Consider the following 72,089-nt stretch of genomic DNA (forward strand, 5'->3'; position numbering starts at 1 on the left):
TGATTAACACATCAACCACATTCCTGATACGCATTGGGCCCGTTACTTCACTTGTAAATTATCACAATTAGATTTCAGGTTGTTCCCAAACATTCATGCATAGATCTTCACAAACAGGGCCCCAATGTGTCATAAATGTTAAATCACAAAATATTTAGGCACTCATATGTTCAAGCAGTCAATTAGCATAGTGGAGCCTGGGGTGGAATGAACAAAGAATCAATGTGTCTGGAACATCCCTATCTATAATGCCTAGTTTTATTCTTTCTCAGTGTGAGGATTAACCCGTAAGCCTCAAATACATATCCATGGTTCGGGCCTGCTCTGGTTCAGGCCTACATCACAGTGCTGGGGCCTACATCTGGCGCGACCACCACCCGGATGATGACGTCACCTTCACTTTTGTCCGGGGGCGGGAAGATCAGTTGCGCCACTCCGGTTGGACTGCATCTATTTCTCCCATTACGATCTTTCACAGGCCCACTTCTCTGGCGTATGGACGACCCCGTTCTTGGATCACCACCTGGTGACCGCGGTGTCTCACTGCGGAGAGGCCGGGGTTGGTCTACTGGCACTTTAAAAACAGCGCCCTGGAGGATGTGGGCTCGTGCCATCCTTCTGGGAGTTCTGGCTGGCCTGGCGGGAGCAGAGGCATGCCTTTCCCTTGGCGCGGCACTAGCAGGTTGTGGGGAAGGTGCACACCCGGCTCTTCTGCATTGGTGAGGATAATTGCTTTTGCAGCTAAAATATACTGGACTTTTGGTTTGGGGGCTCATTTTATATGTTTATAAGTATAGTAATTAAAGCCTTTCTGTCATTATCAAACGAGAGTCGTGTCAATTCCTGAGCACAATAATAGCAGATCCCAGTCTGTAAGTTAACTCTGAATGAGCAGAGGGAAGGCCGGGAGGGGCTGTGGAAAAAATAGTTTGTAATAATGTAATTAAAGATTATATCTTAATGCATACGTACAAGGGACTTGCTTGCTACTTATAATCACTTAAAATCTATCTTTTTACACTTAATAAACCTGTTTTATATTATACCTAAAAGTTTAGGTTGAAGTGTTTGGGAAATCTCAGCTCAGTTTATAAAGGCTTATGTGTGTCCATTCCATATTGAGGGAGTAGCAAACTGGATAATGAACTGCTGACCAGTGCAAGATAGAACAGTTCTGGGACACAGGACTAGGAAGAATTGGTTAGAGCCTCTCTAATATTGGTTCATGAGTGACTGGGAGATCATTCATGTAACGCAGTTGGGTGTGTCCCTGCCTGTGGATGGCTGTGTAAGTGCAGTACCTAGCAGAGGTTTTTTAGCTTGACAACAGCATCATAGTTTGAGCGGGATATCCCAGGCTGGTGGTACAGAGAGCTGAGTGGCCCCACAGTCCAGGTTGCACCCCAGGGACCCTGCCACAGAGAGTCTTCCCTAAAAAGTGGTGGGAGCACCTCACTTGAGATATTCAAACCTCACCATGACAAATGCTGCAGAATAGAGTGTGGGGCAGAATCCTGCACTTAGCTGCAGAGGCAGCAAACTAGAAGGTAGAACAGGACAAGCTGTGATGCTCAGATACCATAGTGATGGGCCATACATGTAGGTAGATGAATGAGAGGAGCTAGTGCAACTCTTCTGTCTCCAGCTGCCATGGTAGAAGGGCTGCAATCCTGAAGCAGCACTTCTGAAGGGAGTTAGGCACTCACTTCCTGTTGACTTTCAGTGGGAGTTAGGTACCTGCTCCCCAGGCCTAGTCTACAGGAGAAAATTAGGTCACCTTAACTACATCTGCCAGGGTGTGAACAACCCACACCCGAGTAACATATTTAAGTCACCACAACACTTGGTGTAGGCAGCGCTAAGTCAATGGCACAATTCTTCCGTCAACCTAAGTACCAACTATCAGGGAGGTGGATTACCTACAGAGACAGGAGAACCCCTCCAGTCGGCATAGGTAGCATCTACACAGAAGTGCTATAATAGCGCATTTATATTGCTGGGTGCTAAAAGGCCATTACCTGCTTAGTCAGAAATTCACCAGTATGGGAGTTGTAAACAAGAAATGTATAATTCACCTGAAGGACAGTTGGCAGCTCATTTACACCATGGAATTGCCTGACCCCATAACCCAGCAAAGACCTTTCCAGTACAAAGGGTCAGAGTATAAAAAGGAGAGACAGTGACCTCCTCATTACCTCTCCTCCCCCATCACTACTCACAACGGCAAGATTGCTTAGTAGACAAAGGTGCATCATTGAACTGGGGGAAGTGGTCCTAGCCTGGAGGTTTTCCAGCCAGTACAGACTGTGGAAATGTTTTGGGTGAGAGAAACCTTTTTGCTTATTAGCCTTGATAAAGTTTAGGAATAAACTTGTGTGTTTATCTTTTTATTTCTTTTGTAACCAACTCTGATTTGTATGCCTTATCACTGATAATCACTTAAAATCTCTTTCATTAATAAACTTGTTTTACTGTTTTATCTAAGCCAATGTGTTTGATTGAAATGTTTGTGAAATCTCTACTCAGGTGAAAGGTGTATAAGGCACCCTGGGCTGGAGAGTTAAGAAGACACAACAGTTCTGCAGTCCAGATTGTACCCTGGGGAATGTCACAGTGGCACAGTGTTCTGAGTGAGGTTTGCACTTCAAACACTGATGTAGTGATTTTAAGTGATACATTTAGGGGAAATAGTCAAATAAAGGTTTGGTTTTTTTTACTTTGTTTGCTTATTTTGGGAAAGGGAAAATAGAGACAGAAAGGCATACAAATGAGTAGGTGAGAGGCCGAGGAAAAAAGAGAAAGCGCCAATGAAAGGGAACGGAGATGAAAATGAAAGAGCTGAAGGAGAAGAAAATGGCTACTGCTACAGAAGAGGCAGCACACCAACAAGTCTTCGAAGCTAAGACTCAAAAGCAAATCAAAGTGGCTGCAGAGGTGGAGGCTGCCAGAAAGGAAGTTGCATGTAGAAGGGCCATCGAGCTATAAGCCCAAGAGGCTGAGGAGAAGGAAAGGGAGTGGAAACACCAACTGGAACTGTTAGAAAAGCAGAAGGAGATCTCTTTGCCACCAATGTCTCCCATCACTCAAAGAATCCACAGCTGGGAACAGCTGTGTCTTGCATACCAAGACTCAGATTGCACTGAGGAATACTTCACTACTTTTGAAAAACTGTTTGAAGTCCATGAAATTCCTGAGGACAGGAGATTCCCCACACGGGTTGCAAAATTACCTGGTAAAGCTCATAATATACTTAATGAAATGCCAATTCAGGATTGTAGCCGGGAGGGGTGGTTCCCCTCTGAGAAGGACCCAGAAGGGTAGCCAGACCCACCCTGGCTGATAGAGCCCCAGAGGAGAAACCCTGACCGGAAGCAGGTGGGCGGGTCTAGGCTTTTAAAAGCCCCAGGGATACCACCTGACCGGAAGCAGGGGGCGGAGCCAGGCCTTTAAAAGCCAGGCCTGCGAGCCCAGTCAAGGGAGGATGGCTGAGAGGGAAGGACGCCTCTCCTTCTGAGCTCCCAGCTAAGGCCAGGTCAGTGACCCATGCTGAAAGGGAGTGGCTGGTCTTACCCCCAGCCTGGGAACCAGCAGAGACCCCACCGGGGTTCCCCACTGCCTGGGAGCAAGAGGAGGGCCCACCTGAGACACCCGCAGCCTGGAAGCCGGAGGCAGGCCAGCCTGAGCCGTACAGAGCCTGGGACCCAGAGAACTTACCGGCCCTGCCCGTGGCCTGGGGGCCGGAAGACCTGGACGAGCTGCCCTCCGAGGATGAACCCATGGAGCTGCCAGAGCTGCCACCTGTGGATGAGGAGGGCCTAGTAGGACTACCACGCCCCAGTGACCTGAAGGAGGCAGGTACCGGGGGTTTCGGGGAGGAAGAAGCCCAGGGGCAGCCACAAGCTTGTGGCTGAGTTCGGGGCAACCCGGGCGGCATGTTGCGGCAGGAGCCCCGCCGACCCCATGGCAAACGCCTTTTGCCACTGCAAGGGCCCTGGGCTGGGACGCAGTGGAGACGGGTGGGCCTGTGTCCCCTTCCCCCTTCCCTAACAACCCTGAGAGAGCCTCACCCTCCATACCGCTCCAGAGAGCGGCCTGCTTACTTTGCCCACCCTGCCTGAGGGCCCGGCGCCAAACTGCTTGCCCGGGAAAAGGACTCAAGACTGCTCCCGGTGGGAGGTAGCCAGGAGGGGTGGTTCCCCTCTGAGAAGGACCCAGAGGGAGAAGCCTGGACGCTGCTCCCTGCTCCCAGGGACACGTCCACAAGGATGCTTTAGTATAACTCAAAATTTAAAGAAACTGTTTTGAAAATGTTCCGAATTACTCCTGAGGAGTCTGGTAAAATTTAGAAATCTTAAGAGTTGGTATGAGTAATGATGAATATATTTATAGGATAAATGACCCAATAAGAAAATGGGTTAAGGGAAAAGGTGTTGAAGATTTTGAACAATTGATTTCATTGGTCAGGAACATTTCTTGAGCATGTCAGGATGATGTGAAGCAATGTCTCTGGGATAAAACTGTGACATCTGTGACAGAAATGGCCATTCTGCCTTTGAGCAAACCCAGTCATCTATTGAGATGGCAGAAAGAGGGGTTTAAATCTGGGGGGGGAAGAGGGATCCTGTTTTACTCTGGGAAAGAAGGAGGGTGGCTGGGAGACTAAACGCTCACCTCCCCAAAGTCACTCCTCTCCTGGTAATTCCTCTTCCAAACCTCCTAAAATGGGTGAGGAGCCCAAAAGGTGCTATCAGTGTAACTCTTCTGAGCACCAAAGGGATCGATGCCCTGAGCTGAAGGCAAACCAGCCAAGAAGCAACTGCCAGCCAAGGGGCTCTGTTGGCTGTGGATGGACAATCGCCTGTGTGAACACAACCTTCCCCTACCTGAACCAACCACATTTGAGAAGGGAGGTCCGCTTTATCTCATTAGAATGAACCAGGCCACACACGCTGTGATTAGGAGTGTGACATTTATTGAAATGGATTTAGCCAAGCTCAGTCACTGAGGGAAGTAGGGATCACAATCACGTTTTCACAGCTTTCATTTCTCCTGGTGGAAAAGGGAAAAAAGAGCGATTAAAATCTATAGTTTTTTTTTTCCACACAGAAACGATTTTTCTCCCTAAAAATTATAATTTTGGGAGAACTCTGTTGCCAGAAATGTGATTTCCAGGAATCCAGTCTTCCAAAAGGTTCCAATGAAAAACCTGCATATAGTGTGCCCCCAGGTACTTGGGAGGTGGAAGGCCTCCAGTACCACTTACACAGTCTCAACTTTGTTAGGATAAACCAACAACTTTTGGCTCATGATCTTCAGGGAATGAAGGTAAAATCCAGGTTATCCTCCACCTCTTTAGAAGTGCTGGCAGAGAACAGGCTGTCCTGATCTACAGCAATATCTGTTGATTAATCCTACACTTAGCTATCTACTTTTCCTCTCCACAAACAGCCAACTCTCTGGCTATGTCAGCACTACAGACTTTACAGTGGCACAGCTGTACTTCTGCAGCTGCACCGCTGTACGGTCTCCGATGTAGCAGCGCTATGCTGATGGGAGAGAGCTCTGCTGTTGGCATAATTACACCCCCCCCAACGAATGGCAATAGCTTTGTTGGCGGGAGAGCTGGCCACACTGGAGCTTCTGTCAGTAAAACTTGTCCAGGGTGTGTTTCTCTAACTCTCTTCTTTCCCCGCACCTGTCAAGTGTCTGTTGCTTTCAGTTACCTTTTCCTGGCTCCTAGCAGGTTTTAGTTTGAAGCCTGACTGCAGGGTGTATTATATTCAGCAAGAGCATACTCGTCTGGAAAAGAAAAGGAAGAAAACATTCATATTCCAGTGACAAATCGCTCCATCCCCAGTGCATGCACATCTACATAGTCCAGATCCAGCCAGCAATGAATGGATCTTGTTGTGGCCTCCCCAGCTGTCGAGGGACTTGTTTCCATGGCTGATCTAGAGTGCATGGTCATTGCCCGATGCATTCCACTGGACCCACTGACAATGTGCAGAAGGGAGGACTATCCGTGACCACGGAAGCCATTTCTGATGCTATTATGGGTACTGTCTACACAGCCAAGAAAACCCCACGGCTGGCCAGTGCCAGCAGACTCGGGCTCACGAGGCTCAGGTTTTGGGGCTGTTTCAGTGCTGTGTAGACTTCTGGGGTTGCTGAGCTCTGGGACCCTCCCACCCCACAGGGTCTTAGAGCCCAAGGTCCATCCCAAGCTCAGGCATCTACACAACAGTGAAACAGCCCCACAGCCCGAGCCCGAATCAGCTGATACAGGCCAGCCACAGGTGTCTATTTACTGTGTAGAGATACCCTAGGTTGATCAGATAGTAGCGTGTACACCAGGGGGTCCCAACACTTTTGGCACAAGGGCCACAGATATTTCTAAACCCTGAAGGGCCAGCAGCCCCCGCCAGCAGCCCCCGCCCCCACTGCAGCCAGGGGGAAGGAGTTCAGCGAGGAGGCTGTCTCCCTTGTGCATTCCACTTGGGTCCCTCGGCAGCAGCTCCCTTCTGTAGCCAGGGGAATGGGAGATCAGTGCTCCCCTCCCTCTGGTCCCAGCAGGGACCCCAGCCCCGAGGAACCCAGACGGAGCGCTTGGCTCTCTGCCGGAGCTGGGGGAGGGGAGCACTGATATCCCCTTCCTCTGGCTCCAACAGGGACCCCAGTGTTTAGAGACCCAAGCAGAGCACTGTGCCCTGCTCCCTGCTACTGTGCTGATCTCCCGTCCTAACCAGTAAGAATTGGTAGAATCCAGTAAACACTGGTAGCATCAGTATGAACTGAAGCCTCACTTTCCACTCACTGTTGCTCAGAGAGGGGAAAAAAAGGTAAGGGCAGCAATGGAAAGAGAGGCCTGCATCTGAATAGCTGGGGAAATGCATCAGATTTTATAGCTGTTCAGCTGCCTGACTTGTGCTAACGCTTGATCCTTTGGACTCTTCTCAGGCTGAGCCAGGCCTCCTACCTGTTTCATAGTAGTCATAGATGTGCACTGAAGCAGGTTTGATATCAGACACAGGAAGGTTTTGCTCAACTGAGAAAGAGAAACTGATTTCCTCCTGAGACACCTGGAAACAGGACAGAAAAATGCATCAGACTTTGTTTCTTTCAACATCCACTTCACTGAATCGCTCTGAGCAGAGATTTCTAAGCCCTTCTCCTTTCTTTCTCCCCCATAAACAGTTTCTACTTTCTGCCAGGTGCCCTCTCTCTCATTTTGCAAATCCCTCCTTAAAGTGTTGTTTTTTATTTAGACCATAAACTCTTCGGGGCAGGGACCGAGGTTTATATATGTGTGTACGTGCTGTGGAAACATGCAACTCTTCCAAAAAGATGAGTAATAAATGTCACATCTCTCTCTTTTCACGGCACAATATTGCTGTTGTGTTCCTGCATTACCCTGTACTCATTTGTAGGTCTCAGAGACAACAGAAAAATATGCATAACTTAATTGCAGTGTGACTAGGCCATCTGCACAGCTCTTCTTACTAATTATATGGGATGGCAACAGACATCTTACGTGTCTCTGTGGCAAACAATAAACACAGGCTGGTTCTGACTTGCTGAAGATGTGTTGTTTCACTATTTAGGATTGCATTTTAAGTTCCAAATTTTACAGAAACTAAACAATAAAGGTACGTTCTTCCCCAAACTTACGTTTTCCAAGTAGAAGAAGACATGGTTGTTCTTGGTATCCACCTGCATCACCGTACCATCATTCTGAAGCTTTAAATAAGGCAAACGGTACCAAGTTTAAACACAAGAGACATTCCCAAACCTACACAAACAGCCATTTGTAGCAGCACTGGCTGCTGTATGGCGGTGGTGCCACAGTGCCATCTCATGGCCAAGAGTGGTAATACAAAAAGCTGTATTTATTGTGGTTGTCCAAGAGGAGTACGACACAATTGCCATGATGAAACATAGGCCTTTCCAAAATTCAACATTTTCTGCATCTTAGTAGGAACTGAAAATTGGACCCATTTCAAATGGAAAATTTCGCATGTTACCGTTTTTTTTCAGCTCAATCGGACTCATTTTCTAGTGAAAAGTGCAATGTCTTTAACGCAAGGCACCTGTTTAACCAAAATAATTCCACTATGAAAACGGGCAAAAATTAATGTTTTCAGTGCTAAAGAAAGAGCAATTTTGTTTTATCTATGCCCAAACGGAAAAATGTGAGGAGTGCAAAAAACCCCAAAGTGTTGCCAAAGACAAGGTAAGGATTTCATACAGCTCCAGACCCAAAGGATAAACCCAGTCCTGGGGTAACAAATGTGGTTTAAATGCACACACAGACACAGAGAGAAGCAGCTAGAGAATGAACAGACTCTGAAAAGAAATGCTTCCAATCATATCCCACCTCCTTTTACTTCCCCGGCAGCTAAGTTGCATGGTTTGAAGTTCACAAAGATTTCTGTGGTATATGCCAGCCACAGCTGCTGTTGAAAGACGCCCACCAGGAGATGGGACTGAGAATGAAACCCCGCTCCCAGCCTAGACTTGAGAGTGTTTGATCTGGGGAAAATGAGCCTGTTCCTGGATTCATTCAGGTGTAAATTCCATCCTACTTGATGTCTGTGTGTGAAATGCCTCAGAGCTGTGTTTCTCAGGGACCGGGTCCCTGGCCTCTGAGATCTCCCTGACACAGTTCAGAAAGGCAGCAAGCTGCTCCCTGGTACCCAAAAGTTTGAGAAACTCTGTCTTAGAGTCCTTGGCTGGAAGCTGAAACTAGATAAATCCAGGCTGCCCATTTTTAACACTGAGGAATATTAACCATTGGAACAATTTACCAAGGCATATGTTGTATCCCTCATCGTGTGAGGTCGTTAAATTGAGATTGGGTGTTTTTCTAAGAAATAGCTTTTACAAGCTATGGCCTTGATACAGGAATCCTAGGTGAAATTCTCTGGCCTGTGTTATGCAGGATGTCAGACTAGATCACCATAACCTGGGGGATTAGATAGAACAAGACAGAGGGGGGAAGGAAAATATAGATTCTTCCATGTTTGTTAAACGGGGCTACATGTATATTGGCAACATCACATGTCAAGGTGTCCAGATAGTCATGGGGCCCCACATAGAACACATGATCGTGAGGCTCAGTGCCCAAGGCTAAGCACATTTAATCTCTCCAGGAGTAGTTACTGTGTAAATCTCAGGATGTGTCTAGACCCCCGGCACAGGGGGTTTCACTGAATTCTCCACACGGCTCAGGACACCAGCTTGCTGCTCAACCCCTCTTCTTATCCAGCCCCTAGTGTAATATCCTCTAACCCCCGCTGCCCTTTGGGTGGCTTATTGACGTCGCTCCCTTCCTGTACCTTCTGCAGGGACGATCTGACAGGGACGAAGCCCGAGAGCATCTTGACATCGATAATGGCCATGTTGGAGTTATTGCGCTTCCCAGCGTAACTGAAACAAGAGATACCAGGTCAGTCCAGCTCACGATTGGGGAGGAAACACAGTGAGAGCACAAACATCCTGTGAAATCTCACTGAGCTGCGTGGCCCTTCTCACCCAATCAGTTATATCGGTGGAGGGAGAGGTTAGCAGTGGGAGTCCGTGTCATTCAGCAGACAGTGCTGCAGCCTGACAACGGTATGCTACAGCATGGTCTTTTTAAATCCCTCCCCTGACACATTACCCCATGTGGCATCCAGGGAGCTGGAGCAGTGAGAGGAGGTTACCTGGCTGAGAGGACAAGGTCAAACTTTGGCAGGAAGTTGCCTGCGCAAGAACCATTGACCGTCTGCACGGAGAGAGAGAACCCAGAGGCCTTTTGGGGCAGGTGGATGTTGTATCTGAGGGTTGTCTAGAAGAGATAAAAACAGTCATGTAGCAAAGCAACCCCCACATCATGCTGCAGCCCCGCTGAAGGGGAAGGAGGGGAGATCTCCTGAGTTGTCAACTGAAAGGGCTGGGAGCCAGGTGGCTAGAGCCTTGTTTACCTGCAGATAGACACAGCCATTGCCTTTCACTTCCACGCTGTAATTCCCTGGGAGACTGGGCAGCCACACCTGCTGCAGCAGTAAGCGGTTCCTGTTATCCACCTGCAAAACCTTCTTCGGCAGGTTCTTGGAGCTGATCTCGACGGTGTTTTGGCCATCCTTTGAGAAGGTGAGATACCCGTATTGGGCTAGTGCCTGGATAGCGACAACAGTGTCCTGAAAAGTACAACACAACCGCTCATTAAAGAGAGACTCCGCTGGGATACAATGCAGGAGATTAGCACAGCTCCAATACACACCCTAGCGAGCCCGTCACCTCTTGCTATGGGATACATCACAAGGTGTGGAGCAGGAGAGACAGTGGCTGGGTGGCTTGAATTGAATTAGGAGACCTGCACTCTATTGCAGATTGCCACGGACTTGTGAGAATTCAGGCAAATCATCACTTCCTTAGCGTTAAATACTGGTAACCAAGACACACATAGGAGAGCTCTCTCTGTCCTGACAATGAATGCTACAGCAGCACAAGACGCCCAGCAGCATTAAAGCCAATAGAACAAATTAACTGAGCCAGCTGGTGAATCAGCACCTAAAAAGTATTCCATCCTCCTCCTTTCCAGGACCAGACCCTCCACTCGCTCCCAACCCCCTGTCAAATAAATGGCTTTTGCGCCAGATTTGGGCTGTTTTGGACTAAGGGGAGAAGGACGTTTCAGAATCCCAGGGTCCACTCCAGGAGCACCCTCCCCGCAGTGGAGGGGGAGAGGGACCCAGTTTGAGGGCTTGACTCTTTCCAGGGTCTATTCTTTTGAACATGAGCAATAGTCACCTGGGTGGAGGAGAAGCCTCCATATGGATTCTGCTGTTTGGCGACCCACTGCACGATCCGAGCTACGTACGATAATGCCTCTGGAGTCAGGGTGGTTCTCCGGAGCAGCGCCAGTATCACATAACTGGTCATCTCAACCTCAGCAGAGGCAGCACGGGGATAGAAGGAGGGGAATTTTTCTGCCAGGGGCTTCTCTTCCCGCTCCCAGTGCAACGAGCCACCTGAGAACAGAAAGGAGATTATGAGGCGCTTGATCAATCACCTAGCGATTAATGTGCCATGTTGCCATGCGGGGAGGGGGGAGCCTGATTCCCAGTGCTGGTCCCTTGATCCCACCCCTCTTTGACGCAGGGCTAGCAGGTCTGGGAGGTTGGTGAGGCCATCCTCATTTTCCACTAGCTAGTGTTCTGAAGTGCAAGAGACCCAGGATCTCTTTCCAGGAAGAGGAAATGGTGGAGGGGGAGGAGTGCAACTGGGTCTATAAAAAGAAAGGGAAATGAGGCTGCACGAACATCAGGCCTCATTTTCTGCTTCTGCGTAGGCTACAAGGTAAAGAGACATTCACAGAATTGACATTCCTCTTTGGAGATAAGTCCAACCGAGGTTGCTGTGAAATGGGAAGGTGGCAGGGGCTGGAGATCAAAGGCTGATATTTTTCAAACCACAAGCTATTCACCCAAACTGCTCTCAAGGGCCATCTCGTGGGAAAACGCAAATGACACTCACCAACTTTTGTAGCCGATTTGTCCAATTTGTCCAAGAAGAATTTCCATTTCGCCTCATTTCCAGCTAAGCCATAAGTGTAGGCCAGAAGAGCTTGATCATAAGAACTGTCCACGTTCCTGAGAGACACAGCATCCAAGCAGGCCAGACCATTCTGGACAACTGTGTGCTGTCAAGAGAAATGTGTTTTAGGTTTGTCTAGTATGCAGTTTAGTGCATCGGCTTCTCTTTCAAGGTTTCAAATGTTCTTAGCTGGACTCTCAGGCTGAGCATATATAGCATGTTCACTTCCAAAGGGACTGCGGCGTGCAGGAAGACCTCTTAAAGAGGAGATCTCCTTTGAAAAGTGACCAGGAAGAATGGCACCTTCTTATGCAACACATCTGCTCCCCAGGTTTATGCAGTGTGAAGAGCAGCATGGCCTAGTGGCTAAAGTGCTCGACTCAGCCTAAGGAGACCTGGGTTTTATCCCCAGCTCTGCTTCTTTACAGCTTGATGATTAGGTCACTTTGCTTTTCTGTGCCTCAGTTTCCCTATCTATAAAATGAGGATAATGATAATGCCCTCCTTGGTAAAATGGTATGAGATTAACTGATGAAATGTGCTATATGAGAGCGAGGGTTATATTTATGTTTTTATTTATTTGCTGACTTTAATGACAAAAATAAATGTTCACTTCTGTCAGCCTTGCAGAATTATTCCAGCTCTGGGTGAATGAAGGAACTTGTTAACTATCTTCCACCTGCACCATTACAGTTACATCTGTGCCACCCAATAGTGAATGTTAATATGGAGATAATGGGTTTGCAGTCATGATGTGGGAAAATGAAAACACAGCTCGACTCTAAGGTCCCTGAGTGAGTTTGCAGGGCTAGATGCCAGAACAGCTGTCCAGTACACACTGACCAAACTTGTGCTGGATTCTGCCTTTAAAGAGCTCTGCTTTCTAACACAGCTGGACTGTTGTTGGGAGGTAAGGTTTTCTACTGATGTGTGAATCCAGAACGGCAGTTAAAATGGGGACTCAAGACATGACTAATTGATGTCACGCATTAAGCATCCAGTGCATTTGTGAGGCCATTTACACATCATAATTCTAGTACATAACTGGGCACAGATTCCTTGATATGGCCTATAGAAATTCAGTGTGCAAAAGCCAGGCTGACCGGTCTAATAAGGCTGGGTAGCATTTAATTCATACCGAAATGGGGAGTCCGGCCTCAAGCAATGCAGCAGTGATATAGGCGGTGAGTGAAAGTCCATCTTCTGCTCCACCCTGAGCAGAACACAAAGAAAAAACAGATTCAAATGCTTGTCCCCAGATAAACCAACATATATACAAGTTAAATACTCAACTACCAGCCAGACTAGACATTGTCAGGAATCCAGCTGCTGGGTGCACATACAAAAAAAACAGGACCAAATTCTACTCTCAGTTACAGCAATATAGAGGCAGAAGGACTTCAGTAGGTTTACCCAGAGATCACACTAGGATAATACAGCAGAATATGGCCCCACGGTCCTTAGTTATAAATGCATATACGTAGCACTGGGGAATAAAACCCAGAACCAGTGACTCATAAACACATCTATTTCTATTGCATTGTCTGTCAGTACTAGTAGGAATTGTATTCTGTTTGTGGGACAGCTGCTAGAGAGCAGCTTATCCCAAGGGACGGGTTGAACATTTGGGGATAAGAACAGCATTTTGCAGTAGTTGGACAGTTCTAGCCCAGGGGCAGAACTGGAAGTTTGGGAGAAAGCCGAGATCACTCACCTTCAAGGCATTGTTGAAATGGTTCCCAACATTTTGGAAGCAGCCGTCTGGCTTCTGTTTACTTGCCAGCCAGATCAGGGTTTGAGATTGGACATTGTCATCAATATAGATGTAGCGTTTGGCTTGTGCAAAAGATTTGTATACGGAAGCAGTGAGCCTGCAAGGAAGCCACACAGCAGGAGTGAGAAGCTGGGAATATCTCTTTATTCTTCTACCACCTTCCACATGGGATGCTGGAGGAGGCCCATCAAGCAGAATCCAGAGCTCAGTCTGGTCCCATGTAAATCTCCCCTCCATGATTTTCCCCATGACCATCCCCGGGTGAGCAGTGCTATCCGGAGAAACCTGCACACTAGACACACGGGTGGGACTGAGGGAACTTTAAGTACAGGCACCATGTTTCAAGGCCCAATTTCCTGACCCACAGAACTCTCCCCAGCAGAGCAATTCATAGAGGAAAGGCGTGGACACCTCTGTTTCCTGCTGGGGTACACGCAGTAGGGCTGGATGACCTCAATCACCCAGCAGCAAAAGCTGCAGGATTAACAGGCAGCCCTGCAGAATAGATTAACAAACCCTAAAGAGTGAAATTCTTTGTTTGTGCACAGAACAGGTACAATCCACACTGCAGTGGTGTAGGCTTCACCAGGCTAGCCATTTCCCTCACCTACCCACCCCACTTGGACTTCATCAAAATCAGAAGATGAAGGGCTCTATTTGCCATTGGCCTATTCCCTTAAGCAATCCAGACCACCCAAACTGGGGTGAAGTGGAACAATGCCCTAGAGATGAAAGGGTCTATCTCCAACTCCCTAGTCCTGGGCCATCCATATCCCCCCATCCTGTGGATGGATTGTAACCAGTGCCATAGAGGTGAAAGGCTCCATACCCCCTGAGCCAGTCAGTCCCCCTGCTGGCACTTCTCTCCCTGGCTACAGAATCAGATTGTAGAGTTATTCCTGTTCCACACCATAAACAGCTTCCTTTCCTAACCCAGGACCCTAAGCGGCTTCCCAGCTCTCACCAGATGTTCCCTTCCTTATCTCTGGTCCCAAAGGAACTGTAGGATCCATCCCAGTGTTTATATGACAGCTGCTTCTGGTACCCTGGAAACAAAACAAGGAGAACATATTATCTAACCCCAATAATGGAGCTCTTTTGTTCTCTGATAAATGGAGGCTGAAGAGTTTTGGACTAAGGAATAAAAGCAATTTTGGTGAATGATTTCATTGGCTAGGAATTCTAACTGCTTGTGTCCTGTAACGTACCATCATGAACTCCTCTGGGGCTATCTAACTCATCAATAACTATTGCATGGACACTGGCGCTAACATGGCATTTCAGCAAAACCAGCCACCGGTTTAGATGGAGGAATCTTAACATTTCTCACCGCTCGTTAGGTAACTGATGCCCTTGGATTCGATCTCCTTAGTCAGCTGCCCTGTCTTATTCAGATAGTCCAGGATGTAGATGTTGGGAGTGAACAGGGCCATGTTCTGCTCCCCACAGCCGTAGGGCATCTGGAGGAGATTCTCCATGTTCCTCATGGCCATGCCCAGAAGGTCCCCTGAGGATTGGGAGACAAAGGGAGTCAGTAGAGTGCAGAATTGGTATTTAATACATTACCTTAGCCATTGTTTTATTCTACCATGTTATGAATTTACAGACAGAGACTGACTGACAGAGAAAATACAGTGCAGAACACAAAGCCTGGGGGAGAAAGAGAAATCCCCACGTCTCTCCACATGGGTGGCTTCCTTGGCCGTTTATTTTAAAAATATATAGCTGCAGACAAATGAGACAAACAGGGAAGTTCTAAGGAAACTGTAATGAAGAGTAAAGAAAATCTGAGCCCATGCTGCCCATCAAAGAGATTGGCTTTCAGTAGTTGCATGGGTGTAATTGAGAGCAGCGTTTGGCCTGTGGATATGTCATTACTAGGATTCACTCCTCCAGTCTGGCCACTGGGCCAGCTGCACTGCAGAGCCAGAAAGATACTTTTTAAAGACCCAGGCTCAGTTCAAAACTATGTTCATTAATTTCAGGTCAGCTGTTCTTATGGTTCAGCATTTCCACTGCCTTGCATCTTGTGTACTTATTGGCGCTGCTCCGAGCCTGGAATTCCCAGTCAATGGGAAATTCTGAAATACCAATTCCAAGTTGGAATGAAAAAAAATGAAATGTCAAGATTTCCCACAAAACGAAACTCCAAAGTTTCGTTCCAGAAAACATCTAAATGACTTTTGATTTCAACCTTATCAAAACATTCTTTTCATTTCAACAAGGTTGATCTTTACTGAAACAAAATGTTTTGAATTTTTGGGGGTCAAAAATAGGTTACATTCCTGTAGAACTTTTCGATGTAGTTGAATCAGCATCTTCCAAAGGAAAAACGTTTTGTTGGAAAATCTTGGACCAGCTCTTACAGTTATTTACAGCTGTGCAAAGTGGGTGTGAAACGCTAACAACTCAGAATGACAGTGTTGTACACCCACTCTACACTCGCTTTGCACTGGTGTCAGTGACAACACAAGGTTAAGGCCAGGGGAGAATCAAGACTTTTATTCTTAGTATAAACATTAATCTTACCGAGGACAGAAAAATAAGCTCTGGCTGATCCTTGCACTAGGTTTGCTGGCAGCTTCGGAGACACTGTTTCAGAGACGGCTCCGCCTGTTGTTAAAATACAATAACAGTCAATCTTGGTTTTTCAGTCACTCACTTTCACTTCTATAGTACCTTCTTTCCAACAATTGTCATGCTATTGAAGCGTCACGTCTCCCAAGAGAGCTAGGTCAGCATTACTATCCTCAATCCAGATGGGGAAAGTGTGGCAAAGAGAGGTGAAGTGGTTTATCGGCAGAACTGAGAAGCTTCACTTCTAGTCCAGTGCCATAACCACACGAGCCCCCTTCCTCCCAATATGAAGAAGAGTGTGTGTGGGTCTATCTGTATTGCAATCAGAGGTGTGACTTCAGCACAGGTAGACATACATGAGTGGCTTTGATCCGGTTAGCTGGAGTAACAATAGCAGGGAAGCCACAGCAGCACAGGCTGTAAAAGCTCATCTCCGTCCCTGGATATGTTCTTGAGTGGTTAGCTGTTGATGCCGTAGCTTCACTATTATTGTTATTTGATGTAGCGAGACTAAACTAGCCTGGGTAAAACTATATGTGCTACACTCACACCTCTGACTGCTGTGTAGACACACCCTACGATACACAGCTGAGTGGTTTTAATTCGGTTCATTGGAGGGTAGCTGTGCACATACACACTACCATGACCTGGCAAGTGTTTGCAGGCTTGGTGTTACTGCCCGAGGGCCTGGACGTGAAACCGACCACACGATTTTAATTATCCAAAAGGAGTGACATGTGAAAAACAAGCAAACCACCACGGAGTGAATAATAAGACTACAGCTCTTTCCATTTCAAAGAACTAAGGGGTTGTTAATAGAGGAGGGAAGGGCACTGGCTGAAAAGTGTTTTAATCTGGAAGTCTCATTCATAATGGTCACTTGCTGAATTTGTACCCGTGGCTGACTTACAGCAGGGAATTCGGAGAGATGCCCTTACCTTTTGTGCAAATGAGGGAGCTCTGGGTCACTTCCTTTTTGATGCCTTCAGGCTGGTTGGCAGCGGGGAAGTGGAGAGGGAGAAGAGGAGAGGTACAGGACATAACAATGAAACCAGGAACAAAACAACACTGGAAAGCACATATTTGTAGAGTGCAGCATTGTAAACAGGCTGCCCACAGACATCTGAGTGAAAGTGACTGCCCTTCCATTCTGGGAGCATCACTCCCTCCCTCTTGGCACCCAGCAGTCTTTGCTCCTTGTGTAGCATTCCTCCCCTCCAGGGAGGCAGCTGAAAGGTGCGCAGGAGAAATCCACAGCTGCGGAGACCTGGTCATTGTTCTAACTTCCTTATGTGCAATGGCTGCCCTACAGATCCCAGGACAAATCCTGCCCCTGCTGCATCACTACAAAAATGGGCCAAAGGCACCAAACGTGTGGACAAGAACTTCCCCAAAGTCTGAGATCATCTCCTCCCCACTGACTTCATTGGGCTTCCACAGGTGTAAATAAAGGCAAATTTGGCCCCATGAAGGGCTGGTTCCAGATGTGGCTGCCAGATGTCAGGCATGTCATATGCCAGATATTATAAATGAGAGCAAATTCTATGCTCATTTACATCTGGGCAAGCCCACGGATGGCCACTGTAACCACTCTGGCTACGTTGCGGGCCAGAGGATAAAAGATAGATTGCTCCTTATACCCAGGCAAGGGAGGTGCTCCTTCAGCTCAAGTGGAAGGTCTTGTGTTTTCAGTGATGAAGGTCCCTGATTTTGTCTCTGTTGACAATATGTGGTGGCTTCATTGTTGCTGCATGGGTATAAGGCTTTACTGACAGCAGAATCCAACCAAGTGGGTCCAGTTACAAGACATGGGGGAGGTGAAGTTCCTCTACTGGCTATGTTGGTAGAGTGTTTGGCAACTAGTTTGGAGAAAGTAGGTTGAACTTGGATGCCATAACTACTCTGTGGGTTGCAGCCCGGCTCACTAGTTCCTCCAAGGATCACAGGCTTTTCCCAGGACAGCTAGCATTTTGGTAAGACAGTCAGGGCCAATCTTAAACAGATCAGCCAGCTGGCTTTACTTTCAGCTTAGCCCAAGATAGATGGGGGGGAAAAATTGCTTGCTTCAGACCCTGAGTTGATGTTCTCACGGGATATTTTAGAGAGGGAGAATCAAATAAACTTAAAAGAGTTGCATATCCCAAAGAGAGCACTTCTCTCTCCCAGAGACTTGTGATTTTTTTATCATACCTCAACTAACAGCATGTGCATGACAGTGTCAATGCGCTGTATCTCCTCCTCCTCAGATGTGCCACTTGACTTTGTCTCAGCAGTAACGGTGAAGCTCACATTTCCTGAAAGAAACCCCCCGAGCCCAAGAAAGAAAATTAATCCTAAAAGCCTAGAATTGCACTGGCATTAATACACTCCTCCTAGAGTGGTCTGAAGGACCTCTGGGAAATTCACTGCCTTCCAACACAGCCCAGCAGTGTGAATGAATTCTGGGAACGGTCCAAACGGGTCACTTGTTTTGTTGTTTAATACATCTCATCATAGACAGAATTCACTAATCAGGAAATAACTACTGGTGAATCCTGCCCACCTGACATTTACAGGGCAGCTTGGCAGAACTTCACTTAACCCCCTGCAAGCACCAGCAACATGGAATTTGGAAGAAGATGCCAACATTTTTCTAATCATTACAAAATATAACTTAATAAAAATTAAATTACTATGGAGACACAGTAGCTTTTCCATTGTTAACCTTGCAGCCCGGAATCTATTATAAGCCCACCTTTTACCCAGCTGTAATTTTGGATAGAAACATTATTTTGGCTTTTGAGAGTTCATGATTACACTCTCGGTTCAGTAAAATTGTTTACACGTCAGACTTTTTTAATGCAAGTTTGAAGTAAATCGATCCATCTGTTGTTTTTATTTCTGGACTTTAAAGATGATCCTTTTATGGAATTTGGACCACAATGGTGAACTCTCTGGGGGAAGTCTTTGCAAGTTAAAAAATAATGTCATACTTCCAATTTTCTACACATATAAATCTCCAAACAATTTCACACAAGGCTACTTCTGACAAGAAAATATTGAAAACCAAGCCAGATCCTCTGTTGGAGTTTTACTGAAGTCAATGATCTGTGCCAATTTACACCTGGGTCTGGTCCCATATTCCTAGCATGTTCTGTTATTACCGAATACTTTCTAATCGTGGTTGCTGATGTGTAAATGTTCAGTGGCCAGGCCCTGGTGCTTAAAATATGAGCTGTTAGTGGGTTTCGGTGAGCTAAGAGCAAGACTCAGGCATTTAAAATTCTCTGTTGAAATGCGGCAAGCTCACAAGGTTGGCCAGGGGTGGGGATTGTGCTCAAAAATATCTTAGGCAAGTGGACTCCTGCAAATGTTTCAGATAAAACCAGATGAGCTGAATGGTCCTTTCTGAGTCATGAGAGGAATGAACTGTCAGGAACAAGCGCAGAGGCAGAACACGGGGGCCTACGTCACTGCCGTCTTCCTGCAGAGATTGTGCCAGGATAGTTCAGCTGAGCTGCTTCACTGAAGTCTGGTACTGTTATCAGAACTTCCCAGTAGTTCCTGTCTGTAGGTTAGCGGGCAGGGGATCGTGTGACAGAGAGTTCTAGAGTGAGACCGGACACACCAGCCATGTGCCATGGGAATGACAAAGGCAGAGAAGCTTACCCAGTTTTTGGGGGATAATAGTCCACATGGAGGTTTTCCTCTCATTGGCGCACACACTTGCTGTGTTGCCTTCTTGGGAAAGCGGCTCTATCTTGTAATCCCTGGAATTTTCCAGTGTGGTACGGACCTGAGAGAAGGAGAAAAAAATAACATTGTACAGGCTGTTCCTAATGCCAGGCGAGGGGACAAGAGGAGTGGTTGTTGATCTCCTCCAGAGGAAATCCTTTCTGACTGGTTTTGCTGCATACCCACTGATGTCACCTGAAAGCTGTCCTGGGGTGGAAAGGCACAAGACAGGTAGAAGGGATAGGGCATTCTTCAGAGGAGATAATAAACCCTGACCCTTATGCCCCTCTGCAGTGGCCATTCAAGTAGAAAGCAAATTGTACTTTTCAAAATGACTTATTCCAACCCCCTGGCTAATATCCTCTCTGAAGGATTGTCAGAGTGAGCTAGTACGTGGCGAGCCAGGATATGAATCTGCAACGCACAAGCGTGCTGGGTGCTAATTGCCGGTGTGCGTCCTGCTACCACGCAGAGTTCTGTGTTGCGCTTTGACGTGCTCCCGTTTTAAGCAGCAGCATGCCAAAGAACACTACGGAGCTTTAAATTCGTGGCAGCAGGGTGCCCATGGCCAGGTACTGCAGAGCGAGCTAGTGCTCTGTAAATTCATGCCGTGGTTTGCCGCACACTAATTCATTGTGCAGACAAGCCCTCCGTAAATAAACAGGATCTAATGTCTGAGGCTCCATGAGAGCTGTTACTGAGCATTCAGTGGATGCTGTGTTCGCCTGCAGCATAGTACACCCTGTGCGTCTGCACTAAAAACACAAGCCCCTACCACATAAGTTAAAAGGGAAAGGTCATTATCTGTGGATAAGTAGAAGCCTCTTATCCTCTGTGGGCCAGACAGGGAGATATGGACACCCACACCCCATCTGTGGATCACAGAGTGATAGAACGTTGAAAGAGGGGTTGGGTCGGGATGTAGATACCAATCAAAGTGAGTTCTCAATTACAGTGAGGCTTTTCTCCATTACAGGACAGATCAGCATACAGCAGACAGGTCCCAGCTTAAAAAAAAAGTCACTCCGCCGCTGTGCAGGAAGACAGTATAAAGAAGGCCGAGCGCTTGGAATGGGATTGTCAATGCTTAGGTCTGCACTGCTGCTGCCTCCTGTTCTAGCTGCAAGAGGTAGAGCTTTTCTGGGAACACCTACTAGAAGGGGCTCAGGAAGGAAAGGGAAAGGACATACTGTACCTGGGTGCATGTGTTCTGGTAGTTGAAGACAGTGGCTATTAAATTAAATTTTTCCCCTCGGACAACGGAGTAGGGCAGGGTCACACTAACGAAGAAGGGCTGGAAGGCCATCAGGGAGGTAGATGGGGATATGCCAAACCCAGCCTCCTCCTCCAGGCAGAAGGCACTGGCTTTCCATTCCGTGATGGTGTCGGGGATGGTGAACGAAACACTGGCCTTTCCATTAGAACTAAAGGGCCAAGAGACAAAGTGAGAAAGGATCCTGACCATTCAAAGGATAGTTTTCAGTTAAGCAATAGGAGAGCCTCCCAAACTGAAATAATATTCTCCTTCCCCACTTCGGTTTCAGAAAAAGCTATTAAACTGGAGGTAAAAGTGAAGGTTCATATCGGTGACCAGAAAATTAAAGCCCTGTATTGTACTGAAAATGAGGGCCAGGTAAAGTTCCAACAGGGCATAATTTAGAATCTATCAGGCTCCAGGGGATTGTAGATGCGTAAAATCTGGGAGCCTGTCTGTCACTGAATAGGAAGGAAGACAACAAGGATAAGAACATAGAAGTCTGGGAAGCAGCAAAATGTTCCATGACCTTCCTTTTGATCTCCAGTGAACACTGGGCAGTGACTCGCAGACCCTTATAATAGACAAGAGAGAAAAGAAGAGGAACACTCACTCGACAGAAACTAGATCCCAAATCCAGGTCTCAGGGAAGAATTTCCGAACTGTCTTTATCACATCACTTTGAAGCTTTGCATTTCCTAGAGGTGAAGAGAGGAATTGTATATATGATAAAAGTGACATATTAGGGAGGGTAGGGTTTAGATATCTTATGGGATCTGCCTGGAAAATCCACTGAGCATGGTCTGAGCTGAGGGAAACAGGATTTTTTTCCCATGGGATTTTTCCCACCAAGAAATTCTGTTTTTCTTGAAAGAAAATTCAAAAAAATAAGGAAGTATGGTGGGGGAAAACTACGCTTATTTTCTGCTTTCCAACTGGAAAAGTTAGAAAACAGTAACTGCTTAGGTTTCCCCCAACTTCTCCACTCGTATTTTTTCTTCCTTATTTTACACTTTCTGACTATTTTCCACCTTTTTCCTCTTGGAAAGTCAGCCATGTCCACTGGTTAGTTAGAGTAACTGGAGGGACTTATTTCCTGCGATCTGTCCCAGGCCCTGTTCTATAGTCAAAGGTGGGGCAAAAGCTGTAGAGGTGACTTCTAGAGCTGCATTCCCTACAAAAACCTCGGGGACCTATCCAAGACTCCTATTTAAATGTAAACTATTTAAAGATGTGGCTGTGACTCTGACTATCATATCCACAGGAGCGCAACTGTGATTCAGTTGGTTAAAGCACAGAACTGGGAGTCAAGCCCTAGGTTCTGTTCCCAATTCCACTGCTGAGCTGCTTGTGATATTGAGCAAGTCATAGAACCATTGGGTTAGAAAGGACCACAAGGATCATCCAGTCAAACCCCCTGCCAGGATGCAGGATTGGTCATGTGATTTAACTTGTCTGTGCTTCAATTTTCCCATCTGCAATATAAGGCATATGGTACTTCCACATCGCCCGGGTCTACAGAGAGGGATACTTATAATACTTATCCTCCTATGTAAAACGATTATATATTATATATATTATATTTTCTGATACATCCTTGTTTAGATTTTGTCGGTTCTGAGCTTGTGAAAGGCTCTGAACCAATAAACCCTGGAGAATGAAATCTTTATCATCCTCTGAAAAGAGACAGCATTGCCGCCTTTCCCTCATTTTCCCCTGCACACAAACTGAGTTCAGACTCCATTCCGTCCGTTGGCCATTCTACAGAAACTGCAAAGGAGGGACCAACTGAGGCAAACCACGATGTGCAGATGTGTCCCACTAGGAACTGGACACACTGATTGGACAATTCATTCCACACACTGGACACTTTTGAGGTGCAGCCTGAGTGGAAGTAGTGGCCTGGACATGAAAATACCATATCCCATTTCCCAAGCCATTCAGTCCACCCCTTTTTTTACACATTATCTTTACCAGCAGCTCCAATAGAGAGAGAATGTTCAGGCATGGACTTTCTCAGGCACGTGATGTCAGATGGGCACAGGACCGGCTTCCGTGTTGTAGAATTAGTAAAAACCTTTAGACCCATATCCTTAAAATAAAATAATAAAACAATAAATTATATTGCTCAATCAATGTATTAATTTACAACCAAAGAGCATCATGTCTCCCGCATCCTGTGTTGGAAGCAGTAGATTTCATTTATCTCCCCTCTTTCTTCCCCTTTATGTCCACCTTGCAGCCATTTTCTTCCTGTTGTATGCAATGCTGCAAGTTACTATTACTACACCTGCTGCTCAGTCAATATTGGATCTCAGGTGAATCCATCTCAGCTGGAGAAGAGGAGTCATGATGACATGTGGCCAACGGGAGAGGAGTGAGGTTAGATAAGGTCTTCAAAACAAGATGTAGCATTGACTCTGACCCTAATCTCTGGATTTCATTAGACAAAATAAGTCCCTTTATAACTAGAAGCACCTTGCTTGTGGAAGAGTATAAATATCAGGCTTCTCTTGTGCGGCTGGGACAACCCAGAGCTGAGAAGGCAAAAGGCCTGCAAGAAGGGAATAAATTGTTCAACTCCACAAGTTTGGTCTGCACAGGGGATCAGTACTGAGCTATCCATGGGGGAACTGTAATATTATGGTGAAACATGACATAAACACGAAGATTTAGATGGCTACATGAATAACAGAGTGGGCTGTATCTTAGTTGATGAGCCAAAGGTTTGATGAATTTGGTCTTTTTTGGTTCATAAATCATTCCCAAGCCACTCCACACTTCTGTCATTTTATTCACTATTAGTAAGTATTTGAATTAATATATGATTAATAACAACTATTTTCATAAAGAGGTGATCAGTTGTTATAGATTGTTACAGAGACCAACAGGTCAATAAACTGCTTATAACCATGGTTTATAATCATCTAAATCATCTCTTCCGATGTTCTCATAACCATCTATAACATACTACTCATGCCCATAACTTTCTTACAATATTGATTATTAATCCTTATAAACCATATATACATGGAACCTTAATATAATCTGTGACCAGCTTCCTGAAATTGTCTCCATGCCACCCCCTAGACATAGAATGCCTTTGCTGAGCTTGCACCAGGAATGAAATCCTGGCTCCATCGAAGCCAATGGCAATACTCCCATTGACTTCAGCAGGGCTAGGATTTCACCCCAGGTCATTACTTTTGTCATTCAGTTCCTTCCTCAAGGCCCACAGTTACCATGATGTCAACAATGAATTAGAAAGCTAGTAACCACTACCTATTAGAGCAGCTGTGGGTGGTTTGTGTGTGCTAAACAGAAGCAAAAAGTGGAACCGATGGCTCTCTCCCTGCGCATTCCACTTGCCTGCTGTATACCTTTCCCCTATCATTTCTTATTTTTTTATTAAGAACTTAAGAGCTGCCATACTGGATCAGACCATGGCCCATTTTGCCCAGTAGTCTCCAATGGTGGCCTATACTAGAGCTTCAGGGGGAGTGTATAGAACAGGGCAGCTATAGTGTGATCCACCCCTGTCTTCTCCCAGCTTCTGGTAGAGGTTTAGAGCCTTCCCCCAGAATTGATCTGTGTTCCTGAACATCTTTGCTCATAGCCATTGAAGGACCTATCCTCTGTGAACTGATCCAATTCTCTTCTGAATGCAGTTATACTTTTGGCCATCACAACATCCTTTGGCAAAGAGGTCCACAGGGTAGCTGTGCACTGTGTGAAAAAACACGTGCTCTTGTGTGTATTAAACCTGCTGTCTATTAATTTCATCAGGGGACCCCTGGTTTTTGTATTGTGTGAAGGGGATAAATAACACTTCTCTATTTACTTTCTCTACACTACTCATGATTTTATCGACTTCTGTGATATCCCCCCGAAGGCGTCTCTTTTCTAAGCTGAATAGCCATAATCTTTTTAGTTTGTCCTTGGATAGAAGCCATTCCATACCCTTGGATCATTTTGTTGCCCTTCTCGGAATCTTTTTCAGTTCCACTATATCCTATTTGAGATGGAACGACCAGAACTGGACACAGTACTCAAGGTGTGGGCAGACCACGGATTTATACAGTGGCATTATATCTTCTGTCTTATTTTCTATCCCTTTCCTAATAGTTCCTAACATTCTGTTAGCCTTTGTGACCAATGCTGCACATTGAATGAAGTTATCAGTTGTCTTTAAGATTGCAAGCTCCTAGGAACAGGGATTGTGTCTTCTTTAAAAAATGCCTACCCCACTGTGGGTTCAACCACAATGAATATAACTAAGCGTAATTCAGGGGATAGTCTAAACAACAATCCATGCAAGGGGAGAGTGAAGGACCCCCTGAGATATGGCAGACATTTCTAAAGAATCCACCTTCCCCCTAGCAGTGGAGAGCAATTGTGTGAGCATGGCTTAAAGATCTGAGATGTGATTCCTCTACAGCTTTCCTCTCTTCTGATGCCCCTTTTATGGAGCTGATGCAATGGCAGCACTATTAGGGAAACATTTAGAAGACATACCCTGAAAACTTCATAGACATCCCCATCATTAGTGACATTCACAGGCAGATAGTATAAGCCATTGAAAAAGGTGTCTGTGACTGGGATGCATGACTCTTTGTGGTCATCTTCCAGGTTGAGCCCTTTGTAGTAATAGCCATAATATTCTTGAATCTGGAGCTGGTTGTATACCTGGTGGGAGGGGATGAAATCAGATGAGCACAAGGAAATACCTCAGAATGGTGTAAAATCCTGATTCAACACTGAAAATCACCAGGCCTGAGCAAACTCCAAGCCGGCCCCCTTTGCACTTCAAAGGAGATCCAAGAAGTGCCGGGACTCAGTGAGAAAACTGTCCTGATTTACTTCAGGCTGTATTAGATTCACATGCTCAGTCTCGTAATACAGAGTGGACTAACAGTGGTTTTGGAGCATCAAAAGGGAGAACACACAGAGAAGAAAAGACCACCCTTATTATGCAACCTCCTGCTTTAAGAGACCACCTCAGAAATCTCCTCCAATGTACGCAGTACAAGTATACTCCAATTTTACGAGAAAACCACCTCTGTTATAGTATGGCTCTTCTCTGAAAAGTGACTGTAAAAATGGCAACAGCGGCTCCACGTTTATGCAATTCCAGGTTCTTTTTCAAATTGCTAGCACCACAAACTCGCCCTGGGATGTGAGCGTCAAGTTAGGTTCTTTCTCGCACCTCTTCACTAGTAATGCAGATGGTGCAGGCCATTGGTGACACCCGTGCAATCCCATTGCTTGCAGTAGGTTTGCACGGCTGTAACTGGCTGGAATTCATTAAAATATTCTGATGATGATGCACAAGAAAGAATAGACTCCATCTCCTTTTCTCTGAGCTTTGCAGGGTGAACAGGAGCAAAAATCAGCAAACATATTTTTGTCATTAAAGTGAGTAGGCATGAGCTTGAATGTTTCCGCACAAGGGGCCTGAATCAAAATCCCCTGAAGTTCACTGAAATATTCAATTGACTTCTACAGGTGTTGGATCAGGCCCAACAAGCAAGCCTGCTTGAGTAAGAACCTGCCATTTTTACATAATCACTTACTTTTAAGGATAGAACTGCACTACAAGAATTCAAATTGGTCTACCTCTTAATTCAGATCTCGCTATACCCTGCTTTTCCCAAAAGAAACATTTGGTCTGGCAATTGATTACCTTGATTTATATAGCAGTTCCTATATAACCCTTAGCCCTGCTTGAGTCAATTACATTTCTAATTCTGCAGAGAAGGGGAATCACGGTCAGTAGCAGATAAGTCAGACCGTGGGCATGTCAATATCTGAGAAGGAGACCTAGAAGTGCCTTTTGAACAGCTGTACCAACAGCACGTGAGCCATCACCTAGTCCTTCATTTCCCTAGAGTTATCTACCAATTAGAAGTGCATTAAGTGGCCCTGGTGATGCAGGTTTCTGGTATTCCCATAAAATAGCAATGCCACCTCGCTCCTATACAGTACTTTTTATCAGTAGATCTCAAAGCGCTTTACAAAAGGAGCTCAGTATCGTTATCTCCATTGTTCAGTGGGGAGACAGGCACTCAGAGTCGCCCAAGATCACCCAGCAATCCAGTGGCAGGGTCAGGTGTTTTGAGTCCCTGTCCAATGTTGGATCCAATTGGCCACCTATGAGCCGACTCTAGACAGTCACGAGTTGCGAAAAAGGAACAAAGATATTGCAATAACAACAGCGCAATCGTAGATTTCTCCTAGGCTTCAAGGTCTGTGGCCACAGCTACATCCTGCTATACTTCAGTACACGGCTGCTGGCCAGAGGATCTTTGGAAGCATAGTAATGATGCAGAAGTCAGAACTGTTTCTTGGCACTTCCCTGCCATGTGAAGCTATGAACCCGCCTGGGAAGCCCAATACTTTGCTCCTCTCTGAATAGAAAGAGGAGAGAATTTGCGGCAAGACTTACAGTCTCAGCAGACAGCTCTTGCTCAGGTCTCAGGAGCAGGACGCTCTGATCCACAGCCCGCAGGGCGCAGTGGGAGTTGGCAGCAGCTTCAAGGAGGAGGCTGACGTTAGAGGCCGGGAGCCCCTGCTTCTTGGAGAACTGCAGCCCAACCTGGAATTGAGCAGAGAAATCACAGTCCCTTAGGAGAATCGTTTTAGTGGGTAAATTTCAATCTGACGGAGAGATGATGAATAGGCTCTCACCTTTCCCCACAGCCCCCTTCCATCCTCTGCAGGACAAAAGCCTCACCATCAAACAGAATCTCCCAGAGTCCCATTCTAGCATCCCTGCTCATCTCTCTCCCCAGCAGCAATGGCAGCCCTCACTGTGCTTGAACATCCAACCATGTCCCCTCCATAAGCAACTCCTGTCTCCCCGCTAGCCTTCATCCCTGGCGTTCACTCGTTGAGTCTCCCAGATCTCTTTGCCCTTTCCTTGCTCTCTGCCCTTGAAGGGAAGCCAGAATGCAGGGCTGATGTAACTGGAGTCACATCCTCTAGGTTCCCCAGCCGGGGGCAATCTGGAGCAGGCATCGAAGAGAGAGCAGAGTTCTCACCTTGTTCCTGAAGCACGTCTCGACCTGGAATCTTGCGCTATCAGCCACCAGCTCCCCACCAGGGTGCACGGTGTAGAGCAGCATCTGGGCAGTGGGAGCCAGCTTCTCGCTGACAGCCAGCGGGATGAAGAACGTGCCACTGGGAGCTGCAGGAGGAACAGGGAGCCAGTAGTAGGAAAATCCAAGAGACAGAAGGAATCAGGGCTTCAGTGGATGAACTGACCCTTTTGCCTGTAAGCTAAACGCTTCTTTAAAATGCGATAGTTGGTTATTGGGACCCCAGCTCTCACCCGCCCATGGACTGCTCCCCTCGGGGAGATGCCAGTATCAAGATGCTGAGCACCAGGCATAGTGTGAGGGGAGCTGCTGGCAGAAAGGAGTTCTAGGAGCCTCACTTCTGGGTAGGAAAACATGCATGTGAGTGCTACAAGCCAGGCACACACCGACAATATTGTCCACAGAGATTGAACTCAGGACAACAGCCCAAGACTCTACCGCCTGAGCTAAAGGCAAGTCCCCTTAGCAGGCTGAGATAGTAGCAGGCGGTTCTCATGGTTAGAGGGAGCTAGCCTTCTGTGTCCTGGACTAGTGCATTACACCAGCACCTGGAGGACGAGAAGGGGTGAGAAATACACAACCTGGGAGTTTCTGTTACGCCAGAAGTAAAACATGCACAAATGTAATGTTGACAACCAACTTTTAAAGGCAGGTTGGTCATCCAACCAGGAATCAGAAATACTATTATGTGACTTAGGTGATCAGACACATACTTCTAATGATGAATAGTGAATAGTCATAGTCAGCCGTTTGCTGACATCCCTGACGGAGAAATCACAGCGAAAGAAAGGGACTAATTCACACCGAGTATCATTCCCAGCTAACCATTCCGTTTAGGAACGATGGGATGAATCTGGCTGTAATGTCAGGGAACGGACCCACCTGAGGCACGAAAGCTCCCTTCCAGGGCTAAGAATGCTGTGCCTGTGACTGATGTCAGAGATAGGTCTAGTAACTAACCGGAAACAGATCCCAGACAGCTGCAATTTTTAGCCTATTTCACACAAGATACTTCTGCTTTGGAGTTCACATCTTTGTTTTCTAACACTAACATCTCAGCACTTACCACTGCTGATGCTGACTTGCTGTTGGCCGTTGAGAACAATTTTGCCTTTTGCCTTCACCTGTGCACAAAAAAGAGACCATGAGACAGGCTCAAGGAAGGTCCAGTTGATTTTAGTGGTCTAGTAGTAAACACCTATTATTCATTAAGGATCTGTGGTACGGGATTGTAAAGTTTGGTGCTCACAGACATGAGGGATGGGTAGCTTCATGATAATGAGACAGAGCTGTAGGCAGACCCTGTGCGAGTTTCCCCCATTCCCTCTGTTATTCTAGCCCAGGGCTCCCCACACAGCTCTGCCAATGCCTCCCACACCTGCCCTGCAGTGTCTCCAGCAACTCTAGTCCTGGCTCTGCTGCCTGGCAGTTGCGCAGCACAACGGACTGAGTGAGAGTCCCCCAGGTGATCATTTTCAGCTCTCCGCTCCCTGGAGCTCACAGTACTTTGGATGATTTGAGAGATCAATGTTTAATTGACTCAAAGTTTAAATGGGCAGAGGCCAGGTGGAACCCATTGACATGATCATGGCTCAGTTCTGATTTCTTACCCCTGACTTGTCTAGGTTATATTTCTGACTTGATCAATACTCAGCCAAGGATAAAGGCAAAGAGGCGTTTAGGGAGGCAGAGCAGACACCTAGCATTTACCAGGTAGAAGAAGTTCACAGTGGTGGCATTCCCGTATCCCTTTTTGTTCAAATTGTAGTGCACCGTGATGGCCCTCTGCTGACCACAGCTCAGCTTCTCCTGGACCCGCTCAATTTTCACAAAGCTGTTAGTGTGGGAATAGAAGCGCTGGATGTAGTATGCGGTCTCAGATTCGTAAGTGTCGATCCAGCCAGAGTCTCTACAGCCCTCTGTTGCGTATGTGGCCTGACAAGAGAGAGAGAGAGAAAAAAAAGCAAAGAGAGGATTTAATGAAGAGGAAATTAAAGTGTCAAAGGGCAGCTGGGGCGGAGATGTTTATTCACAGCTGTTTCCAGGATAATCTGTGTAAAGCAGTGGGAAATGGTTTTTAGGAGCTGGTTAGTCTAATAGCTCTACCAGTATTTTGTGTATGAGCTTGTGGGAACAATTCCTGCACAGCAAGTCCAGTCCAGCTAGGCTGCATGCTGTGCTAGCTCTCTGTGGTCCTTAACACATCCAGACCTCTCAGGTGTGCATAGACAGACAGGTCACGGGACATCCTTGTGGGCTGGCTATGAGGGCATAAGCTATCGGGAGGATCTGCAGAGCTAGCACCGCACCAGTCCCAGGCAGCCTGGATTTGCCGCCACCTCTTTTTTCCCCATGTCAGGGTAAAATAAAGGATGGAGGGAGCACGTGCCTTGGGATCTGAGTGTCCAGTAGGGAGGGAAAGAGGCAACATCAAAAGGAATAGTTGGTTTGGGTGGCAGTGCATCCAGGTTGGACGGGGACAGACAGAGGCAGGGAGGAGTTTCTGCATTGAGGAGAAGGTAGGAAGGAACTGAAGGCTGCAGTCTGTCACTCTCCGAGCCCCGATGGTCCCCAGCCAGGTCTCTCTTGGGGTTTCTACAGGCTTTTTTGGCCAAGTGACAAAATGTAGCAAGAAGTTTGATCCTGAGTCAAGTTGCACCAAAGAAACTGTAAGATGCAAAGTAGCCATGCGACTTGACCCAGGATCAAAATTGGGGACAGCACCAAAATCTGAGGGTGCAGTAACCACAGAGGAGTACCGGTACCAAACTGCAGAGGTGCCAATCAGAGGATGGATGCACAATGGGGGGACAGAGCCGGACAGCTGAAATCATCATATTAAAGGCAGCTGACTATCATCTTCTCCGATGAATATTTTCCTTATGTCAACCTTTTAGATAGCCACATCTGATGTTGCGGCTGGATCAAGACTGGGAGACCAAATGAAAACAAGGCCACTGGGCTTGTTCCTCTAAAAATGAAACTTTCTCCTTCCTCCTCCTCTACTACACTCCCCATGGACGCAGGAGTCACTGGAGGGACAGATACTTCCCCACACACTGCAACTCACGGAGAACAATATTTTCCATGAGAATACCAGTTTGCTCCTCCCCCCGGCTGAACGACTCTCTGGGGAACAGAGCCCTCTCCCCGTAGCTCTCTCAGTTACTTACTGTCAGCTTTAGTCTGGGCTCAAAGAGTTGGGAGGTGTCGATGGAAAAGGAAGTAATGCCATTCTGGTCTGTGGTATAGTCAGCCACATGGTTCCCGTTGAGCTCTAGCCGGATGATCTCATTTTCCATAGGGGTGCCATCCTCTTTTTCTACTTGGATCTGAACAAATAAAGGTGTCCAAGGTATTAAGGAAATGTACAGGACAAATAAAGCCCCACTTACTCCCCTTAATATGTTATGTCGGCTTCAAAGCCTTCGGTATTGACGACAACTTGTGGGGAGGGCACAGTGAATAGCAGCAGGTGGTGCCACCAAATAGTAAAGTGTATTTAAGACACATGAATCAGTCAGAGTATTTTGTGTGGATTCTGTGAAGGGCAGAGAGGGGAAATTCCCTGTGGAGCTTCACAGGAGGGTCAAAGGAAGGCAGGAGGAATATTCCTGCCATGGAGGGGAGAAGGATAGGTTTATATATAGGATTAGGTATAAAGTATTCTCCTTAGTCTCTGTCAGGAAATACCAGCCATGACTCTTCAGTAATGGGCTGTTCAAAGCACCACAGAACATTAAATGCTACCAAGTGGGAGATCAGGGCTCAAATCCTGACCTCAGACTCTTGCTCCCTGGGCCTGCAGGGATGAATGGCTGCGCGGGTGGTGTTCTTTGCAGAATCTTGGCTTGTGAAACCTGGGGTGATCAGGGGCTTGCAACTGATCTTGTACCTTAACAAAAAACATTTGCCCCAGGTATAAATGTTCTTCCCTGACCCGACATGCCTCATGTCACTACAGACCCCCTGCCGATAACCCCAGCTTTCATGATCCAGCCAGGTTTCCTCATTTTCTCTGAAAGCCCTGAATGCAATGGGAAAACGGTGCTTTAGGGGCTATTGCCATGTGGTGCTACTGAGGGAACCTGCCTCGTGGTGTCGGGGGATGGACATAAACAGTATCACAGAGACCACTTCTGCAACTCCAGAGTTTGCCCAGGACATTCCCTCTTTGCCGTCCTACCTGTCCAAAGTAAGGAATTCCCCTTTTATAGTAGGTGTCCATGTTCGTAAACCACATTCTCTCCCTTGCCTGGTAGATGTAAATGTAGTCAGAGCCTGTAATCTGCACGCCTGAAGAAGGATGAAGAAGAAGAGACAAGAATCACAGCTGAGGGGAAGATATGGTTTTAAAGAAAGCTGCATTGAGAGAACCTTGGAAGGGATAATTGTGTTAATAAAATGGCACTTGATGGTGAAATGAGTCTCGTTCTGGGCCACCAGGGATTCCTCTTAAAGACTGCCAGCTCTCAGAGTGCCTCTTAAACTCAGCCCGCAGCCCCCATCTCTGCCTCAGCCACATCCCAGTCTCTTTTCCGGCCAGTGGTACCTGTTCCAGTCTCTGTGAGGATCACCTCCACTTCAAGGTGTCTGAACATCCTGGGATGATAAAGCTGGAAGGGATTGGTGTTGATGACCTCTGTGATGCAGCCATCCTTCCCCAGCTGAAAAGTGAAGGGACCACCCCGTGAGCATACAGGGAAAGAGCCCAGCTCTCCGAAGGGCAATGGCTCTTTGACCTTGTCCATGAAGCTCTGCAGATCATAGCACCTCTGCTCGCATTTGCCACGCCTCCCTCTCTGCTCTTGTCTAATTGCTCCTTCTTTCTCCACACCTAACCAACCCTCCACCACTGCCCCTCCTGTGCCTTCTTCTCCTCCCCTGAAACCCTCCCACTCCCTGTCCTGCTCCTCTGGGTCTTCAGATCTCCTCGCAAAACACACTTCTTGTGTGATATTTTAGGGTTTGTCTCCACGTGAAAGGTCATCTGGGATAGCACGTGAATTTAAAGTGGATTAACTATCCTGATTAACTCCATGTGTAGATACCCTTATTCTGGAATAAATGTGCTTTCTTTTGAATTAGTTTAATCTCAAATGGATTAAGCTAATTTGAAGTGAGGCACTCTTAGGGCTTTTCTTCACTTGAAATGCTACAGTGACACAGTTGCTTCACTGTCTCACTTCAGCATGGCACTACCTACGATGTGGGGAGGGGTTCTCCCCCCACTGTAGTTATTCCACTTCCCCGAGAGGCAGTAGCTAGGTCAATGCAAGAATTCTTCTGTTGACTGAGTGCTATCTACATTGGAGGTTAGGTCGTCTTAACGATGCCACTCAGGAGTGTGAATTTTTCACATCCCTGAGCAATGTAGCTAGGCCAACCTAACTAACTCTCAAGTGTACATCAGGCCTCCATCCAGAATAAAGGTGTCCACACAGATTTAACCAGGAACAGCTATTCTGGAATATCTTCCCATGTAGACAAGCCCTTAGTTCGCTCAGCAAAAATTCAATCCTGCAAGGTGCTGAGCACTCTAGCTTTGATTCAATGAAGTACTTATGCACATGCTTAACTTAAAAGCATGAGAGTAAACCCAGCTGACTTTAATGGAACTACACCAATTTATACCAGTTAAAGATCTGGCCCAGAAAATTTTAATAGTCTGATTGCAAATCTCTTCCACTTTCAGTTTTATTTTCTCCACTCGTTTAATGAAAGAATTTTATTAGTTCTCCCTTCCTCAATGGAATCTTCCATGCCAGACAAAATCTGAATTTCCAAAGTAAAACAAAAGAAAAGAAAAAGAGAGAGAGAAGATGCAGAAAAAATGTTTTTGGAAAAAAGAAGAACAAAGAATCACACCTTGTTGGCCTTCCTTACACATCGTAAAATTCATAAAAACAAAAAGGCCCAAAGCACAGTGTTTTATACCCTGTGCAGGTTGCCTTTAATACATAAACCAGAGCAATACAGATCTGTTTATCAAAAAGAGGTGACTACTTTTCGCCCGCCCCCTCCTCTGAAATGGGATTATTTCTCTTTGAGTCAACAGGCTGGGATTGCTGGTGTTAATTCGGATAGGACATGATTCAGCTGGTAGCACTCCTATTCCTGGGATAGGATGTTGCAGATTCATACCCTTTGCTGACACTGGAGTGTAATGCAACATGGTTCGTGGTGCAGTTAAGTCAAGATCCTGTCTTTTCTTTTCAGGAAGAAGTCAAAGATCCCCAGGGATTTTCTGAAGAAGAAAACCCAGTGTCCTGGCCAAAGTGCCCCACTCAGTGAAACAGGCTGTAGCATCGGAGGCTGAGAGTGTAGAACAGTCATTGCATTTGCCTGCACAATTACTGCACTCCCAGTCTAACCCGTCTCTCTGTGGCTCCCGTACATAATGGGCCAAATTCATCCACAGTGTATTAAAAAAAACCTCTGCCCATCCAAGGGCCTCCAACCATGCCCATGAGATATTGGGAAAAACATGCCTTCCTTTGATAGCGCCTCTAGTCCCACACCAAGGAAAAGGAAAAGGGAGACAATAAAGCCTCCAAACATCGTGCAATGTCCTGGATGATAAAGTTTCAAGGAAGGAAGAGCAAGCGGTGCAGGCCCGTATCATACCTGTGCAGTAACAGCTTCACAGATTCCCTTGGGGTTCTCATTACACTTCTCATTATAGTGCTTCCTGCACACACTGATCTGCACTTGCCCCTGGACAGGTTGGCCATAGGTGTATCTAGAGAAGGAGGAAACACAAAGAGGAATCAGCTCCCATGATCACAGTTGCCAAGGCTAGCAGGAAACCAGTACCGGCTGTAACACACTATTGACTAGAAGCTGAAATCCAGATAAGGCTAGTTCTGCAGATCTCTGTCTTTGGACGTCTTTCCCAACTCATTCATTGCTTCTCATCGAAATGCCATTACTGCCTTACACAGAACAAGATATGTCCCATGAAAGTGCCTGTCTGGGCACTATTATATATATATATATATATATGGGGTTGCATCACACTTTCCCCTTGACAGTGCACGTGATGAAATGGGAACTTTCTGTAATATATTTTATGAATCCCATGTGTGCCTCAGTTTCCCCCTGTACTGGACATTGCTACCCAGTGGCGGCTACAGGGTTAAGTCTATCCTTGCAGCGGTGCAGGAAACACGAGGTGTGTGTCACCTTGCCAACTGGTGTGGACAGGCGGAGGCTGACCCATATCAATAAGACAGTGGAAACCTACAGAACATTGAAACCTAGCACTCAAAAACTAAGAGGAAGGAGGTTTATTCCACACCTCTCCGCTGGGAAGTTGAGCCATGTCCAGCTGGAGTACAGAGGTCTGGTGGTGACAGGCAGGGGATAAAGAGCTGGTTTCTGGGAGAGGCTAGGCTGCTCTCCACCTGGGGCTGACAAAGGCACAGAGAGACAGACCCGAAATGGGTTCCACAGCAGCTTGGCTAGCCAAAGGCACTGGCTTGGCCAGATGGACTATGCCTTAGTCTCCCTTTCCCTGTGCCAAGATAAGGACTTCCGATACTCTGTCCCCGCTGACTAACAAACCCTGCTCTGTTTTGAAAGGGCTTCCTGGTGCCACTGCAGATACTTGTTGAGGTACCCTGGTCCCTGGGACAAATCATTGATGCTCTGTGTCATTTGGACTTGCTGGGCAGAGCTCATGGTATGAAGCAGGAGTGCCGGAGCCCAGAGGCTGTCTCAGAGGCAGAGAGGCGGCGGGACTTATCCTGAAGGAAAAGTGGGACCCCTCGGGGGTCTGGAAAACTTGAAGGGGTTCTTCCAAGAGGCTGTGGGGGGTAGCACAGACCCTGTAGATCCATGACAAAGACCTTAATGCCAGATATTCTAATATATTAACCTACGTACCTCTCCTGCTCTCTTTCTTTGCTTTCTCTCCCCTTCCTCCATGCCTCGATAGCAATACAAAACCCAATACCTAGTACCTCTATATTGCTTTGTGTCTTCAAACTGCTGTGCAATGCAGGTGAATATCATCAATATCATGTTACAGAGAGTGAAAGACAGGTGCAGGGGGTAAGTGACTTGCTCAAGGTCACAAAGTGAATCATTAGCAGAGTCAGGATTAGGATTCAAAAGTTTCTGTCTCCCAGTCTTGTGTTCCTTCCACAACACCATGCTCCTTCCACAACACCATGCTCCTTATATGAATTTACATTTTCCCCGCTCTGATACTTACACAGCGCAAACATTCACTTTGAGTTCTTGATCCAAGAAAGAGATCTTCCTTGGTGCGTTGATCTTCAGTTCAAACTTTGGCAACACTGAAAATGCAAGGCAAATATTATTGCTAAGTGATGTCGTAGGTGTGAAGGGGGAAGAAGAAAAAGGGAACCTACTTGTACCAGTACTTGAGGGGTATGAACACCAAAGAGAGAGAGAGCAATTGTTTACAGGGGTACAGACAGGCATAAGTAAGAGTATGGGGATGATGTTCTTAGAAATGGAAAATTTAGGTTTAATAGTAGGAAAAATTCTTCTTTACAAGGAGCTGTAATACTATGATTATAACACTTATATAGTGTTTTCATCTGTAGATCTCAAAGCACTTAACCAAGGATGTAAGTGTCATTACCCTCATTTTACAGATGGGGAAACTGAGGCACAGAAAGATTACAGTGACTTGGCCAAGGTCACTCTGCAGGACAGTTGGGAATAGAATCAACATCTCCTAGTTCTCCGTGCAGTGCTAATCCACTGTCCTGCACTGCTCCATTAGGAAGGTTAGGAGCATAGTGTCCCAAGGGAAGTGGACATCCTAGTACTGGAGACATTTAAAACTGGATGAAGCCTGGAGAACAGACGGCAAGTGATAGAGATGGAAGGAAACTGATTCAATGAGACTAACAGGTCTCTGTCTCCATCTTCTATGATGAGTTCGTCTGTTGCCCTAGGTGTCTTTCAGCTGTGATGAAGCACCTCCAAGATGCCCTTTTCTCATCTAGCTCACAATAGGTTGAAAACAGAGTTTTGTGAAGGAGTGGGTGGGAAGGAAGCTCTCCCTGCTACCATAAAAGCTTGGGTTGTCAAAGCCCAGACCAAGAGCTCACAGGAGGCAGCCTATCTGGGAAAGTCCCAGGGACAAGATGAGGGCTGCCAAACTCATAAGGAGAAAACAAATCAGTGGAGTTGTTCCATATAAAATTACAAAAAACAGAGAGATAATCAGTCACTGGTGGCTTTTATTTCTCTATCTGCTTACAGTAACCTTTCATCCTGTTTGCCCTGCAGTTCACCCCTGCTGCCAGATATCAATCTATGTATCCTCCTATTAAACTGTATATAACTGTAGATTTCTATAGCACAGTATATGGAAGTGCCTTACATACAATACCAACCTCACACAGCCATATGAGATGGTCGAGTTCAGGATCCTGACCAAAGGAAAAAAGGAAAGAAACAGGATACAGACCTTGGATTTCAGAAAAGCAGATTCTGACTCACTCAGGGAGCTGTTGGGCAAGATCCCCTGGGAGGCTCGATGAGGGAGAAAAGAGCCCAAGAATTTTAAAGAAACCTCTATGAGGGCACAGGAACAAATCATCACGATGTGCAGAAAGAAAAGCAAATATGGCAAGAGACCAGCTTGGCTTAACAGAGAAATCTTCAGTGAGTTTAAACACCAAAAGGAAGTGAAAAAGAAGTAGAAGCTTGGTCAGATGATTAGGGAGGAGTATAAAAATACTGCTCAAGATTGCAGGATTGAAATCAGAATGGGCAAAGCACAACTGGAGTTGCAGTTAGCAAGGGACATGAAGAGTAACAAGGTTTATACAGGTATGTTAGCAACAAGAAGGTGGTCAAGGAAAGTGTGGGCCCCTTACTGAATGGGGGAGGCAACCTAGTGACAGATGGTATAGAAAAAGCTGAAATACTCAATGCTTGTTTTTTGCCTCTGTTGTCACAGAGAAGGTCAGATCCCAGACTAGTGCACTGGGCAGCACCAAATGGGGAGGAGGTGAGTAGCCTTCAGTGGTGAAAGAACAGGTTCAGGACTATTTAGAAAAACTGGACATGCACAAGTCCATGGTGCCAAATACAGTGCATCCAAAGGTGCTGAGGGAGTTAGCTAATGTGACTACAGAGCCATTGACAATTATCTCTGAAAACATATGGTGGTTGGGGAGGTCCCAGATGACTGGAAAAAGGGAAATATTGTGCCCATCTTTACAAAAGGGAAAAAGGAGGATCCAGGGAACTACAGACGAGTCAGCCTGTCCTCAGTCCCTGGAAAAATGATGCAGTAGATCCTCAAGGAATCCATTTTGAGGGACTTGGAAGAGAGGAAGGTGATCGGGAACAGACAGCATGGATTCACCAAAGGCAAGTCATGCCTGACCAATGTGATTGCCTTCTATGATAAGATGACTGGCTCTGTGGATGTGAGGAAAGTGGTGGAGGTGATGTACCTTGACTTTAGCAAAGCTTTTCAAAAGTCTCCCACAGTATTTTTATCAGCAAGTTACAGAAAGTATGGGCTGGATGAATGGACTATAAGGTGGATAGAAAGCTGGCTAGATCATCAAGTTCAATGGGTAGTGGTCAACGGTTTGATGTCTAGTTGGCAGCCAGTATCAAGCGGAGTGCCCCAGGAGTTGGTCCTAGGGCTGCTTTTGTTCAATATATTCATTAATGATCTGGAGGATGGGGTGGATTGCACCCTCAGGAAATTTGTAGATGATACTAAAATGCGGGGAGTGGTAGATACACTGGAGAGTAGGGATAGGTTACAGAGTGACCAAGACGAATTGGAGGATTGGGCCAAAAGAAATCTGATGAGATTCACCAAGGATAAGTGCAGATTCCTGCATTTAGGATGGAAGTATCCCATGCACAGCTACAGACTGAGGACCAATAGGCAGAAATTCTGCAGAAAAGGACCTGGGGTTACAGTGGACAAGAAGCTGGATATGAGTCAACAGTGTCTTCTTATTGACAAGAAGGTTAATGGCATATTGGACTGCATTAATAGAAGTATTGCCAGCAGATAGAAGGAAGTGATTATTCTCTTCTATTTGGCACTGGCGAGGCCACATTTGGAATATTGTGACCAGTTTTGGGCACCTCACTATAGAAACGATATAGACAAATTGGAAAGAGTTCAATAGAGGGCAACAAAAATGATTAGGGGGTTGGAGCACATGATTTAGGAGGAGAGGCTGAGGGAATTAGGTTTGTTTAGTCTGCAGAAGAAAAGAGTGAGAGGGTAGTAGCCATCAACTGAAAAGAGGTTCCAGGGAGGCTGAAGCTAGGCTGTTCTCAGTGGTGGCAGATGACAGAACAAGGAGCAATGGTCTCAAGTTGCAGTGGGGGAGGTCTAGGTTGGATATTAGGAAAAGCTTTTTCACTAGGAGGGTGGTGAAGCACTGGAATGGGTTATCTAGGGAGATGGTGGAATCTCCATCCTTAGAGGTTTCTGAGGTGCAGCTTGACAAAGCCCTGGCTGGGATGATTTAGTCGGGGTTGGTCCTGCTTTGAGCAGGGGGTTGGACTAGATGACCACTTGAGGTCCCTTCCATCCCTAACCTTCTATGATTCTATGATATGAGGTTTAACTTAACATTATTTCACACTGTACAGATGGAGAAACAGAAGCATGGATAGGTGATATGACTTGACCAAATTTACACAGCAATTTAGTGACAAAGCCAGAAAAAGAACACAGACTTCTGACTCCTGGCCTTCTGCTTTAACCACCAGGCCACATTCCTCAGTATCTATCAGGATGTTTATCACTTATCCATCTTCTCCATGGTCTCAGTCTCTCTTTCCTGCTTCGGCTCACTGGTGAACTCTGTGACACTGGCTGGATTAGGGGGGCCTTTAAGGTGGATTTAGGAGCTCTGATTACTCCCTTCTACACCAGTCTTGTATTGGGGGTGTCACGCTGGCTGGATTGTGTGGGGGCATTTATTATATTTTTTAACATCAATATGTCAAAATCATAATAATTCATGTGAGATATGCCATGTCAGGTACCGTTAAAAAGGCTATAATGTGCTAAGTAAGATAATAATGTTTATGCTCATGTGTTATACATGTAATTGAAGTTATGGATATGTTTGCTATATCTGTATTTCAAATTGTGCTGGGTCTGGGTGACACCCCTGACAGGATGGCTACAGCACTAGCCTGCTTAATGGCCCATTAAGAAATTCACTGATACAATGGGCCGGGGGGAGAAGCCAGGGATCTTCCTGATGAGTCACCAGTCACTCATGTGACCCTGGACTTCATGTTATTCCTGTAAATTTCCACAAGCAGCATGGCAAAGGCCAAAGGACATAAAAGGCAGCTGCACAACATCCATTTTGTTTTCAGTCGTCTCCAGCCTTCAGCCACCTACCTACCTCTGGACCAACTCATCTACAACTGAACTGAAGCTGTGAAACAAAGGACTGAGACCCATCCAGGTACTGCATGTACACCAGAGGGACCATACAAGCCTGCAAACTCCACAATTCTTCTAGAAACCTGATATATGTGGACTTTCAAATCATTTATATATATATCTAATTGCTTTAATCCTTGAACATTTCTCTTATGATTTGTTTCTTTCTTATTATAATAAACATTTAGTTTTAGTTACTAAAGGATTGGCTGGCAGTGTGGTATTTTAGGTAAGATCTAAACTTATCTTGATCTGGTACTTTGGCTGACCCTTTGGGGTCAGGAGAAACCTTTTTGTTAAAGAGCATAGAGTTTAAAATAACTAATCTCTTTACTGGACCTAGTGACTGATTGGGAGCCAGAGACTGAAATGCAGTAAAGGGGGCTGTGTATGTTTTTATTTTGGCTTCTTGATAACCAGTGTGGGGAATCAGAAACATTGTTTGTGATTAGCTGAGGAGTCTGACTTCAGTGTCACCCACCAGTGCTGGGAGAATCTGCTCTCCTTTTACAGCCTGCCCTGACCTTGGCATTTTCAGGTGGTCACCCTAGGCATGGACAGGTCACAAGCTCAATAAGAAAAAAACCCTATTATACAGTGTATGAGGTCTGCTCTGCTTCATGCCTGTGTTTGACAAACAGCACCTCATAGACTGAGGCTGTGGGACTTGTCCATATAACACATAATTAACTAGTATAGATGAGATCCACTGCAGGTTCTTACCATATTCCTCCACAGTGAACCAATGATACGTTTTGTCACCTGTCGTCTTCTCAACGATGATTGTATAACTCCCCAGGATTGGTTCTTGAATTAATGGGAATGAGAGCTGGACAATGGCGTTCTTTGATGTCACATCCAGCCACTGAAAGATCCGATTGTCCTGGGGATCCTAGTGAGTGTGGGGAGATAAATACAGATGCATTTATCGTCTTCTTTCAGGCCCTCCCACTTTTTTTTCCCTTCCTTCTTTTATAGTTCATAGACTCACAGATTCCAAGGCCAGAAGGAACCATTGTAATCATCTAGTCTGTCCTCCTGTGTAACACAGGCCATAACTTCCCCAAAACTATCCTTAGAGCAGATCTCTTAGAAAAATATCCAATCCTGATTTTAAAATTGCCAGTGACGGAAAATCTACCATGATCCTTGATAAATTGACCAAACAGTTAATTACTCTCATGGGTAAAAATGTATGCCTTATTTCCAGTCTGAATTTCTCTAGCTTCAGCTTCCAGCCATTGGATTGTGTTATACTTTTATTTGCTAGATTGAAGAGCTCATTATTAAATATTTGTTCCCCATGTAGATCCTTATCGACTGTAATCAACTCACCCCTGAACCTGAACCCTGAATTGAGTTCCTTGAAACGGACACTAAGACCCTGTCTACATTTACCTCTGGGATTCAGCGGCAGTCGACGGGAGTTACGCAAGCTACGCAAAAATCTTGAGTAACTCCCGTTGACTTCTCTGCTCTTCTTCTGTGCGCCGTCTTCACTGCACTGCGGCGACGGGAACCATGTTCCCTTCGATGCAGAACTATGCCACTTGAGAAGGTGGACTTAGTACGTCAATTTCTGGATCAACTGAGCAGGTCTTCACTGACCACTCAGTCGATCCAGAGAAATCGATTTGACGGCAGTGACTTTGCCGCCGTCAGTGTAGCCGTAGCCTAAAAGGGAGGATTTCTAATCCTCTTATCAGTCTAGTGGCTCTTTTCTGAATTCTCTCCAGTTTGCTAACCTCCTTTTTGAATTGGGGGCACCAGAACCGGACATAATATTCCAGCAGCAGTCACACCAGTGCCAAATACAGAAATAAAATTACCTCTCTCCTACTCAGGATTCCTCTGTTTATGCATCACATTGGAAATTCATGTTCAGCTGATTATCCACCACAATCCCCAAATCTTTTTCAGAGTCTCTGCTTCCCAGGACAGAATCCCTTGTCCTGTAAGCATGGCCTACTTTCTTTGATCCTAGACATATCTATTTACATTTAGTTATATAAAAAACTTATTGTTTGCTTGTGCCCAAATATACCAAGTGATCCAGATTGCTCTGTTTTAGTGACCTGTCCTCTTCATTATTTACCACTCCCCCAATTTTTGTGTCATTTGCAAACTTCATCAGTGATGATTTTATTTTGTCTTCCAGTCATTGGAATCATACCTGCTCAATGTCGATTCCTTATTTACAATTATGTTTTGAGACCTATCCGTTAGCCAGTTTTTAATACACTTAATGTGTGCCATGTTTATTTTATATCATTCTAGTTTTATAATAAAATATTATTTGCTACCAAGTTAAATTCCTTTCAGAAGTCTATGTATATTACATCAACAATTATCATCCAAATTTGTAATCTTATCAAAAAAACGTATCAAGTTAGTTTGACAGAATGTATTGTCCATAAACCCATGTTGATTTCCATTAATCATACTACCCTCCTTTAATTCTCTGAAATCCGGGGCTCAATTAACCCCAACATATCTTGTCTGACATTGAGGTCAGGCTGACAGGCATATAATAACTCAGGTTACCCTTTATAAAAATTGGAACATTAGCTTTCTTCCAGTCTTCTGGAACTTCCCCAGTGCTTCAAGACTTATTGAAAATCAACATTAACAGTCCATCAGGATCCTCAGACAATTCTTTTAAAACTCTTCAATACGAGTTATCTGGATCTGCTGATTTTAAAATGTCTAAATCTATAGCTTCTGTTTACCATCCTCCTGAGATACTAGTGAAATGGAAAGAATGGTGTCAGATGATGAGACTGTATCATCTGTTTTTTCCCCAAATATGGAACAGTAATATTATTGAACACTTCTGCCTTTTCGCATTAATATCTATAATTCTATCATTTCCATCTAGTTATGGACCAATACCATTGTCATGATTCTTTTTGTTCCCGATATATTTTTAAAAATTCCTAATTATCCTTAACTCTGCTTTTATAGCTGCCTTCACTTTTCTTCTAAATCAGGTCAGTTTTTTAACCAGCATGGTCTTCTTTCTTGACTGGGGCTTTTGGGGCATCTAGTAAGGTGTTCTTAAACGATTCCCAATTATCATTCACATTTTTCTGATTAAATTCTTCCTTCCAATTTATTTGGTTCATAATTGTTTTCAGCTTTGTGAAATTGGCCCTATTAAAGCACCATGTATATATATATATATTACTGGTCTAGACTTTATTCTGTGTGCACATTTTAAATTGGATCAAGTCATAAATACTTGATTACTTAATTTTTTGTTCTGTGATCAGTTCCTCCTTATCTTCTTTATTACACCTTGTCCTATCTGTGAGGGGGTTAGTTTAGGATATAAGATGTGATTAAGAACTCCGTCTTACAGATGCTGAGTGCTCTGAACTCCTGATGTCTCCCAGGATCAGAGTGTTTGTATATTAAATTACCCTCAGGTTAGACTAGACTGTATATTGGATACACAAGCTGCAACCTACCAGAAACAGCACAAGACTAGAACACAGGAGATCCAGAATCTATTCTCAGTCTTGCCATTGGCCTGCTGGGTGGCCTTGTGTAAGTCATTTCACTGTTAAGTGCCTCAGTTTATCCATCTGTACAATGGGGATAATAACACTGACTTCTTTTGTAAAGTATTTTGAGATCTACAGGCGAAAAACGCTGGATAAGAGTTAGGTATTATCTACATTTGTCCTTTCTAAGACATTATCTTACAGGGAAAGACAGCTCCTATACATACATGGTAACCCTGGTGATGTCATCACATCAGCCAGTCTTCTGTAATCTGACAGAGATAAATTTAAACTGGCTTCTTTATTCAAGCCCTCTCACAAAATATAGCAACACCACTACAACTGCCACTCATGTTACGCACCTCAGTTCTGTGGACTCCGTCCCTCCATCTCCCTCTAGTGTTTGCAAGTGGGTTTGCATTTACTCAACCCTGCTCTATTCCATTACCATTAGAGTCAGTGAATTGTAAGGGCTTGTCTACGCTTACCTCGGAGATTCAGCGGCAGTCAACCGAAGTTACCCAAACTACGCAAAAAACTTGCCTAACTCCCGTCGACTTCTGTGCTTCTATTCTGTGGGCAGTCTTCACTGCACTGCGCCGACAGGAACATGGTTCCCGTTGACGCAGCGCTACACCACTTGAGAAGGGGGCCTTAATACATCGATTTCTGGATCGACTGAGCCGTGAGATAGTCGATCTGACGGCGGCAAACATCGCTAACATCGCTCTGGAAAATCCCTTTTCAAGGAGAGGTGCTCCTTGCTGTGACAGCACAGAAAATGACACTGATCCTGATGGTCAGTGTGGAGAAGTGGGGAAGGCAGGTATGTTAACTGGTATAAATGGGGATATAGGTGTTGGATTGAAATGCTGTAGATTACATTAAGTAAGTAAGTACATTACTTACATTAAGGAAGTTACATGTATTTAAGCAATGTACTTAAGTACATTAATGTACTTTATGTACTTAAAGTACTTACTTAAGTAAGTAATGTATCTACTAATGTACTTACATTAAGTAAGAACATTACTTACATTAAGAACATTACTTACATTACATTAAGTAAGTAAGAACATTAAGTATCTATGTCTTTCTGCTATTGTGTTTTACACTCATCACCAAAAACCTTTGAGAAGGAGCTAGTCCTGTGTTCTACAGCAGGGCATCATTTATTTCCTATATAACGTAATGGAGTGTATGGACCAATATATTTATTATTATTATACATTGTACTTCTAGAGCACCACCCATCTGCGGATCTCAAAACGCTTTAGAAACACTAATGAAGTTTAGCCTCAAAATAACTGCAAAAGGTAATTATTATTATCCCTATTTTATAGATGGGGAAACTGAGTCACCGGTGTTCAGTCTAAGGTTACACATAGAGTCTGTGGAAGAGATGGGAAAAGAATCTAGATTTCCTGACTCACAGCCATCTGCTTTAACTAGGGCTCCTCCCTGTAAGAGTGAGGAAGCTAATGCATCATCATATAAATGAACAGCCCTGTTCTCTTTTTTGATTCTAAGAAGATGTTCTTGTTTCCTTAGAAGGGAGCTAGAGAGGTGCCTAGCTTACTCAGGAAGCATCTCGTACATGATAGTACTAATGCACCCAGGAGGGGGATTGTTTTTCCTTCTCTTCCTGGGACACTTTATTGATGATTTGCTGCAATGCTCAGTGCCTGACTCGCATTCTAAACAGACGTGGGAATATTCTGCACTTGTTCCAATTGCACAGATCTCCCATTGGGGTCATGGGAGGAACACGCTCTCAGGGTGATAATTTCTTAGGCAAACATTCCAATTCTGGGCACTGAGAGAATTCTGTCCTGAGAACTAAATCATGTTTCATAATACAGTGCATCTCTTACCTGAAGGGTGATCAGGGGATACTGAAAAAGAGAGAGAGCAAAAAACAGATCAGAATTCAAGGACATTAGTTACTGATTTAGAAAAATAACAGACTGTAAGGCAAGACTCTGACTATTCCTTTTCTGGGTGCACAAGGTTGGAGTAAAAGCACAAGGTTTTGGTTGAGGCCTATCTCAACTTGTGACAGGTCACAAGAAGTTCAGTGGAGTAAGGAAACAACCCTAGTGTCATCTGTCTGTGAAGATGACAGTCTAAATTATTTACAGATTTCCACAGTCTCTTGATGTACAGCCTGGTGAGGTAACTCTCCCCCTCCAGCTCTGTGTTCTCTAGGGAGATCCTAGGCCCTTTCCCCTATATAAGGGTGACTAACGATGTGAATCTGAGGAGTATATTCACGATAGAGACATCAGGAGATCTACTCAGCCCCTTTTCCCTATATAAAGGTGAGGTAGCAGCTGATGAAGTGAAACTAGAACAGGTTCTTGAAAAATGTTGACTCCCAGTGACACTCACCGTCTCCTCAACAGGTTTGAAATTGCTATCCAAAGAGACAACTCGAAACATCACTGAAAAGAAAGGAGGTGATGAGGAAAGAAAAAAATTAGCAATTTTAGCAGCAGAATGTCATTTTCTAATATCTATTTTGAAACTAAAGTTTCTTCAGACGCATCATTGAAGGAAAGTTTGGAGTGTTAAAGAGAAGCCATTTGAGTTATGGGAGAAGCAAAAAGTATCTGGATATTATTTTAACTGGTGAAGAACAACTCTCCAAAAGAAATCCGAAATAACCCATCCCTTGCTGTCTTCAGGTCATGCTGCAAGACTCACCTCTTCATCAGAGCATTCCCCAAAAGAAAAGAGCAGAAGAAAACCCAGCCACGTGTTCACTGCCAGAAACCATAGAGTAGGAAGGCGAATTGATTTTCTCTTCTGGACACATCTTACTCTCTTTTATTTTATTTTATTTTGTACTCTAAACCCTGTACAAGACTTTGATGTTACTATACGAATTGTATTGCAGAAATGATGACTGAATCAGAATCTTGGACTCAGATTAGCAGATAAGCATAAACAATAAAAGATCTGGATATTACTGAAGTGATGGATTTCTGTAAAGCCACAAGATCCCCCAGTGGAAATTCATTCAATTAGGAACATATAAATGCTCTGTATGCATTACAATTCTATGAATGAGCTACTTTCCCCACTGTCTTTTGATGATCCCTACAGGGGTGGCAGCCAGAGACCATTCCAGGGACTGGTTATGGATATCCTGCTCCAGTTCTTCTTCTTCTCAGCAATGAGAATCCAGCCTAGCCCCTCTGCCCTTGACATCCAGACTCCCAGTTCAGTAATTAACTCATACTCCGCATTTACCTGTCTGTCCAGGTTTGTAGATGGGTTTGTCTGTCTGGACAAAGACAACTTTGTCCACATTCTGAATTGCTACCGATCTTCTCTCTGCCAAGTTGACTGTGCGGCCTTTGGCAGAGAAAGTGATGAAAGCCAAAGGGTCAGAGGTGGCAAGAGGAGCCTGGGAAGGAATAAAAAAAAACAGACAAAGTCTTTTAGGGTCCATTTATGTGATGGGTTCCCAAGTGGGGGGTCATGACCCCCAGGTGGGTCACAATGAGTTTGTGGGGGGTCATGGGAGATTCAGCGTCTGCCAATAAAACAATCTCTAAGAGTACGTCCGCACTGCAGTTGGTGGTGTAATTTCCAGCTCCGGCATATGTATGACGCACTAGCTTTGATCTCGCTACTGTAATAAAAATAGTGGAGCCGCAGCAGCACAAGCAGCGGGAGGGGCTTGCTGCCCAAGCACTGACCTAGAATCTCCGCTGGGATTGTGCTCGGGCGGCTAGTCGACGCTGGTCCCTGTGCCATTGCAGCTGCATTGCTCTTTTTGGTGTGTTATCTCAATCAAAGCTAGCGTGTGTGCTTCAACCACACTTACAGGGCCATGCCCCTTACAGTCTGTGCTACAGATTTGTTCTAGTTTTGTCCCCAGGCTGTAGACACCACACCTGGTTCATACAGAACAGTTAGCATAAATGTTTTCTAATCTCACAGGGCTACTGAGTATTGACTGTATTGATGTGCAGGGCTGTCAGTTTATTAGCAAGTTCTAACGTGGTTTTCCTGCTGTGCACAGGATCACCTCTTCTGTGCCTTCTGCCCACAGCCCTGCATTGTAATGAGAAAGGAGACTAGTGTGTTCTAACTGGGTTATGGGCTAGATCGGGCCAAATACATCTACACCCTGGGTTCAAAGTCAAATATCTTTCCCAATAACACTCCCTGATCTCTCTTGTCCTCCACTCTAATCCATCTTTCTTCTTCTTCCGACGCATTTTCTAGTCTTTCTTCCTGTCTCTGAAGTTTGTCTTTGGGTACGTCTACACTGGGACTGGAAGTGTAATTTCCAGCTGTGGTGTGCTAAAAATAGCAGTGCGGCTGCAGCTGTATGAAACAGTAGCCGAGCCACTGGAGTATGCCCGTGGGATTTCAGATGGGATCTAACTCTGGACAGCTGTGGTTATTCTTTTGTTGTATAGTGTGTTAACCTAATCAGACCTACTGTGGGTTTGTCTCCTCAAATTGGGAATTATACTCCCAGCTTCAGTGTAGACATACCCGACGTTTTGTTTCTTATTTCCCATCCCAATTCTCCTTGAGCCTTTCTCCCCTTGCTCTTCTAGAGTAGGATCAATTTGGGCTGTAGGAGGGAAGATTCCAGCTTTGTCTCTCTTGAATTGGATTAGAATATGAAATACCTCAAACTCGTGGCATTTGAAGAAGTTATTCTCTGTCACGGATTCCTCAAGCAGCGTGGTCTTGGTGCCGTTGTATTCCAAGTGAACATTCAGGGAGAGTGGCTCCCTGAGATTGTAGAGCTGCACACACAGGCTCTGTGGAGAGATGCTCTGCAGCACCGAAGGGACCACCAGGACATACTGACTACAGATAAAGACAGCCAAACAGCCAAGTCAGCCAGCGGAAAGGAGACAACAACACACATTCGGAGAAAAACTGAGTGGCTATTCAGCGAGAATCCTGTCGCACTTTAAAGACTAACACATTTATTCGGCCATAAGCTTTCTTGGGCAGAAACCCACTTCATGGATATTGGGGATCCTGATCCAAAGCGTGTTGAAATCAGTGGAAAGACTCCCATTCACTTTAATGGGCTTTGGATCAGGCCCTAAGTGAGCACAACACGTTGACCCTCAAAGCTATTCCACTATTCTATTATTCTCCACACCTCCTCGCCTCAAACCTGAACTGGAGGGACCAGCTGGAGAGGTGCTATGTGTCGTGCTTATCTGACCCTCATCACCAAAATGATGATTCAGATTCTCTAACAGATCTATACTCTCAACACCTCTGTGAGGGAGGGAATGCTGTTATCCCCATTTTAGAAATGGGGAACTGAGTTACAGGGAGGCTAAATGACTTGCCCAAGGTCACACAGAAAATCTGTGGCAGAGCAGGGAAATGAAGCCAGGTCTCCATCTTGTGCCCAAAGCACTGGACCCTCCCATGGTAGAGAGGTCTGTTTCTGTGGCTTAGTCAGCCATGAGCTTATATCCTGAGACTATCGACAAAAGTACCAGTTAGTGCTAATTGTGGTGGTAGATTTATGTTTTCCTCTGAATTCCTTTCCATCGAGAAAGGAACTGACATGTCATAATTTATTCGCCATAACACATAGGAAATGCACTTCAGTCTTGGCATTGGCTATTCCAGGAGCAACTCCTCAAACTTTGTTGCTCCCTATGTCTCCTTCTGCCATTCTGCCTTTTAAAAAGATACTGCCTCCTATGTTAGAACAGGCTCCCTCTTTCAGGGCAACCTCACTCTACCCCTTCAAACCCCTCCTCAAGACTCACTCTGTTTGGCTAGGCTTCTGCTGCTGGCCTTTCCCTGCTCCCCTGATTCTTTCATAAAAATAGAAGTCAGCACTGAGAAGCGGGACATGCAATTTAAAATGAATCACATCTTATTGTTGTTGTAATCCTGGCCACTCCCTTCCCTCCCATAACTTGGCTTGTTTTCATCTTTAACTGAGCTTGCCTGGCTTCGATGGTACAATCCTCAGAGAACAGACCAGGAGTAAAATTTTCAAAAATGGAGTCTAAGTCCCATGAACTTTCACAGGGTGTTATTCTTCTAAGTGCCTAAGTCCCTTAGGGAAATGGAAGTTAGGCTCCTAAGTCATTGAGGTGATTTTGAAAATGTTACCCCCAGTCTTCTATTGCTGTAAAACCATGAGCACTCTTTATGCTGCTGTATAGCAGATAATACCACCAGCCTCCAGCACAGCTCTGAGAGGTCCCTACAGCGCCCCTTGCTATTCCAGTCCTACCACTCATCCAGATCTGCCAATGCACATTACTCCAGACCATTAGTGCCATTCTGCTTATCTAGTCCTAAGCTCTGCTCCTGCACCTCAGCCCTTATCTGCACCAATCCCTCTCATTTCAGACCGAGATCTCTACTAAACAAATCAGATTTCACATGAATTTTGTGAAAAGGGGAGAGAGTCACTAGAGCCTAAACTGAAACCTCACCCACATTCATTTCAGCCGCACCTTCAACAGCAATTTGGACCCAAATTTCCAGAGACAAAAGTCTTACATCATACAAGATCATACAACAATGCCTCCAGAACAAATTAAATGATGGAAAGATAATGAGATATGATAGGATAAAAGCAAATAATATGTAATCTCTTACGGCTCATGAGATTTTGCAGCAGTCAAATGAAAGACAAGGACACTCAGAAAAATCTTTGACCACATCGTCGTCCACAGAGATGAGGGAAAGTTGAAGGTTGAGCCTCTCCCACTGGCAGAATTTATCTGCTGGCTTTTAAAATACTGTGGCTGACTCCTCCTCCTCACTTATATTCCAATGAAAAGACAAAAATAAAATTTGCATAGATGCAGTTCCTTCTTTCCTTCTCACCCTTCCAGGTGTTGCTTCACAGAAGTAGTTCACGGAAGTTCCAGTGTTGCCAATGTCGTCATTTTTATAAGCAATGCCATTTCCTGCTCCTCGAGATGTTTCACTTGCGCTCAATCTCTCTGATCTTCTCTGCAACAGGCCTTGTCATCAGCTGCAGATTCCTTGATGATCTAGCTTGTTAACATGTATCATTGCTTAAGTGCTTGCGTGCTCCATTAGGTACAATCCAAAGGACATCATCACAAGACACAAAACGCCCACACCACTGCTGCCTCATAGGCCTGGGGTGTTGGATGATAATGATAACTTGCATCAGGGGTGTGGCTATATTCAACAAGAAAGGAGAAGATATCCCAAACATCCTTCATTTTTTTTTAAAAAAGGAGGCTCAAGTTCAAAAAACATAAGGATGGACAAAAGGCAACTCTTCATTTATTTACTTGTTAAGGTCCTGCCAACACTACAATGTTTAACTGAGTTTGTAACTGTAGAGTGTCATACAGTTTAAGGCCAGAAGGGACCACCAGATCATCTAGTCTGACCTCCTGTGTTCCGCAGGCCACCAACACCCCCCAGCATCCACACACTAAATCCAACAACTGAAATTAAACCAAAATATTACAGCCATCAGGGGACTAAACTATTACATGCCACAAGCAGAGAATAGATGGGATTGATGTGCATCAGTGTCTAATGCCCCTGCAACGGCAGGGAACTGATTGCATAAGATGTTCCTGGTAGGCAATCCACACCCCACAGTGCAGAGGAAGGTGGAAAAAAAATCCCAAAGTCACTGCCAATCTAAGCCGGGGGACAATTCCTTCCTGTGACAATAAATATGACCATGCTCATGTGAGCAAGAACCAGCCAACCATGCATCTGAGAGAGAGAATTCTTGGTGCCACCTCAGAGGAGACAGCCAACCACATCCTGTGTTTTATCTGCATCTGGGGTCCTCTTGTGGTTCAGAGGGAGGAGCCAAAAAAAAACCCAAACCAAACCAAAACACAGAATACACCGGGGAAAAATACATGATTCTTATTCAGCTGGGAGCTGGGTCAGCTAATAGCATATCACCCTCAGTAGGTGTCTAGATGGGCACATAGTAGTTTTCCTTGTTGCTGGTTCAACACATTATTTTTTTTACTGTGCAGATAATCCCCCTAACTATTCCCCATCTAACCAGTCTGGCCAGACATCTTTCCTCCCACTTCTCTGATATCCCAGTAGGATACTGAAGAGTGCATCGCCCCATGGTCTGCTGGAGCTAATATATATCTACCACTGCTGAGGTACTATGAGACACATTGCCCAGATCTTCCCACAATGCACTGATACCAACATGGTTAGGCAGCATGGCAGTGGGTGATGTTGCAAAAATGGTGGACACATTACAAAGAAGGCTAGTGCATAGATACCAATCCTCTATGTTTCTTGTAAGCAAGGCAAATGACAGCGTTACACACTGGCTACAAACATGTACATATTTGTATTTGTAGCATGGACACGGACTTGGTTCCCATTTATCACTTCAGATAGAATCATAGAATCATAGGACTAGAAGGGACCTCAAAAGATCTCCTACTCCAATCCCCTGCACTCAAGGTAAGACCGAGCATTATCTAGACCATCCCTGACAGGTGTCTGTCCAACCTGCTCTTAAAAATCTCCAATGGCAGAGATTCCATAGTTTCCCTAGGCAATTTATTCCAGTGCTTAACTATCCTGACAGTTAGGAATTTTTCCTAATGTCCATCTAAACTGCTCTTTCTGCAATTTAAGCCTATTGCATCTTGTCATATCATCAGAGGTTAATGAGAAAAAAATTTCACCCTCCTCCTTGTAACAACCTTCTATGTACTTGAAAATGCTATCATATCCCCCCTCAGTCTTCTCTTCTCCAGACTAAACAAATCCAGTTTTTTTCAGTCTTCCCTCAGGTCATGTTTTTTAGACCTTTAATTATTTTTGTTGCTCTTCTCTGGACTTCCTCCAATTTGTCCACATCTTTCCTGAAATATGGCACCCAGAACTGGACACAATACTCCAGTTGAGGCCAAATCAGCATAGAGTAGAGTGGAGGAATTACTTCTCCTGTCTTGCTTATCACACTTCTGCTAATACATTCCAGAATGATGTTTCCTTTTTTTTTTTTGGGGGGGGGGGTGGGGGGGGGTGGATGGCAACATTATTACACTTTTGTAATTGTGATTCAGCTTTTAATCCACTATGACCACCCAATCTCTTTCTGCAGTACTCCCTCCTAGGCAGTCATTTTCAGTTGTGTATGTGTGCAGCTGATTGTTCCTTCCTAAGTGAAGTACTTTGCATTAGTCAGTATTAAATTTCATCCTAAATACTTCAGAACATTCTCTGGTTTGTCCAGATCATTTTGAATTTTAATCCTATCCTCCAAAGCACTTGCAACCCCTCACAACTTGGTATTTTCCACAAACTTTATAGGTGTAGTCTGTATGCCATTATCTAAATTATTGATGAAGATATTGAACAGAACCAGATCCACAACTGATCCCTGGACAGCCCTACTTGATATGTCCTTTCAGCTTGACTGTGAACCGCAGGTAACTACTCTCTGGGAACAGTTTTCCAACCACTTATGCACCCACCTGATAGTAGCTCCATCTAGGTTGTCTTTCCCTAGTTTGTTTATGGGAAGGTCATGAGAAACAGTATCAAAAGCCTTACTTAAATCAAGATATACCATATCTACTGTTTCTTTCCCACTGCACAAGGGTTGTTACTCCATAAAAAAAAAAAAGCTGCTAGGTTGGTTTCACATGATTTGTCCATGCTTGACAAATCTGTCATCTTATTATCTTCTAGGTATTTGCACATCGATTGCTTAATTATTTCCTCCATTGTCTTTCCAGGTACTGACGTTAAGATGATTAGTCTGTAATTCCTCAGGTTGTCCTTATTCCCCTTTTAATAGATGGGCACTCTATTTGCCCTTTTCCAGTCCTCTGGAATCTCACCCATTTTCCATGACTTTTTGAAGATAATTGCTAATGGCTCAGGTATCTCCTCAGTCAGCTCCTTGAGTATTCTAGGATGCATTTCATCAGGCCCTGGTGACTTGAAGACATCAAACTTGTTTAAGAATTTTTTAGCTTGTTCTTTCCCTATTTTAGCCTCTGATCCCACCTAATTTTCACTGACTTTCATTAAGTTAGATGTCCAATTGCTACTAAACTTTTTGGTAAAGACTGAAATAAAAAAGTCATTTAGCACTTCTGCAATTACTACATTTCCTGTTATTGTTTCCCCCCCTCATTGAGTAATGGGCCTATATTGTCCTTGTCTTCCTTTTGCTTCTAATAGCTTCTAATGTATTTGTAGAATGTTTTCTTGTTACCCTTTATGTTTCTAGCTTATCCACGTGGGTTCTTCTTTGATGACCGAGCGTGAGGAATGACTTTAGAGTCTCTGACCTCTGATCATCACACAGAATGACCACTTGCTTTGAAATTAGCACTTTTCTGCTCAAGTGCTTCGTTTGCATTCCACAAGGCTTCTTTCTCCTTTGATGGGTTATTTAGTTACAGGGTATATACAGTGTAAATGTTTACTTCTGTGTTATAACAGGGTACAGATATGTGAAAACAATGCAAGTAACAACCCATTAGTTTTCTTAAAGCTTTAACACCACATATGCTCTTATATATTTCACAATCAATTTGATCTATACTAATACACAAGTGAATTGGCCTGGCTGTGCATTTGTAAGCATTCAGTGAGGCCTGGGGCTTTGGCATGAGCTGGTCCCTCGTCTGCCAATGAAACACCCTCTTCAAACCACACCTGCTGGAAAGCCTGGGAGAGGCCTGACAGCACATTCAATAGAGCTTGTTGAAACATTTTCAACACAACTGTTTTCTGCTGGAAAATGCAGTTTTGACAAAACTGACTCATTTTGCAGTAATGTGTCAATGTTGACAAAATTTTCCATTGGAAAAAGTCAAAACAAATAATAGACTTTCTTATTTCAGTTGGATAATGTTGAAATATTTCATTCTGATGAGGGATAATGTTTTGGTTCAACTTTATCATTTTGATTAATTTAGTTTCAACATTTATAGTATAATAAAATGTCATTTTAAATTTATTATATATAATATAATATTTTGACATTCTTGAAACAAAATTATATGACATTATCTAAACAAAACATTTCAATTTTCCAAATTGAATTTTTTCAGAATTTCCCTTCTGCAAGAAATTACTAAATTTGGCCTTTCCATTACAATTCAGAACAAAAACAAATGTCAAAATATCAGAATTCCCCACAGAACAGAAATTTCATTTTCCAACTTTTTTCAACAAAAAAGTGCAGGTATACACACTGCAATCACAGCCTCCTCCCCAATCGACAAAACTGCCCTGTTTTTTTAAACAAAATAAAACCACCTCGATGGTGGACAAAGTTTAAGCGACAAAGCGTCAGTGTAGACACTGCCCTTGCTTATATCGCTGTAAATGTCCTCAGGACGTATCCCACAATGCCCTTCGTGACTTCTATGGTAAGCAGTTTGATCTCGGCTGTCATGCAACCATCCGTCCCTCCCCTTTCAAAGCCCCAGGAAGTTTTCAAATAACTTACAATGGAGAACTCACTCCACCGTGGCAACAAACGCAATCCTGTCTGCCCTAAACTACAGGGAGGGGTGTAACTCCAGATGTGCTATGCAGAGCCAGGGAGGGAGGCATGGGCTGTGTCCCTCTCCGCCTGTGGGTGTCCTGGTCTCCGCTGAGCTGTGGTGGACACCAGCTGTCTGTGCAGCAGCTTCTGCCTCAAGATTGGGTGCTTCCAGCTGCTGCTGTCTGAACTTAAAGAGACAGCGAGTGGACACACTCACTGTCCCCTGACACACAGTCTGTCTCTGACACACACTTTTGTGGGCTTCTTGTGTTTGTGTTCAGCACTGTCTATTTGGCTGACAGGGCAGCTGAAAAGCAGCTGTCAAAACTAGTAGGCTGCCCATGGAAGGATGGGATTCAGAAACCTTCGTCATGTGATGCTGGCCTGCCCCATGAGGCATTGCAAACCCTTCCCAAAGCACCCTGCGTGCAGTTGCACAGTGGGGTAGCTATCCACAATGCACTGCTCTCTGGGTCGACAAATGAGCTGAAAGTGTGAATGCAATCCACTGACACGAGGAGACAGTGAAGACAGGCAAGAGCGGTTGAATTACAGCGGTTGCTGTATGCCAGTAAAACTTGTGTCAACAAAACTTTCTAGTGTAGACGTAGCCTCAGAGCAAGTGGGGAGGAAGTCCTAGTGCGAAGGATGGACATGCCCTGCTGCCAGCCCTTCCAGTTTATAATTGCAGGGATGGGGATTCCTAGCTAAAGTTCTTCAGCTGCCTGCAACTGCCAGGGTATGGCCCGGGGTGAGAAACAGTTTGTAAAGTAGCCAAGATGCAAACTAATAAGGGCTTTATAGATTAAAGGAAATGATTATATTCATCTTCACCCAGAAACAAACCGGAAGCCAGCATAGACTGTGGAACAGCGTTGAATAGCAGGAAACAATTATGCAGGTTTTTTACTTCTATGCTCTGATTCGGTCCATTCATTTAACTTGTTTTCTCCACTGGGTTTACAGCGTGTATTTCTAAATGTTTTCATCATCACCACATACATCAGTGGTGCCCAACCTGTGTGTTCCATGCCCCTGGCTGCAGAAGGGAGCCACTGCCTAGGGACCCAGGTGGAGCACACGGGGCTACAGGAAGTGTGCGGTTTCCCTGCTGCAGCCAGGGAGATGGGAGATCAGTGAGGAGAAAGCAGCCTCTTCACTGAACTCCTTCTGTCTGGCTGCAGTGGGGGGACGGAGGGAGGTCTGCTGGCAGAAACTGGTGGCCCTTCAGGGTTGTAACAATGATATCTGTGGCCCTCGAGCCACAAAGATTGGGAACCAGTGACATAAATAATTAAGAAGAGCATCGTTTGTCTGAAAAAAGACCAAAGTCTCCTTCTCCCTTTCACATTGCACCAGTTTCCTAAGTGGGATCATTTTTGGTGGTTGTCCTACTAGTATCTGTTGAAAAGACAAGCCATTCAGGATGTTGCTGTATCCCAACATTTGTAAAAGCTTGAGTCCTTTTCTGGCAATATTAAATTACTAACTGGAAGATTCTTCCCAAAAGTATCAGATTTCATCAGCCGAAAGTTAGGGTGGTGAAGAAAATACGTGAACTGGGCTCCAAAAAAAAAAAGGAAGCAGAAGGAAAACTAAATAGGTCCAGGGTACTGGTGCATTTTATGCTGAAACTTCCCCTTCTGTTAGCATGCAAGTCTCTCTACCAGGTGTTATTCCAAAAAACACACAGAGATGAGAAAGAATAACCTGGAGCATTTACTTCCACATCACTGTGAAAAGCTAAGAGGAATTTCAAAGGGAGGAAGTGATACTAAGCATTAATTTGAAGTAATTAATTTCATTAATGCTTTGAAATTCAGTATTCATTACCATTGCCTACAAAAATACAGGGCCAAAAGGCATGTGCAGCTGTGATGTAAAGATAAGCTTTGATCTTCATTACATATGAGTACCTTGTCAGATACAATGCTTCAGAGGAACATGCTGACCATGAGTTACTGTCCTGATTGTTTCTGATAGAGGGGGAAATAAGAGGTTTTCATTTGAAGTGATGGGGGCAGTGGGGAAAAGAGTTGTCAAGAAGATACTGGGATCAGGATTTATCTGGTAGACGTAAAAGAGGAGACAAGGATGAATTGTATTGTCCTGATGTTAAAAAGCAAAGGTCCAGAAAAGGCCCTGAGATTGAAGATGATGCAAATATATTTACTGACATAGAAATGGTCCTGGTTTTTATTGGTTACTGTAATGGGTGAACCTAAGGGTAGATACGAGGAACAGGTGTCAAAAGCCATTCATGACTGATGCCTTCAGACATAATGTTACAAGGACAAGTGCAGAGTCCTGCACTTAGGATGGAAGAATCCCATGCCCTGCTACAGACTGGGGACCGACTGGCTAGGCAGCAGTTCTGCAGAAAAGGACCTGGGAGTTACAGTGAATAAGAAGCTGGATATGAGTCAGCAGTGTGCCCTTATTGCCAAGAAGACTAGTGGCATACTGGGCTGCATTAGTAGGAGCATTGCCAGAAAATCAAGGGAAGAGATTATTCCTCTCTATTCGGCACTGGTGAGGCCGCATTTGGAGTATTGTGTCCAGTTTTGGGCCCCCCACCACAGAAATGATGTGGACAAATTGGAAAGAGTCCAGCGGAGGGAAACAAAAATGATTAGGGGGCTGGAGCACATGATTTATGGGGAGAGGCTGAGGGAACTAAGCTTGTTTAGTCTGCAGAAGAGAAGAATGAGGGGGATTTGATAGCAGCCTTTAACTACCTGAAAGGGGGTTCCAGGGAGGATGGAGCTAGGCTGTTCTCAGTGGTAGTAGATGTCAGAACAAGGAGCAACGGTCTCAAGTTGCAGTGGAGGAGGTCTAGGTTGGATATTAGGAAAAAGTTTTTCACTAGGAGGGTGGTGAAGCACTGGAATAGGCTACCTAGGGAGGTGGTGGAATCTCGATCCTTAGAGGTTTTTAAGGTGTGGCTTGACAAAGCCCTGGCTGGGATGGTTTAGTTGGGGTTGGTCCTGCTTTGAGCAGGGGGTTGTATTAGATGACCTTTTGAGGTTCCTTCCAACCCCAATCTTCTATGTTTCTATGATTCTAAATGCAAACCTCACAAAGGACTACACAAGTATAAGTTGATGAATTGCAGGGGAGGAGTGTGGTGCATGGAGCTATGTAACTGAAGGGAGAAGCTGTCATGTTTTCGGTGTACCACCCCTTTTGCTGTTGAAGAGCCACCTTGTTACTCTGGGGGCAGCTAGGAGGCAAGCTGCCTTCTTCAGTTTCCCTTCAGATGCAGAACGTTACCAAGCCACTTGTAGCGTTTGGTCTCTCTTCCAAGCAGATTTGATATTTGTTCTTTCTCCATTTGCTGCTTTCGTATATCTAAAACAAGAAGACTTCAGCTAAGAAATTCATGTGTTTTTTTACAACGCTTGCAACATTTGCCTTTATTACAAGAACAACAAAATTACAAGGGGTAAGCAGGATACCCCAGGATCACTATGGGCATTTCCACACCCCCAAATTGAATTTTTTAGTGAGGGAAAAAAGTGCCCATCTGCATATTAGAGAACAGCCTCAAATTATGAAATACGTGCACGTCATGCACCTTCCCAGACCACCCCACATAGATGTCAGTGAAACTACCCCTGTGATCCACAAGGCCCTGCAGGACCATGGAAACATACCCCTTGCGGTTTATGTACTCGGTTGCTAGGTGGGCAGGCACTAAGATAGGGATGTGCGTCCCATCAATTCCCACCCCCCACAGTTTGGGAATCCCATTGTGGCAAACCCCTCCGCTATGTCCTGCACATTTCCCAAAGTCACTATCTTTTGTAGCAGAAGTCTATTGATGGCCCTGCACACTTGAATCATGGCGGTGCCCACTGTAGATTTACCAACTCTGAATTGATTTCCAACTGAGAGGAAACAGTCTGGGGTTGCCAGCTTCCAGAGCGTGATGGTGACTCTCTTCTCCACCGTCAGAGCTTGTCTCAAGCAAGTATTCACGCGATTCAGGGATGGGGCCAGCTCCGAGCACAGTTTGAGGAAAGTTGCCTTTCGCATGCGAAAGTTTTTCAGCCACTGGTCATCATCCCACAGCTGCATAACGATGCGGTCCCACCAGTCTGTGCTTGTTTCTCGGGACCAGAACCAGTGCTCCATGGACTGCAGATGATGTGTTACAGCCTGCAGCAATCGGGAATTGTTCTGCTCAATGGCTCGTAGCAGGGCAGCCTCGGTGGCATCGCTGTTGTCTGTGCTTCGGCTTCTTGATAAGCCGTGATGTATTTGTGAAGCTCACAATAATAGTGCAGCGTTGAGCTGGCTCCATGTCTCCGCAGCAATGGCGAGCGCACAGCATTAAAAAAACAGCACGGAAATAGGTTTCCTGTTTGTTTGGGGGAAGAAGGGAGGGGGAAGCAGCATTGCATCATGGGACAATGAAACTCGTCCTAGCAGCCACCGCAGCTAGTTGCACTGTGGGATAGCGACCCACAGTGCACTGCTTTGAAAGTCGACACAAGCGTGGTGAGTGTGGACACACGAGACCTGCACAAACAGCGTAGTGTGTACACGCTGCAGCGACTTCTAAAAATCGACGGGTGAAAGTCAACTTTAAGTAAGTCAACTTCACTCGGCAGTGTAGACATAACCTCAGTCTCTGTTGAAGCAAAATCCTGTTTTATTTGTGGGGCTGTGGAAAGGGAATATACTTATTATAACTGGCAGATCCTGATTTTTTATAGATTGTACCCCAAATAGTGCTTACTTGGAGAGCTGGTGTGGCTACAAATAGGTTTTCAGAATCAAAGAAATCTGAAGGTGATCAGCACTTCAGAAAGGCAGGCCACTTCTTCTAGGTGCCAAAATAGATATCCTGGCTGGGTAACTTTTGCCTCACCCATTCTAAGGCCAACATTTTCAAGAGTGGCCAATTATTTTGCGTGTCCAACTTGAGACAACAAACCTGATTTCAAGAGCTGTTGAGCACTCAACTCTGCTTACCTGAACAGAGGTTACAGATTCTCAGCCCCTCCGAAAAATCAGGTTTCTCAGATTGGGCACCCAAAATCGTAGGCTGGAATATTTAGGAATAGGGTACTATCTCTTTAAATAGTTGGTGAGCCCTCTCATGGCGCTCATTGCCTATGAATGTTCCAGAAGGCTTGTATGCAGTCAGTAAACACAGTGCCCATGTGGTTCTTTCGCCTGACATTTCATAGAGTCCAAGACCGGAAGGGGTCATCGAGTTAATCACAGGCCACAGAACTGCCCCAGAATAACTCCAGTTTGAACAGAGCACATAGGAAAAGAAAAAAAAGAAACCCGACTCTATTTTTAAAGATGTCCAGTGATGAAGAATCCACCACTACTCTTGGTAAACAGTTCCCATGGTTAACTGGCATCCCTGTTCAGAATTTACCTCATGTCCCAGTCTGAATTTGTCCAGCTTCAACTTCCAGACACTGGATCTTGTTAGATCTTTGTCTGCTAGACTGAAGAGCCCATTATCAAATATTTGTTCCCCACACAGGTATGTATAGCCTGTGATCCAGTCACCCCGTCACCTGCTCTATGTTGAGCTAAGTAGATCGAGTTCCCTGAGTCTGTCACTATAAGGCAGAATTTCTAATCCTTGAATCATTCTCGTAGATGAGGTAGAGACAACTTGAGCTGAGCACCTTTTTGAATGGTCAGTGGTTGTCACATGATCCAAATCAACATGTCTGGGGTCACTCTACATCAGACACTCTCGTCTACAAACACCATCTCACTAAAGTAGCTCAAAAGATCTAGAGCAGAAACTGTTTCTTGAACAAACAGGTAGGGTCCACCTGGTGAGCCAGTGCACACACACTGCTAAGTTCAGAGTTGCTATTCAGATGGAAAATACCGTGCCCCAGTTTGGTTAAATGCTGCCCACACTAAATTAGTAGGTAAACAGCTTAATCACACCATGAGAATGATTACAGGCACATTGAAGCCAAAGAACTTGTTATGGTGACCAGTATAATTCTACCTAACATATGGTGTCTGAATGCAACCAACAAATTGATCACCAAGGTACCACAAATGTCACACTTGCTGCTGTTCAGGGATACACGCTACCATCAACTGCAGAGCAGGAATCTTATCTGGACACTGTTGCATACATACCATCCATCCGATAACATCAACCGCTCACTGTGGTGTCCAGAATGGGTAGTGGTCTGCCACTACCAGGAATGCCCCATCATCACCAGAATGGATGAGCAGCTACCTAGTTGTGGGCTCCCACACCCCCTCAGGAGCCAGGTGACAAGATCAGGTATAATTTTCCTTGCTCTCTTCCTGATTTCTTTTTACTATTGCTGAGCAAACTGAAACATCGGATTTTATAGTGAGGCTGTATTCTGAATTGAGATGGGGTTAAGACATAGGATTAGGATCTGGAGTTTGCTTTCAAACATGCAACACAAACAAAAGTTTGTGGTGTTTAGGTTCAATCCATTATAAAGATCAGTAATATGTATAATTTGCATCTCGGTTCAGATTTTGAGTGTCCTCCCAACTTCTGGTGTGTTTGGATTCAGGAATCTAGTGTGGGTCCATCTCCAATTCTGGGCAACATTCTGTAAAGACCCAGCCCCCAAGCACACAACACCTCTGGCACTTGAGGGCATTGAATGAGCCAGGAGCTAATCCAGCTTGCTATCCCACAGCTTGCTTTGTAAGCACAAACTAGAGCAAAATCTTTCAATGGATAAGGTGGTGCCATTTACATATAGTCACTTTCTTCTGCTTTAACCACTAGATACTGGATTATCCCCTGTTATGTGTGCAAATATTATTCATCTGAGCAATGCGTGGGGTAACGACCACACCTTCTGCCATTACTTCAGTTGCACCATTTCAGGGTGTGTTAGCTCCCATAAAAAAGGCCTGCCAGAAACTATAATTAGTTTTGAAACCCTGAAAATCTTTCCTTCCTGAGGAAGCCAATGGAATAGCTGTACAACACCCTTTGCTATCGCTGTGGTGAGCAGTGTGGCTTTGGAAAGGACAGCACTTCAGGGGCTGATTTCAGAATCTCGATTAACTGGCAGGATGAATTAGTTTTGGAAATATCAGTGCTTCCAGGGCCGCTCTTCTGGCAGTGGGGCTGAGAGGATGATTTTATGCCCTCCTTTTCTCTCAGAAGAACAAGATATTCCTGCAGAGACAGAGTTATTTGAACTAAACTCATTTAGCACATATCATTCCACCTGCTCTTCTCCATCACTTGTGTGACACGATGTACCCCACGTACCCCTTATGGAGTGACTGGTGTATCATTCATGTGCACCCTTACAGTGTAGCTGTGTATTGTCCAGCGCAGGATATGTCATGGAAGGTGTTTCTGGAATGCTCATGACATACTGAACATTATTGTTATGGTAGTGTGTTTCCTGCAACGTCACAGATCAATATCTATGAATCTCTGCTGTGTGATGTTCCCACACGTGTGTCTCACATGGCTTGAATAGATCCAGGCAAACACAAAGCAACGTGAGGGTTCATGCCTCGCAGAGGCATCATACAGGAACAATGGACTGGCCTGAGCACCTGATAAGGCAACACACCTTTGAGTCAAGTGGAGGAAATCATGCCCATTGCCGGACATGGCCGATCACCTGACCCCAGAGGGTGACGAGGAAACATGTTAAAGGCAGAGGCATTTTTGTCTCTGGAGCTCTCCCTTGGAATCCATCTATGAAGCAACAACAAGCAACTGACAGACGGCCCACGGCAGGGGGGCCTGGCTGAAGGATTGAAGCCAGCCTGTGTGATAAGCTAACATCAGAGACTGTAAAGCTACTGAAATATTAAGTTTAGTTTAGCATGTAATTTGTTTTCTATATTCCTGATCAAATCTCACATATACCTCTGGCTTGTAATCACTTAAAATCTTTCTGTACTTAATAACCTTATTTGTTTGTTTGATCTAAAGCAGTGCGTGTGGTTTGAGTGTGTACAGAGACTTCATTTAGAGTGACAGAGCTGGTGCATATCAATTTCTTTGAGAAATTGACTAACCAATGAGCTTGCAGAGCCCAATGGGCAACTCTGAACTCTGTAAGATGGCAGTTTCTAGGGCTGCATCTGGGACTGGGGATGTTGGCTGGGGGATCACATCATTGCATAATCCCATGAGTGACTGGCCAGAAGCACTCATCCATGAGGTCAGAGACCGCAGGCTTGCAGGTGGCTGGGCATGGGCTGACCCAGGAGTAGGGATCCACACAGCAAGGCATGCGCAAGACAGCCCCAGGAGAGGGAGGATTAGGGTGACACAGTGACATACCAGTCCAGATTGCAGAGGGGAATGTCACATCTTGCTTCTGAGTAATGGAACTGCATTGCATCCCAGCACTAAGACATGACATTTACATATCACACTCTGGGCTTTATTGATCACATCAGCATTGCACAGATATCTGGGCAGTACTGATTAAACTCCTGTCACAGCCTGCCCTGAGAAAGGCCTGAGATGTATTGTCTGGAAGCAGCTTTTTTGTATGTTACAAAGTCCTGGCTAGCAATCTGAAGGAGAGGTGGACATCTCCCCGGAATATTACAACCATCTTACTATCCATCTTTACCTTCCGGCCACATTATTCATCCTCCTATCCTACTACTTCCTCCCCCTTCTCCAGCTAGCTTTCACCTTCTGTTACCTTTTCCAGCTATCCATTGGTGTCAGCAGGAATCCTGACTACAGGCTGTGTTGTATTCTGAAAGGGGATATTTATCTAGAACAGAACAAGGGAGATATTTATATCCCAGTGTGAAGTCAGTTTTACCATCACTGATCTAACAGCACATGGTCACTGTGCCTGGTGCTTTCCAGTGGAACCACTCCAGGGACTGGAACAACACCCATTGCTGATGCCACCTTTGATGTGACAACTTAGGCGACGACACAGGCACACAGGGTATGTCTACACACTTGGAGTTGGGACTGTGATTACCAGCTCTCATCAGCCCAGCATGCTCAAGGCAGTTAAGCCACAGGAGTGAGCGTGGCAGGAGGGGCTAGCCCCCCAAAGTCTGTGCCCATCAGAGATGCTAGGTATGTACCTGGGGTGGCTAGCCCCTCCCACCACTCCAGCTACCGCAGCTATATTCTATTGTTTGTGCGTTAGTTTGATGGCATCTAGCGGAGCACCATAATAATACTTTGTGCTTCTACAGTGCCTGCTATCTGAGGCGCTCAAAAGTAATTTAAGGCTCACAACCCTTCCCATTTTACAGATTGGGAAACCAAGGCCCAATGAGGGGAAATGACTGGGTCATGGCCGCAAAGTGAGTGTGTTGCAGCAATGAACAAAACATAAATCTGACTCCAGGTCTCATGCTTTAATCACAAAATTGTCCTTTTTCAGCAGCTTTGGAGACTGGACCTGATGACACCCTAGGCAAATGTACACTACAAAATTAAGTCAACCTAAGTTATGTCGACATACAGCCACCACGGTGAATGTCCACACCCTACTCCCCGTGTTAGCGGTGTGCATCTTCACCAGGCGCGCTTGCACCTATTTAACTGGCATTGTGGGACATTGTGGGATGGCTTCTGAAAGGCAGCAAGTCACTGTAAGCAACATAATGTCTACATTGACACAGCTTCAACCTAACTACATCAACTTAAGCGGCATGCCTCCCGCAGAGGAGGGGTTGTTAAGTCGGTGTAGTGAGCGAGTTACATAGGCGGGAGCTATATTTTAGTGTCGAGGCTTCAAGAGTTAGGTTGGTATAAGCTGTCTTGCGTCACGCTAACTCTGTAGTGTAGACTAGGCCTCTGAGAAGCACATTGCTGAGTCATAGCTGTGCAGTTGCAGCATTGTTGCACTCGTGTGCCCCTCCAATCCCTTCTTTCTAGAGAAAGGCGTGGTAGGGAAAAGCTTTAATATCAGCAGCATCTCAGGAGCTGGCAAAGTGTGGAAATTAAAGATAAATCTTAAGACACTTTTTAGAGCATGGTAGAGATGGGAGGTGGCTTTCAGGGAAAGGAATCCAGGCGAGTAGAAAATGGAAACATGATAGAACTTTGGGAGCTAAAGAAGACGGCCATACTGACCTCAAATCGACTTAATTTTTACCTGTCTTCAAACTCTCTGGGCTTATTAGGCTACAGGGGGGAAGAAAAAGAACAGCCACAGGCAACTTGTACTAACTGCAGCATCACTTTGCAGTGGAGACAGGATTGAACTTCAGAATTTGCATTCCAATCCGAGCTCCTACAATATTTTGGCACATTTAAATCCATAATTCTGGTTCATATGTACCTTCAGTAGGACACAGAAGCTGAAACAGGATCAGAAGACCAGGAAACAGCTGAAGAAATGAAATAATTTTAAGGAAATCAGCTGCTTCTCCCTTGCTAAAGTTGGAATCAGTAATTTGATTTTTTTAAATTTTAAAATTTAAATTTAATTTAATTTTTAAATTTTTAAATTTTTGAAATTTTTATTTTTTTTTAAACTTTGGCACAGTTCCAGCCAGGCTAACTACCTGCTTTTTAGTAGTCGTAGATCAGCACTGATGTTGCTGTAAATCAGGACATTCTTGCTCAACTGAGAACGAAACATGATTTCTTATTGTTAGACTTAGAATACAGATTATTCTCCACTAGGATGAGCAGAGGGGATCCTAAACTGAAGTTAGGGGCAAACAAATTGATCTCCCCTCAGATAATGCCATCCAGCCAATGAGATTCTTGTTCACCCGCTTTAGTGTATTTGCTGATGCTTTTGTCCTCAAAAGAACTGTAAAAAGCAGAAACAATCAGCCAAACCAAACCCAAACATAAATAAACAAGATACATTATAAAAAGGAAAGTGATTTTCCCACAACCTATTCTCTCCAGCTAGAAGAGGACATGGTTGTTCTTGTTTTCTGTACAAATCACCTTATGATCCTCTTGAAGCTATAAAATAGAAAGAAAAGATTGTGCAATATTAATAACAAGTATTACATTCAAAGCCTGGCTATAATCATAGTGAACTCAGAAGATTTGATGTCTCTGTTTCTAGAGGATTTGAGTTTAGTTTGTTTGTTTGAATTTTAGAATGGTTCCTCTTTAGTTTGTCTTATGTCCCATTTATGTGCACCTTCTGCAGACATTCGCTTAAGTGCCTTTTAATCTCACAAGTCTTAAATACAGAGTTTAATATTCACATTCTTGAGTATTCATGGAAAGCATATTTTAAATTTGCACTGAGGAATTTACTAAATTTTTTCCTGAGAATTTATAAACTAGAAGACCAAAGTCTTTGTACTTATCAAAAAGTAGCAGTGTTTTAAATTTTACAATACTTTGCTTCTTTCCCCACTTTCTCAGCACTGGATATATTTAAGTACTCCAAACTTCACACACATATATATGGGAGGGCTCTTCACACTAGCACAGCAGAGATTTCATAGGTAGGACATTTTAGGACTGCTTGGAGCTGGCACTGGATGTCAGAGGATGGATGACTTGATAAATTGCCCTGTTCTGTTCACTCCCTCTGAAGTGTCTGGCACCAGCCACTGTCAGAAGACACGATACTGGGCAAGGTGGACCATTGGTCTGACTCAGTACAGCCATTCCCATGTTCTAGAAGAGTTCACGAATTTCAGTTGCTATGGACTGGGGCTCCATATAGTAATTAAGGTTTTAATTGTCCTGGATTACAGCATGCCTGGCCTGTATATGGGTGTATGTGTGGCCTTCCTCTTCTTACACAGCCTGTGTAAAAAAAAAATTACAATCATCATCTCTGGGGGGAACACCCAGACCACTCCTGCCATAGATCTCTGGGGTCACAAAGAGAAGCAGGGAGGGGAGAGAAGGAGGCAGGGCCTTCCCTAGAACAAAGAAAGAGCAAACTGTGCTCCACAAAGGAGCGTAGCCATCAGCAGGTTCTCCCTAGGCCTCTTCCAGGGCAGTGCAGAGCTGCCCTTCCCCTGATCTGTGCCCTAATGGCACCACTGTGTCAGATGAAAGTGTTTTCATTGTCTGATGATTGCTGGTTGAGTACTAAGCCAGGTTTCCACCGTGACCTGCTTAACTCTGTTCAGAACTGCCTGAGGTAAGGAGTCAAGGCTGGTGAGGTAACAGCTTTTCTTGTACCAGCTTCTGTTGGTGAGAGAGACAAGCTTTCAGGCTTGCCCAGAGCTCTCCTGGAGGTAGGGCGTGGCAGAGCTGGGTGGCTCAGAAGGAAACCTGTCCTAGCAAAAGGAGCTGCAGGGTCAGCAGACAAGGAGAGGACAGATATCACTTGACAGACTTGCTCAGGTGCAGTGGAGCAGGGCTCCCCTCTTGCAGTTGCTGGGCATTTCTACACTGCAGCTGGCAGCAGGCCTCCTAACCTGGGCAGACAGACGCTCTCTAGCGGGCCCTGAGGTAGCACGCTGAACACTGTATGTCCATGTTCTGGCTCAGGCTAGGGCTCCGCACACCTGACCCCCTACACTTGGCAGCCTGAAATCCACCCAGAGCCAGAACATCCCCAGTGCTGCTGTCAGCATGTTATCTTGAGCCCCACGCGCGTGGGTCTGTCTACCCGGCTGGGAGTCTCCCTCAGCACTCAGCACAGACATACCCTTAGATGGGAGGTCTGATGGGGAGAGGTCCCACCCCTGTCTTCTTCTCTGTGTACGCAGGCTGTTCAGAGCCCTTCGGTTGCTATACACAACTGGGTAGATTATTTACATTGTCTTACCTTTACTGACCCATGCACCACATCATTTACAGCATTTGTTACTCTCCCGCCCTGTACTGCGGAGTAGAGAGGGAAGATCTCTCTCCAGCCAGAGACTCTTCCTTCCGATGCCTTCTTCTACCCTCTGTGTTAATGGGCTAAGTGCTCTTTTGTTCTCTCCAGCCCATTCTAGTCCGCTAATTAGTCACCGTCAGGTCCATGAGGTGGGGGGAAGGGGAATTAACTGGCATTTAATCAGAGCGCTGGCTTAGCTGTTGTTCCCAGGACTTCGTCATAGGTGAGGTAACAGAGGGGGAGAAGATTGCTAAGGAAGATGGGGAAGTAGTTGGCTAGAAACTGGGTCTAGGAGTGGTACTAGCAGATGCGTTTCTGAAATGCAGCCACCACCGGATTTGTTTGCATCCTCGACAGCCTCCAAAATATGGGCGGAGATTGGGGGGGGGAGAGTAGTGACCCCTCCCTGCAGCACCCAGCTGATGCTCCTGAATAGCTGTTACCAAGGGCAGTGAGATGCACCACCAGCAGGAAATGGTGCCTTGGACCACGCAGCCTCATCGGGGGCTTTGGGCAGCGCCTCTGCAGACAGGTGGGGCCAGTGTGAGGCACCAGAGGCGGCTCTTGTCAGTAGATGCACCTGCGGCATTCAGTCACCAGGGCGCTCCCTTGGGCAACTCCCTTGCTCCAACCCAGCTGGGGCACAGGGGCCTGGGACTCCACAGGTGGCTGGTGAGTTCCCAACCCACCTTCCCTGGGCCAGGCTCTTGCTGAGGGGCAGCAGGAGGCAGGGACAGAGATAGGTCAGTGCTTCCCCTGTCTGAGGCTGCCCATCTAGACAGCACATACAGCTTTTCATCCAAAAGAGGCAGGAATCTGGCTCTGTATAAAGTCAGTAGTTTACGCCTGGTAGAGGAGAAGTACCTTACACCCTGACTCAAGTGGTAATGATTCTCCTGTGGCTGACAGCCACGCTAGCTATTCACACACTTTTTATCCAGCCCATGTTGCAATAATCTGTAACATATCCTGCCTATAGAGTGGCTTAGTCACTTTGTTCCCATTGTTCACCTTGTGCAATGGAGGATATGACAGCATCTTCTTGTCTATAATGGCCATGTTGGAGCTAGTGCAGATTAGATCTTTGTGAAGGACTGGCTCTCCTTGAAATCTGCCTGGTGCTCAGAGACTTGTTTCCATGCTCTAGCCAGTGCACCATGAAGGACTTGCAAAGCACCACGTGAAGGTAGACCAGATGCTTTGCTGTTTTTATCTGTTTATCTGTGGTCACGGAAATGTGTTTCCTATGAGGTCTGTGGTCTAATTGCAAAGACGTGAAAGCTCCATTAGCCACTTTTCAACCTTTTATGGCTTGTGGTTGTTGCTTGTGGCAAGATATTACACCTTATGCAACAGTGTTAGTTGACGACAAATTATCTCAGCACCTAAAGCAGTAGGTTCTTTTTCAGAGTGAACCTCATCTTTATAGGTGGACTTATGGACCTTTTCATTTGTGATCGCCTGAGTCACCGCCCCTCCTATTCATAATCACAGAACATTCCTGTGGCCAATACTGCAAATGCTCACAGAGAAAATCCTTAGGAAAGCATTGATGTATTTGCAGTTGTCTTTAATGCAGGAAAGGTGTTACATTTTTTTTCAGAAAGGATAACTATTTTGTCCTTCATTTTATCTCATCCCACCTCATCTGTTTCTCAGATGGAGGGAAAGGAGGAGAGGCAGCATTAGGTGTCCAACCATCTCTCTCCAGAACACCAGCAAGTGTTTAGCAGAGCACAGTTTGGGCACTACAAGCCCATAAAAAAAAGTAAGGCAATCCCTAGTTGTGATAGTTTCATTTAAAACCTTGAAAACCTGAGAGTAATTAATACAGCAGTGCCTGCCTGAGCTTGCAGAGATCCTGCAAGAATAGCTCCGAGGTATTCAGATGCCAGTGACAATAGTTTACAGTGTTGACATTTAAAATATTTCATGGCTCATCCACGCAAGGCAGAGAGAAAAAGTATTATGATGAAAATCTACACAATTTACTCTGCAACCGATGCTCATTTTGGGTAGGCCTTTTACAATACTTGATTGTGTTGGCAGGTTTATCCTTGGTCCATTTCCCTGAAGAGGAATACATCTTTCCAAAACGTGGTAAATACTAATGAACACCTAATTTCAACATCCCCCACCTGTGAGAGAGGTCAGCATGGGTACTTCCATACTTAAAAGACGGAGAAGTCATGTGTCACAGTGACTTGCACAAAGGGAATCTGTGGCAGAATCTGGATTGAAACCCCACTGTCCTGACTCTTACTCCTGTTTCTTAACTACAAAATCATGCTTCCTTCCTTCTGATGAGTGTGGCAGGAGAGTATATTGGAAAAGTAGTTAGGTGGTCTCTTGGGGGAATATTCCTGTAGGTCCTGGGGGGAGGGGGCAGCTGAACTGGAGCAGGCGAAGGGATTGCTTGAGTAAAGGTAGTTGGACAGGAAGATGAGATCTGTCATGCAGAGAGGCTGCAGGCTGGCACACCACATAATGGAGAATGTTATCTGGTGAAGAGACAGAAAGGTGGAGAGTGGGGGAGGTCTAGGTTGGATATTAGGAAAACTTTGTCACTAGGAGGGTGGTGAAGCACTGGAATGGGTTACCTAGGGAGGTGGTGGAATCTCCATTCTTAGAGTTGTTTAAGGCCCAGCTTGACAAAGCCCTGGCTGGGATGATTTAGTTGGGGTCAGTCCTGCTTTGAGCAGGAGGTTAGACTAGATGACCTCCTGAGGTCCCTTCCAGCCCTCATCTTCCGTGATTCTGTGAATGTGTTAGAATGGGTAGAGATGGGTAACTGAACAAAGTGAGGCCAATCATATCACAGGCAGGCATACAATAAAATCTAACAAATTACACTCCCATTGAGCACCAGATGAATGCAATGTATACTACTCTGTCACCGACGTCTAGGAATGTACACCACACTTATCATTTACATCACAACTGCAATCAGCCTTGTGTGAGTTTACTTGGAATTTTTAAATTACAGGCTGATTAACAAGGCAGCAGGGCCTCCTTAGCAATGTCAAGACATCTGCAAACAGGATGTGCCGATACAGGTCACAGTTGCAAATTAAAGCAGCATGCTGAAAATGGGGTCACATCGATTGTGGATGATGCTTTCTGACGCGGTTCTGTTCCTTACAAGTATTACTATTTTTATTCGTACTGAGTAGTCCTGATCTCCCGGTGCTGAACTCCAGTCTCACCTGTGTGGCGCTCGGTTACTATGTTCCCACAGAGCTGTGCCAGTAATGTGGCTCCCGGGTCATGGAGTTACCAATATCTCAGCAGGCAGTTTGCCCAAGCAGAGACAGACTGGGACTAGCAGACCTGAGACCCTGGTGCTTTCTTTGTCCCAGCCACGCTGATCATGGGCTGGACAGCCTCGGACAAGTCTCTCCAAGATCAGCCCCACAGCTTGCTGTCCTGCATACCTATGGAGCCCTTCATTCCCCCCACCCTACCATCAGCTTCCCAGCACCTCTGGGTCTCCTTCTCCCTTCCATCTCTCCCCTCCTCCCCGCTGGGTCTCCTTTCATAGAATATTAGAGTGGGAAGCGACCTCAGGAGGTCATCTAGTCCAACCCCCCGCTCAAAACAGGGCCAACCCCAAGTAAACCATCCCAGCCAGGGCTTTGTCTCCTCTGGGTGAGGGGGTGAGCGTCTATGACAGCTGCAGAGGGGAAGGCGGGTGGGAAGCAGGGTCCAGCCTCACAGTGTGTGCAGTTGGGGTATCGGGGATTTGTCTTCCGAGCTGTTCCCAGCTTTTCCTGCTTCACCCTGGCAGCAGTGGTGGCCAGAGCCCCATCCTTTCCTGGAGTCACATGATTCACTTGCTTTCTTGCCTCCGAGCCTCACGCTCGGTGCTCACATGACCAAGCCAGACTAACCA

The 72,089-nt window shown here is 45.3% G+C and overlaps 1 protein-coding gene across 1 annotated transcript; it reads right to left on the reverse strand.

The window, feature by feature from the left end:
- Positions 1–5,746: 5,746 nt before the first annotated feature.
- On the reverse strand, positions 5,747–50,613 carry LOC137154947 (ovostatin-like). Its single transcript, XM_067550790.1, has 35 exons — positions 50,549–50,613; positions 48,586–48,769; positions 47,186–47,342; positions 46,322–46,374; positions 45,805–45,825; positions 41,148–41,316; positions 36,213–36,297; positions 34,622–34,736; positions 32,547–32,661; positions 32,181–32,290; positions 31,168–31,326; positions 29,705–29,929; positions 29,061–29,118; positions 27,938–28,083; positions 27,343–27,492; positions 25,413–25,583; positions 22,872–22,989; positions 21,511–21,595; positions 20,838–21,066; positions 19,577–19,703; positions 18,119–18,222; positions 16,867–16,918; positions 15,881–15,964; positions 14,682–14,858; positions 14,316–14,397; positions 13,292–13,448; positions 12,716–12,790; positions 11,518–11,683; positions 10,792–11,012; positions 9,963–10,178; positions 9,702–9,826; positions 9,336–9,426; positions 7,669–7,737; positions 6,977–7,079; positions 5,747–5,799 (listed from the first exon to the last, which is right to left on the reverse strand). Exons 1-35 carry the CDS (start codon positions 50,611–50,613, stop codon positions 5,747–5,749), a joined length of 4,317 nt encoding a protein of 1,438 aa, XP_067406891.1.
- Positions 50,614–72,089: the final 21,476 nt, after the last annotated feature.

Source organism: Emydura macquarii, unplaced genomic scaffold (genome assembly GCF_026122565.2).
Source record: "Emydura macquarii macquarii isolate MOO-44397 ecotype Brisbane River unplaced genomic scaffold, CSIRO-AGI_Emac_v2 contig_1343, whole genome shotgun sequence".
Classification (NCBI taxonomy): Eukaryota; Metazoa; Chordata; order Testudines; family Chelidae; genus Emydura; species Emydura macquarii.

Bases quoted from the DNA above. Each gene is read 5' to 3' on its own strand.
- LOC137154947 (XM_067550790.1), bottom strand. From the start codon at position 50,613: ATGTGGTCAAAGATTTTTCTGAGTGTCCTTGTCTTTCATTTGACTGCT. The intron at 48,770-50,548 runs GTAAGAGATTAC...CTTTATCTGTAG, and splicing joins GCTGCAAAATCTCATGAGCC to TCAGTATGTCCTGGTGGTCC. The intron at 28,084-29,060 runs GTAAGTGCTGAG...TTCCTCCTGCAG, and splicing joins GCAAGTCAGCATCAGCAGTG to CTCCCAGTGGCACGTTCTTC.